Source organism: Dromaius novaehollandiae, chromosome 2, assembly GCF_036370855.1.
Source record: "Dromaius novaehollandiae isolate bDroNov1 chromosome 2, bDroNov1.hap1, whole genome shotgun sequence".
Lineage (NCBI taxonomy): Eukaryota > Metazoa > Chordata > Aves > Casuariiformes > Dromaiidae > Dromaius > Dromaius novaehollandiae.
The window spans coordinates 107,733,467-107,805,555 of record NC_088099.1 but is presented as its reverse complement, the minus strand read 5'-3'; the positions used below and the strand labels follow the sequence as shown (position 1 = coordinate 107,805,555).

Sequence of the window (72,089 nt, the reverse complement as noted above, 5' to 3'; positions counted from 1 at the left end):
AATAAAAGTGTCTTTAATGATTTAGAGCAAGTGGTAGGAGAATAAATGTGCTGAATATCTAGAAAGCAAGCATCAGAAAATAACGTTCATCAGAGAAGAGCCAGGCGCAGTGAGATATACAAATATAGGTATTTGAGAGAAGTTACTCAAGACTAAGGAATGAGACCTTTTATTCCACACTTGATATATCCTATCAGCTTCTACATCTTTTTTGGCCTTCTGATGCCAGTCTGTAATTGAATGATGAATAGAAAATACAGGGAATTGCTTTACTGAAAACAGGCTCAAGCATAATCAGCATTTATCCCTCATGAGCAGTAGCATACTGACAGGTGATCTTACTGATTTCTTTACCTACCAGTGCCGAAAACAGGGAGCTTTTCTCAGTGTAAATTCAAAGCATCCTAGCACACCCCCTGAAGAACTGGTTTTCCCTCTCTTCTCTATTTTCTGCTCTCCCTTGCCCTGCTAGCCCTTTCACGCAGAACTGGAACAAGCCTGCTGGGCAATCAATGGCAATATTCATCACCTGATGTATTCACATATATGTTCATTAATGATTTCAGTGATACAACTGACTGTCTCTGTGCTACTAATTGATCTTCTATGGTTTATGGCAACTTCTTTTCGGGCTTCTGTAAATAGTATGTTTAACAGTTACTATAATTATTAATGATTACAATATTATTTTATGGTTATTATCTCTAGCACTCCAGAGCTCAGTGAAGAGAGAGAAAACTTAACACTCATAAACTTTTCTCTTACTTACTCTGGAACATCAGTAATTAAGTATCCTATCTGAAAAAATAATCATTTCAGGTTAATTAGCATCTTCTAGCTTTTCATCATGAAAGTAACATAGAGAAAGTAGAAGAAATAGGAATTACAGTTAGTACCAAAGTGGTATGATGCACTCTGATGTCATTCACTTAGGAAAAGAAGGATTTATTGCATTTGACAGAAAATCATTGTATACTTATAGTTGGTGAGAAGTTCTCTTTTCCTTTACCTTAACTATCAAAAAATATTACTGTTTATAATACTGATATAATGTGGCACTTCATGAGGATTAAAGAAGACTTGCACTTTTCTAAGGAACCAGAACACATTTCATACAGGAAAGACAAGATTTGCCTTCCTAAAGCCAAAATTAAATTCTTAGACCTTTGGTGCTTTAGTTTTTGGCAAAGTTGCCCAGATGCTTAGAGTTCTGTCTCTGGGCGTCCCCCGGAGTGGGTCAGTCACGGCAGAGGTAAGCATTTTGGCTCTGCCAACCACTTGCTGTATAAGTCCAGAAGGAATCCAGAAGGTAGTACTCCCTCCCTGTCTCATAAGGCATTTTCCAGAAGTACCCATGAAAATGAGCTCCACACAAAATACTGTAGGGCCCTCTTTCTTTTAAAATAAGGTTGGAATAGGAAGTGCTGATATTCTTGTGCTTACACCATTCCATCATGTAGGTATCTCCTATTGAGGTCTCCAGTGACACTTCTCCCTTCCAGCAATGGGTGATGGTGCTCATTCCCTCTTCCCTTTTCCTTATGCAAAGCAAAAGAGCTTTAAACCAAAAAGGACTGCTCTCCCATATCTTGTCTATTCTCCCAACGCCCTTCTACCATAGCTCTTGGAAGACAGGATGTAGGGGCCTAAAAAGAGACTGAATCATCACGTCCTCTGCCCTGAGAAAACACTCTGAATGCTGAGCACAATTTTAAAAAAAAGTGGGGGGAGTGGGACACCTTCCTTCTCCACCACATTTGAAATAGAGATTTAGCCACTGCTGAGTATCAGTAAGACAGTACTAACTTGCCTGCTTTCAGGATTAGGATTCAGGGCCATAGAGGCAGAGTCAGGATGACGGGGCCTCTAGGAAGATTTGCACCTGACTGTCCAAAAAAGAGGAGATTCACACAATACTCTGGAGGTGCTGCAATTCTGCATGGCCGTAGGGGTTAGGGTGGGGGGAATTTCACTTCCTGGGAAGAACTCCTCCTCCGATAGGCAGTGTGGGCAGATGTACTGTTACCACCTGTAATTTTAAGCCAGTGCTTTACCATTACATTGTTTCTATTTTAACAAATTAAATTTCATTTTGACTTGTGTAATTATTCACCTGTGTAACAGCATCTCTCATTATCTGCTCTTCTCAGGCTGTGAAAGCTTCAGGAGAATGATCAGGTCCAGTCTCAAATATTCCAAAAATCTGTGTGGTTACTTGGGGGCCTTGATGTCTCTTCAGGTTCCTCAGGATCCATTTAGGAACTTTCCTTGTCTTCAGTTGTTTCCCTGAAAACTCTCAAAAAGAAGAATCTTCACAAGGAATAGACATTATGTTTCAAAGAGCATTTCAAGTTTTTTTAGGCCCAGCATTTAAGTCTTCAAAAAAATAATACCCTTTTAAAAAATGGAGCATTATAAAGCCTAACATGATTTACATGTTACTATGTTATTTTGATTTGTCACAAGCAAACTGATGCTAACACCAACTTTTCAAAAATCATGAATCGAGCCTTTTGAAAAACATTTCTTATCCTTTTTTTTCTCCTTATTTATCTCCTTAGGTTTTGAATCAAAATTTAGTACACTCCAATTTTAATCACAGCCACAGAGCCTACAAACCTGTAAGCTGAGAAACTTGGATAAATCATTCCAGAAGCAGAACACTTATGCACAGCTCTTCAGAAAAAGAGTAGCACTGTTCCAAATCCACAAGAATTAAAATGAAACTGAAAAGCAAGTCTATAAACAAAAGAGAAAAAAAAGTTCATTTTTATTACCCAAGTATAATGAAATTGAAGACAAGAAAATAAGGTAGGAAAAGTAGATTAAATACTTTAAGATTTTCATTTTGATATAAGAACTCTTTCCTAGCAAAGTTAAGGATTATTTTATATATGAAAGTATAATTCAATTGTGTAATCTTCATTTCTTTTGGTTAAATGAGAGTATTTAATCATATGTGTTAGCCACAGAACATAGGTATCTTTGAGGCTGCACATAGAGACAAAAATCAAGTGGCAGTTTTGATAGTAGTGAAGATAAACTACTTTCATATAAAGAACAGAAAATTTCTAAGCTCATTTCTTCCCTAGAAACAGAAAATTCCCTTCCCTTTGCTGATTTCTTTAGACTTCAAGACATGCAGAAGAATGCTTGAAGTTCACTGACAGCAGGAGGGTTCAGATCAGCTGACTCTGTACTGTGATGCCTGCTGCCTCAAACTTGCTGATGCTCCATTTTCTTTGGATTCACCCACACATAAAGTATTGGCTCTGTGAATTATGCCATTTTGCCTTGAAACTGTTTTCTGGTTCTCTAATGCTTCACACTACCTGGCAGTATTGCAATGATAGGCATTTTATCCCCAGTGAAAAATATATGAAAGGTAGCTGGAAATATATTTTCTCTGTTTTTTTCTGAACCAGCAATATTTTGCCTCTGTTTATAACCTAACTCATTATAGTTCAGCTGACCTTTACAAAAAGCAGGAATAAGACTTCATAGTGCTTTTGTCTACATCATGGATCACTTTTTGCATAGCTACGGTTACTCATACAAAAATGGAAAAACAGCTTCCAGACAAGGCTGATACATTTACCAACTTTTCCCACTGACCAGCAGACTTCGTTAAACCATTAGTACTTTTCATGCTGTGTGTCAACAAGCTGTATTACTCATATCCAAATCACGTGGCCCCGAAGAAGCCATGTTAACTCTGGCTAATGCCAGTTAACTGAAGCTAAGACTTTATGTGTGAACAGGAATCAGACACAGCACAAATCTTGAGTTATAAGTCAGATTAACATAGGGGTGAAGAGGCAACAGCAGGCAAAGGAATGAGCTGTTTCATTGGATACACCTAACATTTTTTGAGACTTGAAGTAAGGTCTTTGGGAACATTTCTGTTTTGATTTTTTCCAAGCCTTTGGGTGATACCTTAGAGTTAGTAAGTCAATGGTAAAACTCCTACTGGCTTTGCTGGATCCTTTGTAACTGGAGGGATCCTTCCAGTGCACTATATTTAACTGCAGACTTGCTGGGAATTCATCCTGGCGAGTCACCATGCAGGCACTAATCCTGAATACAGGAAGAAAGAATTTGAAGAAGCAACATTGGCATAGCTGCAAACATACTGGTTAAAATGGGTTGCACCCCCCAATAACCATCAAGAATGTACACATGAAAACATATTAAACATTGAGAGGTAACAACTTTTCATCCTTCTTGGGCTTGTAGGAAGGCTCAGGAGGGGAGGGACCTGAGGAGGTCTCTAGTGCAACCTTCTGCTCACAGTGGGGTCAGCTCTGTGGGCAGACCAGGTTGCTCAAGGCTTTGTTTGCTTTGTCCACTTGTTACAATGGATTTTTCCCCCTTCGGAATAAAGGAAAGTGGAAAATATAAGAATAAGCTGTACTGATTCAAACCAAAGACTTGCTTAGCCCAATATCCCATCTCCAGCAGTGGTCAAGAGCTGATGTTTATTAGGAGAGTTTAAGAACAAGGAGAGCATATATCACATTTCCCTCAAATTACTCTCTTAGCTTTCAACCCTTTTCAGCCCAAGGACTGCCTGGCCTAGATGTGGTTTCTAAGAATTCACTGATTCTTCATGGAATTCTCCTGCAGAGCTCGTTCAATCTCCCTTTGAAAGTCACCTTCTAGCCCCACAATGTGATGCAGTGAAGGGCTCCATAGCTCAGCTAGCTGTGGCGTGAAGAGCCACAAGCGCCGTCAGTGCGCAGGACATGCACCCGGCCAGGTTCCCCGGAGTTCCGCGCTGCACCAGGACGCAGTGCGTTCAGTCCCTTGCCGACCTCTTCATGCCTACCAGCCACAATTTCATGCCTCCAAGAAGCTACAGAACTAGAATTTCCTCTTTTGCTGGGTTGTCACGTTTCTTGATTTGTTTAATTAAAAATATATATACATATTGATATATACATATTGATAAGCCTACAGAACAACAGCACCCAGGGCCTGAGTGTTTAGATTTCAAATGTCACAGAAAGGATGTATTCCAGCATGACTGGATTAATAGCTGCCAAATCACTGCCTAATAGAAAATAAGAGTTCTAGCAAAATACCGATTCACATATGACCAAGGATGTGTCTTGACCAGCAGTTTGCACAAAACAAACACATCAAATAATACATATTTTTTTCAAAAGATAACATTCGAGGAATGCATAAACGTTCATAACACAGAAACTTTACATGACTTTATGCTGAACTTGCCCTGCCAAAAAAAACCAAAGCTACTAATTTAAAAAGTCATCAGTAGATCATTAACTGCCATAGCAAAGACTCCAAGTAGTGTTGTAATATAAATACTTTCAAAGGCAAAAGAGAGGTCTGCCCAGAAACCTGAAGGGAACTGTACAATAGTCGCCCTGTTCAGCAGTTTCTCCAACACACAGTGTACAATAGATGTCAAATCCAGGTTGTGCAAATGTGAACCAGCTCACTTTGTTTTCTTTAGTTTCATGGAAAACATCAACTTCTGAAAGTTTTCTAGCAAAAAATGCTTACAAAAATAAATGAAAAATAAACCGCAACAGTTAGAATAACTGATTCTGGCTGCAAAATCCATGTATTTGTATTGCCATTACCTTAAATATTTTTCAGCTGCAGGCACAGACATTTTTTCCCCTGGGTCAGTGAAAATACTCTTCCAATTCGCCATTAATTTGTATTGACCAGCAGCTTATAGATGGGCCACTTGTGAGACTGAACTGCCGCTATAACCGCAGCCATGCTGCAAGGAAAGCTCAATAGCATTTAACTGCACTGTGTCCCTTGGGGGTGATCAGTTGCCCTGGTCTGCTCCTACCTCCCACCAAGGCCCAGGATGGCAGTTAGCTACCTGAGAGTAATATCCCAGAGAAAAAAGACTGCTGGCCTTTTTTTATATTTGATCGATGTGATAGTTCTGGATGCAGAAACATATTATTCTTCTCTATGTTAGTAGCAGAAAGTTTAGAGCGATTTTCTTCTGCTACAAGGGCAATAGTGATAGCTACTTGGCGAATGGAGTCTATTGTATTTCTCAGCTCTTTTATCATGAATGAGCCTAGATGAGGAGTATTTTGGATTTTACACTTTAGTTGGATAAGTCGTGATTAATTATTTGGGGACATTTCATGAATTATTTGGGGACATTTTATTGCATATGTTTTATAGAAGGGTAGTAAAATAAAACATGGCTGAAATGTCCCCAAATAATTAATCACGACTTATCCAACTAAAAAACTAATAAAATCCAAAGCCACTTACTTCTAAGAGCTGCTTGTTTTTACAATCAGTTTTATACGCTCTATAGTACTCTGACACACCTAAGTATCCACTGGAAGGCATTTAGCAATAGATTTCTTCTTCCTGTATTTATCTAAACCTTTCATTGTCTCCTCTTGTCCCCCTCTAGCATCGGAGTTATTGGCATGCCAAGCAAAGCTCCTTCAGCGTCTTGCAGCTAAAACGTACAGTCATAAAGCATTCAGAAGTTCGCCTGAGTTTACTGATCTAGGGAACGCTACTGCGTGCCTTAAGTCAAAGTGAGGGTAAGAGAACAGTTCCTGCCTCAAGGAAACCAGAGTCATAGCGCAGTGCATAGAGGCGAAATGGGTATTTTAGATGCAATTCAGCAAAAAAAAAAGAAAATCGAAATCTAGTCTACTCAAATATCACCTCTGGTGCAGGTGTTAATGAAGGTTTTATATACCTGAAGCTGCAAGTTTGTTTTGAGCAGACAGATTCCAGCAGCATCAACAATATCCCAGCCTTGGTTAAGTGATTTCAACTGCACTCCAAACTGTAAAGTGACTTGAGAGTTTTTGATTGGCTTCCTAATTGCAATATAACATCAATCCTGGTCCCTAATGGATTCACAGTAGAAAAAATTACTTTGTTCTTACCTCATAGCTTACAGATCTTGCCTACATTAGGGATTTTTACACAAATAAAGCTGAGAAGGCACACATTTAACATGCTGCTGAAAAAATGTGAGTAGCCCTAAAATTTTCTAGGGTAATATATCTAAAGTTAACATTTGAAAATGTGATCTCATCAGAGGGAATGAAAAAGATCTAATTACAAAGGGACATTTTTAGATCATTATTGTGATGCTAGCAACTCTAAAGGATGGACTAAAATATGCAGAACTGAGTTGCATACAGCCTGGATGCAAATATATTGACACAGAATACACTGGTTTTGTTGTCATGTTTTAGAGAAGAATTGCTCTTTAAATATAATTAAAATTCTCACAGAGGCTAGTTTAAATATTTAATGATTTTTAGGTCTTATGAATATTCATTCTATTTCAGATTCTGGACCTTTCCAGCTTTGGGAGATGTTTTGCTGCAAGTGTTATGTGCTCATTAAGTAGCGGGGTAGAGAGAGGGATGTAAAAGGGCAGCAAAAAAGAGGGCCAAGAAATGGGAAAGGGGAAAATAAGGTGCACAAATCCTGTGATCTGGGTTTTCTGGAGGTACTTGCTGAGCAGCTCAGCATATGGTCATGGGCTCCCAGGACCACTCAGGCTGGGAGGGACCTTGGGAGGTCGCTGGTCCAACCTCCTGCTCTGCGCTCAGACCCAGCTGCTCAAGGTTTTATCCAGCTGGGTCTCAAAAGCCCCAAAGGATCATCACAGCCTGAACCAGGAAGATAAACCAGGCCTGTTGCTCTGTCCGTGCCCCACATGTCAAACCTGCGCCCACCATCAGGGGGCCATGGGCAGCAGGGCGCTTTCCCAGGCCAGCGGCGTATGGCTCCCGATGGCTGGGTTGAGCACCCTGGTGGCATCGTGTCGGTGCCCTGTCCAGGACTGATGGCACCAGCACTTCCCAAAAAAGTATGGAAAAACGAATAGCCAAAAAGCGTGGAGCTCCTTTACCAGAACTGCACATTATGGCAATGCAACCCTCTGAAATCACGTCAGTGGTACCCCAGTGGGCTGTCTGAAAGCTCGCTGTCGCTTCAGCCCCATCTCGCCACTCTCTCCCTCCCTCAGACCAACACAGACACGGTGCAGAGTTTAGCCAGTGGTGAGTAGCTGTACAGCTTGTTAGCAGTGAACAGATTCGCGAATGGCACTAATGCTGCTTTACCACTTTGCATCGGGTCTTTCCGCAGAACTAAGAGTAATATAAGAGACAGTGTTTTTAATCAAGCTGTAAACCATTTATTAAAACCAGGCTGCCTATTCAGTGTTTTAAAGTTTAGTAACTTGGCAACTTTCTTATCTCATTAAAAATCCTGGTACCTAATCCATCGTTCAATCATCCTGTTCTCAGCTCTCTGTACTCATCTAATTAAAATAAGTGCACCAGGACTAGAGATGCCCCATTTCCTTACATTTCATTTTTCATTTGCTCTTCACCTGAATCATTCTAGGACTGCAAGGTGAGCACTTCTTCCTTGAGCATCAGACATGGATTTAACCACCACTCATACAGCCACGAGGCAGGAAAAGACCACAAGTAGTCAGCTAGTCTAGGTCCCTGCTTTAAGGCTAGGAAAAATTACGCCTAAAATAAACATTCATCTAAACTGTGTAACCTAAAGACTTCTGGTTATAGCAGCTTCACAGCTGCCCCAAGAAGTCTCTTCCATTGCTTCATATCCATACCATTATGTTAAAGTAGCATTGTTTGACCTGCAGTCTCCAGATGACTTCTGATCTTTTTCTATGGAAGAGAAACATACCCGGCTGTTCCCTACCCAGTGACTGTACAGGTGATTATTCCTGCCCAGCTGTACCACCTTTCTTCTATCTCCATGGAAGTGATCCACCTGTCCAGTTTCTCAGTTTTGGATTCTAATCTCATTCCCAGTGTTCATGACTTATTATATCCAAGACAATCCCAGACACAAAAGACAGATACCTTGACCAAAGTGCAAACTATCTGCTCTCTAACCAGGTGATAATGCACACAAGAGCATATATGCAAGAGCATATATGCAGCCTTTTGATTCCAAAAGTGACAGTTCTTTAGAAAATAACAAAAAGAGCAAAAGATGGGTTAATGTATTTTGTGTTTAGGTTAGCTAAATTATTTTTTCATTGGCTGAGCAAAACTGGATGACTCCACACTGAATCTAATGTTCAAGTTTTGAGCCCTGGACCATGCTTTTCTGCTACAGTTTTAAAATTCTGGCATCGGATGACAACTCTTAAAATAGTGAGAGAGTCTCAGGTCTGGAAATGATGAGATATTGTCTAAACACTAAGAAAAGAATTCATTAAAGAGACACCTATTCACTAAAAAAGACATTATGATACTCATCTTGCTCTCAGAGATAGTATTTTTTCTCCACAAGAATAAACCCAGTGTGAATGTGTATTAAATGCACAACAATAGCATTAAAACAAATCCAAATTAAAAAATAAAATAAAAAATTGTCCTGTTATTTATGCTTTGACTTCATAATATTCTAGATCCAATAAACTTTTATGTGATTTTTTTCTTCTTTCCTCTCAAAGTGCCTGCCTGAAAGGAAGGGAGAAACAATTACTCTTAATGTGCCAATACTTCAGATTTGTAGAATAATTTGCAGTTGACATATTTCATCACTAGAGGGAAATCTGTTACAGTGCTTTCCTCAGTTATACCGGTAGGTTATCAAGTGTGTAACAGACTTGAATTTGGATGCAAAAGTTAAAACAGCCAAGCATAAGACAGGGAAGACTCTATTCTTTCTCAGAAGAGTGCTCAGAGGAATTGTCGCCAGTCTCCTCAGACTACGCTGGATAATAGGAAAGAGGGTGCTGGGGCACAAGGGTTCCTCGGAAAGAGAAGCCCCCAATTGGGCTAACTTCAGCACACCCATCGTCCTGGATCAGTGTCTCTAACCTAAAACCAGGACAGAAAGTTATCTCAGTTAGGGGAGCACAGAAATAGAAGTTGGAAAGCCTGTGTGTGCCCCCACCCAGCACTCGTGGACACTTGGAAGAAACAGCAGCATTTTGAGACACTTGTGAAAACTGCCTCCAGCGGCTCATAGGGTTTCCCTAGCTGCCCTCCACCTATGCTCTGGCTCAGGCTTGGCCGTCGACGATCAAATGAGCTATAGAAGACGCACTGCCCTGCCCAATTTTAAAGGCTGTGTCCCCGCGACCAAAAAGCCAGTTTGGAAACTAATGCTCCTAAATGAAAAGCAAGGCAAGTGGAGAGCCGGGATGCTGCAAACACAGATTTATTGCACTCTGCCTCAGGGCCTCATGTCCCCTCACATATTGCCATCCCCACTCCCCGTCTGAAGGAGGTGGCCAAAAGTGCAGGCCCTAGCTACGATTCCTGCCGTAAATCCCTGCTCTCGTCCTGGCTCGCTGGTGGGCAAGGTCCCCACGGGGATGCTGCCCCATCCCCCACGGCGCTCGGCGTGAGCTCCAGACCTGACTCCACTGCTAAGAGAAAGACAGACATAAAAGAGAACTGGTAATGAAGAAGCAAACTTGATTTTCAATGCTGTCTCTTAGGGATTTTCTATTACATTTTGTCTTTGAAGTCACTTGGAAAAAAAGCTAATGGAACGATAATAATAAAAAAAAAGTGTTTCATGAGCCAGTGTCATTTTATAGAGCTGCCCTTCATTATTCTGCCTGACAGTCTGTCAGCTTCTAGTCAAAATGTTTCATCTGAGGATAATAAATTGAGCTTGTCTCCAGAAACACCATTTCATGCTGTTTCTACAGTGACCTTCTGTGGGGAAACACTAGAGAAATCAATATTGTATATGTAGTTGGCATTGTGTTCCTTTTAATCAAAGCTTAGTTTTAATGAATCATGATTACCACAATTCAAATCTTACTTCTCTTATTTCCTTTTTAAAATTTATCCTCTTTACTATAAAAAATACTGCATCTGAATGATCAGGACATTTTTAACCCTGAAAGTCATGCTATGAATGAAATAAATAACAAAGGAATTTTAGTTAGTAGGCCAGATCCTGAGTGATTTCTTGAAAGACAGCTTCTCTCTTTACTGGTACATTATTCCATGTTTTCTGTATTTTTCCTCTGTACTGCAGCAGCCTTAACTGATGGCGACAGCTGTCTCACTGTTCTGCTGTCCTACATGCAGATGCTGAAAGACAAAGTAAATCTACAGGACTGGCACAGGCTTATGTTGACTTATACCAGCAACATCCTAAGCTTTTATCAGCCTTCTTTATAATTCCTTTCTCTGTTATATTGTTCCTTCAACCCGTTGCAAAGAGATTTTCATCTCCCTACACAATTTTTTCTGAATGCAGCTGAGCATCAGACTACAAAATTTCCAGACTTCATAGATGAATGCCTGAATCTAAGAATCATCAAATACTCGGAGATAGGACTGAAAAAATACCTGCTATAATTTTAGTTTTGAACGGCTGTCAAAATCCACTTAACTTGCAAAGTTTTTTATTCTGTTCCAAAAACTGAAGTAGCTCTGCAATGGTATATTGAACAGCTGAAAAACAAAGCCACAGTGATACATCATGTGTCCTAGGAGGTTTGTTTCTCCTAACAGTATTTTCTTGTCACAGGAACTTACAATTCAGCACTCATATTATGGACATTTAAAAAGCACTTGTATGGAATTTAAGGATCATTCCTAGATAAAAGCAATTAGCAGAGGAAAGGGGAAGATGAAGGAGAACAAGAATGGAAGAAGAAAAAGAAGAGCTAGAGAAGCTGCAAGCAGGTTATGAGGGCAGGCTGATGAGGGAGCTGGCCCACAGGCAGCTGGAGCCACCAGCAACCTCCCTCTGCCCTGTTTGAGGGCTCCTCATCCATTGGGCTGCTGCAGGTCTGACTGTAGGTCACTTTTCACCGTGCAGACTGGCATTAGTCTGTCTTGGAGCTGGGCACGCCAAGCACCCAAGCTTTTTGCGGTGACAGTTCACAAGGCTACAGGCTTGTTTCTCAGTTAGTTCCTCCACCTAATGAATCCCTTGGGAAAAGAAATTCAACTTGCAGGAACCCATAAATAAGTAGCCCCTTACTCACTCTGGTAGGTTGTTTTATAGTTAATTTTCTGTACTTCTCTGCTTTGGAATCACAAGATAACTATCATTTTCTTTGCTCGTTGGAGTGCCTCATCACAAATTTCATACTGACATTTTCAGGGAGAATGATAGCCACAGACTGGAGTTGAAGGGTAAACTACATTCAGTACTGGTTTGTGTACACATATATACATATATATTCACAGAAAAATCTATGTTGGAAGGATTCTCTTCATCTCCTTTAGTCCAATCCCTGCTCAAGGCAGGGCCAACCTTGAAGTTAGATTCAACTTTGCTGATCTAACTTGTCACGTCTGGTCAAGTTCTGAATATCTTCAGATGGAGATATATGTTCTTTCCATAACAAACAAGTGGCTTAGGTCCAGAGCACATGCAGCTCAAGGACCTAACCTTTTGGAGTTTATCTACAAAATAAATTAAAAACACTAACTGAAGGGATTATGTAAAAGCAAAAAGATTTCATCCCATTGACCAGTCTCGGATCTGGGATTAGCTTCAGATTTATTGTACTGTGATTAATTTGCCTTTCACATTCCCTATGTTTTACTCTCACCCTAAGGCCACTGAAATCATGGGTAATTTCTTCCTTGGGTTTTTTTTTGGTTAGAAAAAAACCAAAACCAATAATTACATTATACTCGGCTATGCAATTTAAAGGCTAAAATTCAAATTGTATTGAAACATTTCCTTGTGAGTTCTCTCACACAGTTTCAGACTCTGAAAAAACTTCCTTTACTGATTAATAGACATTTGGCAATCAAATTGTTCAAAGTTTTCGTGCCAGGACTGAACTCTGTTGCCCTTTGTCAATGATAAGCCTTTTTTAAAGAGCTATAAAAATAATGACTTGGGCTTTCTTAATAAATTGCCTGGAGAAAAAGAAAATCTTTTTTTCACCATTTTGGAGTTGTCAGTAAGCAAAATAATAGAATCAGTTGGGAAAAATCTGTGTTCGTTTCAAGATAAGTTTCAAAATGCTGTGGCATTTGGTGTGTTCCACATTTATTTTGGAAGGCAATATAAAATATGTTTTCTCAAGAATATAAATTGAGTTTTCAGAAAAGCTAATGCAATGTTGCAAATTGACAAAATATTGAATGGCAACATAAAATAGTCCAGCTAGGATCCAGATGAAATACAAGACCATAGACTGGAAAACAAGGGCAGTTGTAGCTGAAGCCCAGGTCATTTCATGTGTTCTTCACCCTGCTGAAGGCCTTGCTTCTCTGGCAAAGGTTACTGAGCCCATCCCTCTATCCACTCTTCATCCATCACACTTATGGCCACTGCCAAACTCTCACCTACGAAGACGGGCATGCTAATATGCTTGTTTATAAACTGGGAAATGCCAGATGGCACTGGTATGTAGCTGCAACCTACAGGAGCAGAACGGGCTAAATCCACGAGCATGTGTCTGCCTGAGCTATTAGTCTCAATGTTTTCTGTTCCTCATTTTGAGGGCAAATGCTTTAAACTCTGGATTCCCTCTCCTTTTACCTTCTCCTAATCCTTTAGAAGAAAGGCTTAGATGCACCTGGTTGTGTGCCTAGCTTAAGCCTGTCGATGTTCTCATTGGATACCAGAACCATACCTCCCAGATCAAGCCCTCAGGGACTTTAAGCAGAAGGACATTTAATTTATGGTTCACACAATCAAGATACCAATTTGCTCAGCCTGGTTAACTAACACTGGGCACATAAACACAAATGCTACTGTAGTCATCTGAGAAATTTAAAAGTTGTGCAGGAAGCTTTTTATTTGGATGCTAGAAGACACCAGAGTTAAGAAACACCCAACCATGATTTCCAGGATCTTTAATTTTGAACATAGGAAGATGCTATCATCTAGCTTCTGGCACTCAGTCCTGTGGCTATGTCAATAACAGGAAATTAAACAGGATCAGGGCACAGGCCTGCACTGCTGTTAATTGTTAGCACACCTGCTGGCAGCCTACATCATGCCTGGATACATTAAAGGAATAGCCTTGGCCAGGAAATATTCCCAAAAGGTATTTTGGATACAACCACCCATATCGGGGAGCAAACACTAGGCCAGCAGGCCCAAACAAAATCTTGTCCTGCCACTTGACCCTGGAGCCAGAGAAAGATCCCGGGCCCTTTTCATTTAGTAGTACTGATGTAACATATTTGGCTCTGGCATAGAAAATTGGAGATTTAATTGCTCATCACTCCATAATTATTGTGAATAGGTTCATTGCTCAGGTACCAGCTGTAGGACAAAAACAGCAAGAAGGTTCCTACACCTCATCCTTTCAGATTTCTTCTAACTGAGGCCTTATTCTTGTTCAATGAACTCAAGCACAAAACTTATACAACTAACCAACCATCAACCTGCCCTGACTTCTAAATCAGCTCCCTGTCGGCCCCAGCCCTTACTTACTCCACTCCAATGTCCTTCTCTGCCTTTACAGTCCAAATGCAAAAAGCTGCTGTTTCCTCCAAAACAAAATGTTACCTGTTCTCACCAACTGCCAACATACCAAACATCTAAACCATAGCCCTAATCCTTTACACACATTTAGGAAGGCAAACCTCACTAGCTTAGCAGGTAAACTTGGTTCTACTTGATCACCAGTGCAGACAAATAGCTTCAAAAGCTTTCTTCCTCAACAGATTTCACAGTCCACTCAAAAGTGTTCTGAGACCCCAAACTTACAATCCAAAAATAAATAACCAGTAACTCAATATATGAATCACAATATTATGTCATAAGTATTTATTTCCCTGACTCATTGTTTCTTTAGTTTAAACCCATAATCAACTGTAACCACAACTTAACTAAAGGACCTCTGTCAGCTCGAGAGGAAAATGAAGCTAGGACACTTCAAACAAAACTGGGCATTTTTGCAGGACCTACCTCTATATTTACACCACTGAAAAAAAGTATTCCTACAGCAAAGCCTAACCGAACATTGTGCCTATTGCCAGGCAGAAAGATCCTTTGCAAGGCTGCAATGCACACATGCTAACCTGAGCCCCAGGCAAAGGATATTTTGAAGGCTGCAGACTTAAAAAAAAAAATGCTCTGAGACCATGCTAATGCACACCCAGAGGTTATGTAGCTGCTCCTTTACACCAGGCTGCTCCCCTGAAGAAAGGGGCAATACTTCCAGAGCACACTCACAGGAACGGCCCCGTGAGTTAAACAGTAGTCTAAATTTGCAGTAGCCCAGATAGGCATTTTGGTAAAAGCAACCAAGGTGCATTGCAAGCTCCCTCTCAAACCAGGGAGCATCTTGTTTCAGAAAAACACGGATTTCAAAAGATACATCAATAAAATGAAAAATTCCTCAGACCTCAGCCCAGAGCCCTAAAATAGAAACTATTTCTACCTTCATCACTCCCCTTAAAAACTGTCAAATCCCAGACCAAAACCAAAAATAATTCTTAATTTTTCCTTTTTACTCATAAAGCCCCAAAACAAAAACACACTCCAAAATATCCCCCCACTTAGATCAGGCTGATCAAGGAATAACACTAGGAATAAATTTAGGATTAAAAGATGCTGAAACAATAACCAAGAACTTAATATATTGCTTAGAAATAAAATGACTCCTCCAACAGGATTAAAAATTAGCATCTGCAAAAACGTGACCACCATGAAGCAGGGGTCCCATGCTGCTTCGCAAAGTTGCCATTGGCAAGGGAACCATCATTCATAGGCTTAGGTGATCCCAGTACATGACCCGTATCAACCCTAGGCCAAAATAAAGAGAAAAAAGGCCTCTTTTGGTATTATCAGGCCAAAACTCACCTTGCTACCTCTGACTGAGCCTGGCATTTTCCCAAACATTTTATGGTCCTGTCTGGCTTCTCTTTGAGGACACCATGAGTTGGCTCCTGGTCTAGGAGACCCGAAGGTCTGGGGGCTTCCCACACAGGCTTCAGGCAGGGTCCCAACTCACAAGGACCTCTTTCCTTCACTTCAGTCTGGACATGGTATGGCCTGCATGGCTTTACTAAACCTAAGGTTATGCTAATTCTCGTTTTCTTGGCTTACTCTCTGTTTGTTTCCTGGGTTCAGTCAAGCAGTTTGGTATCTTGTAGGTTCGCTCCCAGCTTGGGCATTGCAAAGGCTGAGGAAATGCAGCTGAGCTGGAGTCAGCACTGGTCTGCTGCTGAGCACTGCTTCGCAGGTTGTTACAAGACTCTCTTGAAGGCAGTTTCCAAAACACGTTGCTGGTTTGCTAACAAGTGTTTCGGAAGGTGTGTTATGTTCTTGGCTTATTGGATTATGCAGTCCCACACCCTAATCTCATATTTGCCCTTGTTCTGCTTCCCCAACAGGATCAGTCCTGAACGCAGCCTCACAAGGCGTTCCCAACTCACACTTTCTCCCTGAATCATCATCTTTTCCTTTCTCACACACTCATTTCTAATTCTGTCCTCCACCCCACTCAGCTATATTCCCATTTCCAGGCTCTAACTCAAAATAAATCACTATCACTTTTTGGTAAGGGCCCTCAATTCAACCTGCCAGTCCCTTTTAGCTCACGTTTACCTCCCATCCTCAGCTACCAATTTTTATATTCACCACCCCTGTTTCATGCCTCCCCTCCTCCTGTTATGAGCATCAGCTCTACCCAAGCGAGCCTCACTGATATCTGTTTTTATCTGCCTAAATGGCAGCGGGCTGAAAGGCCTTTCCGAAACCAGCCTCACTCCTTTTCATAGGCTTCAGCAGTGTTCAGGCAGGTCTCACCAGGACTGCCTTCACTTCTTGTCTGGGAGAGGTTTGTTCAGAGCAACACAACTGGCTGCTACTTTCAATCTGACAGAGCTGCACCAGAGGGAATAAACTCCAAATTCCCAAATATGTTTTACACCAACACTGGCAGGGCTCATGGGGACATTTTCTGCTCCCTGGAGGGGTCAATGGGCTTGGGGAGGACACAAGCCCATGGGAAGGGGCTCAAGTGTCAGATACGGAGGGAGTGCCAGGTTTCGTCCACAGGAGCTGGGGAGCTGCATCTCCATGGAGGTCACTGTGTGTGGGCCAAGGGCCAGGTGAGGGCTAGTGGCTGCAGCATGCCAAAACCTGAGGGGGCTAGAAAAGTCCTGTGGGTTAAACCATGAGCTGGCACCCACTCAGGTCTCTGGAATAGCCTAAGGTGGCCAGGCCCAACTGAGGGCCGCTCTCCTTGTCCGGCATCAGGATACTTCAGCGTTTCTGGCTACACAGGACACCTAGACTAGGATTAAGACTAAGATTAGATTTGGGATAGCTTTTCACAGTGGCATGAGCCTCTTGGTTTAATATATAGACAGCAACATGGAGGTGCTCTGTATAGATTGAAGTATTTATGACCTTAGCATTATGATGTAATGTGGAGAAATACAGGCCTGAAAGTGGGCACAGGAGATGTGATGTAAAGGAGAACAGGCATGGGGTGGTGGGGCAAAGGCTGAGGTCCCCAGACTGCAACCAGTTAAAGAAATGCAGTCCTCAGAGCAAAACAAAACCAGTTTTAGGAGTAACAAAAACAACAAAGAACAAGTATCTGACATATGTAAAACATACCACATATAGTAAATTCAGATGTAACAATTGCAGATTGACAAAGAAAGAATAAAGTTCAAAGGATGTTAGGAAATATATGAAAATGACCTAAGCAGTTCCTAGAGGAGGAAGGAGAAACCACCATCATCATACTCCTCCCAGTGAAGGCCTCGGGATGCTGACAAAGCGCCATACCCGCTCTCCCTGACTGCAGCCATTAACCCAGAGGAGCAGTGCGAGGGTGAGCACGAGACCAGAGGAAAGGGGGTAGACCCTAGGAAGTGTGTATAACAGCTTTAACTTTCTTCTTATTATTGAGACTTTTTAGAATTAGTAATGCTCATATATATTCATTGTCTTCCTTTTTCTGTAAAAATTTTGACTAATAACAATTCTTTGTTTAGACTATTAAAATTGCAGTTATACTAACACTACATGCTTGGCTCTATTTATAAAGTTTCTTGTTTTGCCCTAACAAGATTTTAAGTGCAACAAGGCTTTTACAAGCATGGATATTTTTAGACAAAGGATGAGAAGAGTTGCTGGACTCTAGCTAAGGTTAGCGTTATAGCTCAGGCTTACAGGGCTCCTACAGAAAGTCTAAAGCCTGGGCCCCAAAATGTCCATCAGGCATGGCTGAGCTAAGCCACTGCCATTTGCTGAGATCTAACCTGCCAGCACCTTTTTCAACCCATTAGTTACTGTGGTGTAATCCTGAGTCCTAGTTCTGGCTGGGCTGTGGTTGAGGACTACGGTTTGGGCTTCAGGGCAACTCCGAGTAACAGCAAGGCTCACTCCCAGATTAGCTGGTATTAGCTGTTAGTTCTCACCACTCCAAGCGCTTTCTCAGCCTCCCACATCTCCTTGGCTACTGCTGTTTGAGCTGGGAGGGCAAGAAGTTCGGCAAAGGGCTGGTACCATGGGAACAGGCAGGGGGAAGAGGAGAGGCAGGTCAGGGAACTTGGGGCGAGCCCAGAAGGTTTTTCCTTAAAAAACAATTCACTTTCCCCTTCATAGTCTCACCTTTCCCTGTGCTCCTGTTCTCTGGTACCTCTGCACTTGACTTAGATTTCAGGGCATGGATTATATTGGATATTTTTCCTTCCCATTTGGATACTGGACCATGACAATGGTTCCTAGACCACATAAATAGTTAATTAAACAGTGTGCCTCTGAATGGAGCTGTCACATTTGGAGCTGAGATTCCTGTGACAGGGTCAACCCAACTCTTCTGCCTTGGACTCTGCCCCAGGACTGTTCCCTCCACACAGTCCAGAAGGACACAGTCGAAGTTCAAGTAAACAGAAGTTTATTGGACTGCTTGGGCAACCGAGAATAAGAGAAAAGATAAAGTGAACTGCCTGGCTAAGCATGTAAAGATTTGATTATTGTTACTAGTGTGTGGCAATGATATGGAGAAGGTGAGAGATTTATTCAAACTTTGCAGTGGCATCAGACAATAATCAAGAATGAGGCATGCCTCACACACTTGCATTTATACAGAAATTATTCTACACAAAAATACTGAGGTAGAGAATCTACTTTTATTTTAATTAAAGAACCAAAAATAAGTTTATAGATAGTGTTTACTACAAAACTGCATTACATTCTTTTCTGTTTGTGCCCTTCATGCTTTCAAATGAAGACCAAAAAAATATTTTGACCTGCCTCTACATGGAAAAATAATTAAATTCTTCAGGTTTTTTCCATCTGCTCTTAGCTTCAGATGTTTTAAGAAATAATAATTTTTACAGAAGAAAAAACAAAACAACTCTCAAGATACAAATTTCATTCTGTCTCTCTGGTTAAGCTCACGGCCTGCCCTAGCTATATTCATCATCACTGTAGAAGACTTTTTGATATTATTCAACTTACAGGATTCTTGCAGGGATCCAGGCAAGTGCTGCTCCCTTAGAGCAGTTTTATGACACCTTACTTCGAAGGTCACTGAGTGTCTCTTCATTAACATGCACTCGTGCAACACAGCCGATCCTGGCATGCCTTCAAAGAGTTGCCTCTACTGCCTTCCCAGCCCCACAGAAAAATAATTGCTCCGCAACCTTTAGCAGCACGCAGGAGTGCCTGCAAAAGGAGTCCTGCAAAAGGAGACATACTGGCAGGAAAGAAAGACTCATGGAAACACAGGAAACAGCCCTTAAACTGGACCTTTATAACCCAGTGCCTCTACAACTGCATTAAACCATTTATTTAAAAAATTTTCAGCTGTAGCTAATTAAAGCCTGGGCCAGAGTGAGTCAGCAGCTGCCCCCAGCAGACAAGCCAGCCCTGGCAAGCGCTGACAAAACATGCATGGGTACAAACTCTCCCCTTTTGGGGCAGGTGTGCAGCACTTTTTTTCCTCCCTCAAACCTTTAATACTTTTAAGAAAAGTCCACTGAGGACAAGGGAAACAAGCACATATCCCCTTAGGAACAGACCAAGCCCCTCCATGATTCAAAGCCCTGTAATTTTAGTAAAGGGCGAGGGGCTTAGCCTGAACTTACCTTAAAGAAGCATTTGGCCCAAAAGAACCGTAAAGCCACAGAGTTTCCTCCTCCCTCTGCCTGACTTTCAACCACAGTTACAGCGAAACGGAGGGAGCAGGACTCGGGCCAGTGCTGGCAGCAGTGCCCCAGCCGGCCCTGCCTGCAGCGCGCTGCGGGTCACCCGCCCTGAGGGCTAGCTTCGAGGGAAGAAAACACAGAAACAGTGCTTGCAAAAGCCAGGCAACCCAACATGGCAAATAGTTCTGTAATTTTTCTTGACAAGGATCGCACATCACCTAAACCTCTAAGCAAACACATTGTTCCCTACCCTTCACGTTGTTGGGCAGCCCCGGGCAGGGGCTGCGGCTCAGCCAGGCTCGCTGGCTGCCTTTCGGCACAGCTGCAAAATCCAGACTCAGCTTTGCCACACAGGAGGAGGCACGAAGGACTTGGAAAGGTGAAAGAGAAGGCTTGGGGGAACTGTTATTCTTAGGCAAACTTTTGAGCAGAAATTTTCAAAAGACAAAGGCTTTTTCAGTGCCCAATTCTCGCATATAAGTTTGAAAATTGATTTTCTATCAGAACTTTCCCTGTTCCAGTTATTAACAGCTTCACTGTTACACAGGAACCACCATCATTGTAACAGGTACACTCGGGTTGTGTTTTTGGGTGGGGCTGAGGGCAGGGGAGAAAGTGATAGAAGCAAATCTGCTCTGACCTACTTTTGAGTTACGTGAGCGTGGAAGGGAAGAGTTTTCCTTCTATTTCAAAACTGTTTTCTGTTTACACTCCTGAAAGTGTACACAGGAACTTCTAATAACTATTGTGCCTCCTTCGCAGTTGGGCCTCTAAGAAGGGCAGCTACCCCTGTGTGCCTTGCAGGAGGCTTAGAAGGTAGATGGAAAAACTGCAATTTTCTTCACCTGTGTGAATGTGGCCTTGCTTTAGCAACAAGTCCTGTTGTGAATGCAATTCCACTGGTACAAAACCTCTTTAAACTAAGACAGCTGTATCCACGTTAGAGAGGTCAACCCAGCCTCAGCAACACAGCACTGCCCGTATGCTCTGGACCAAGGATGGTCTCTGGCACCTGTAGAAACCTGTGCAGCCAGAGCATGGCAGCGAATGTCAGAGCGGCTGTGTGAGGGAAGCAGGAAGACTGTCACTACCAGAAGGTAATTTTAGTAATCCTCTGCTTGTGAAAACTGGAAGCAGTTAAGGGCTGCACGATATTCAGAAGATGGCGCAAGAAAAGCAACTCTTATTGAGAAGGCTGTACTTCCATTTTATAAATTAAACTTGTTAAACTTGCACTTACCTTCACTATTCTTCTGTGTTGCCAGCAGTCAACAGAGCCCTGGACGAGTTTCTTACGCTAATTGTGTTTTACTTTGACACTTCCAGCATCCAAATTGCTTGGTGATATGGTAACACAGAACCGCTGTAGAAACTGGAGGAACTGTTGGATGCGAACCTAAGTATTTGGAACATTGCAGTTTGAAAAATACCATGTAATATGTAAGTAAACTTTTCATCTGTCTTTCAGAGTAGAAATCAAATCAGATTCTGACCTTGCAAGGTCACTGAATGTATCCCATAACTATCTTATTACTAGGGCAGAGATATGAAATGCCTGTGCCCTGGCTTGAACACATTATTTGTAGTAAAAAGCCCCACACAATTTAATGAAATGAAGAAGTGGGCAGGGGGGTGATAACCATGGATACAGTGTATTTTTGCTTACTGCCTTAGCCACTTAAAAAAGCCACTAAAAGTTGTTTTGATACTGCTTTCTGTTTACATTGTTCATAATACAACACACTATGATAAAGATAATACCTGTTTTGTTATACCTAGAGGAGAAGAATTTTGCCATATGCTGTGCGGCTACTAGGATGGATTTGTGGTCTACATATAACTGATTTATGAAACAACATGTCACTGGAAAATATGTATGCCTAAGTGATACCACCTTTTTAGGTGATATCGCCTATATCACCTTTTTATTATATAGCAATCTAATTTCTGTGGAAATCCAGTCTTCTTAATGAAGTTCCAGTCACTGACCTCCAAATATAGTATCACAGCCGGGATATGAGTAATCATTTAATACTAGAATTCATAACACTTACATGACATTTCAAGAACTCAGAAGCCCTTTTCTAATGTGTTAGTAAAACAAAAGCACAGAAGTAAATGTAACCTTTTTCTATTAGCACTGTATAAGTAGATTTGAAATGAGATTATTAAAGGCAGGTTTGGCCAAAAGATAGAATGGCTGGAATGCAGTATGTGAGACGTAATAACATGCTCTGTGACATATGTACTCCCCCCTGTTTACTTTAAAGTAACATTGCACAGCATAGCACAACCCCAATCCATCGCACCATTCACATCCGGTGGGTCATTTTGCGCTCCCTTTGAAGACAAAGCTTGTAGTCTTACTCATTTTGTACTTCAGATTGTTATCATTCTGGCAGTTTACAAAATTAAAAGAAAAATCTAATACTGACATGGAAAGATTTGTATTTATTAAGGATCTTAGTCTCATCAGCTGGCCAGTTAAGCCTTTACAGCAGTGTTACTGGAATGCCTAGGCACTCCAAGCAAGAGCAGAGGCTGTTTGTACTTGGTATTTTACACACATGAAAGCATAGTCCCTGCACCGACAAGCTTAAACTTTGTGGGGTTTTGAAGTACATAAAAGAATGAATTTTAGTGATTTGTTGTTATTAAAGTTATCCCTATAAAATGTTTCTGTTTGAGCCAGCAGTTGGAAGTAAGGAGGTCACCTATTTTAAGGAATTTGTAATGAGCTCGTTTTGGTTTGAACAAGACTGAAGCACTCCCACATGGGCGCCTGCAGCGAGTCTGGAGCTGCAACCTTGTGCTTGCCAAGAAAGGAGCAGCAAGGCCCCGCTGAAAGCAGTACGGCTACACCTGCACCGGGACCACGTGGACATGGCCAACCTTGCTGTAAACTAGATCAGAGTTCGCCCAGGCTGTAAAACCTCGTCCGAGAGCCAGGGCAAGCATTTAAGCATTTCATCTGCTCCAGTGAGAGAAGCAATGGCAAGAGGGAGGAAGAAAGGAATTTGACTCTCTGCATCTTAGCCGTTAGGGCACAGAGAGCAGAAATCACATCCTAGATGCCAGTCTTTGCTCCAAAAGCTTTTTTTTTTTTCTCCAGTGACTGTTTCCTTTCTCACCTACTGACATGTGTTTACCCACACTTATATGAAAAAACATAATTTATTGTGAAGAGTCTGATCCTGTTGATGTGCATTTATCTGATCTGAGGCACAAGCTTGGATCAAGATTCATGGGACCTTGAGACAGGAAGGTCTTGTTTGGTCAGACTTAGTCAGACTTACATATCCATGAGAAGTTGAGCTTCTCAAGTATATAATCACATATCCTTCAGCAAAAGTGAGGTAAATTATCTTGGATACAACAATGATTAACAGCAGACCACAACTCATTGCCAGGGAGTAGCTAGTTAGCTTTAAGTGTATATACCCTAGCTCATATTCTAATAACTGGTTCATCCACATCTTCAGGTCTGAAGGTCTCCTCACCATGACAAAGTATATAATAACCTGTATCACTCAAGTATTTCATTACAGTCAAAAATTAGTTCTACAGAACCACCAAAAAATAAAACAAGATTTTCTTATTCTAATTCTGGAAGAGGTGACTACTCAAATACCAGTTTCCCTTTAATATACAAAATTAACCTATTCATAAATTGTTTCTTTTCCACAAACTAACACACAGAATTTTATTCAGTATAAATCTACTCTGAAAATGGATCCAAATAAAGACAAGTTGGGATTCCATTCAGTTCACAAATAAAAGGACATTGTTCTTGTTACCAGTGTTATCACCCTGTGGGCTCTAAGAAGCAAGCTAAGCTCTTCTTTCATGTCCATCCTCAACACCTGCACAGACAACACACATCTCATACTCTTAAGGACATCCCTGCATGCTACACCAAGCACAGATGAGTGACACTGAAACATCGACCAGCTTCAGAAGTCTGTGACAACTGAATGTGGCAGGAGAAGGGTCCTTTCTTATTTTGAAGATTTAGGAAAACTAACCCCTTGCTTGGCATTGTTTACCTTTTTCCACTCTAACCAGCCTGTCCTACATCTTAAAGCAGCGTCCAAAATGGGTACCATGGAGCTCTCTTGGAATAGAACCAGCCCCTCAGCTTTATCTGCATACCAGGGACTATGGAAAAAGGGGATATATTTCTCTGCTGACTATGCTACTAGGTACTGCTTATGAACTCTTGTTGGTTCACAGGATTTCTATTGTAGTATATCCAGAATTACCCAAAACCCTTCCCTAAGTTTTCCCCGTGCTTAATTCTTTTTTGCCTTAGAGGGGTAGTTTTTCTTTGTAAACATAATTGAAAGCTTTTGGCATTACGTTCTCTGTATAAGTGCAGTAGACTATAAGACACTGGCACAGAAATTATACCACATAGGATAAAGGTCAGCATTTATCCTTATACATGAGACTACAATGCAACGTAGTCTAGGCTGAGCTCTGTTTTCACAGCCATCAATAGAGACCAGTAGTTGCATTATGTCCCTAACTGTAGAAACTCTCAAGAATTGTTACATGCACACTCTTACATGTAAGAAGATTAAGAACAAGTCTAACTAGTTTTCAGAAAAAAAACCCCCAGCATTAACCATCTAGCAAGATCCAAGGTTCCAACATTCCTCATGAATTCAAGTGCTTGTCTGGCCATCTTCTGAATTTCAGTTAATAATATTCATTGACCACCTTGCAGAAAGTGCAGCAACAGTTTTGTTCAAAATGGCCAAGAATTTATAAGCATTCATTTACTCTCAGCAGTCAAACGTTCAGAAAATAAAAAACAATAGCAGCTTCCCATTTTTTGCCTCTTAAATAAGATGTAAGATGACTTACAAATTTGTAAGTTCCATCTGTCTAAACTTTTACCCAATTTGCCAGTTCCTCTCTGTCACTCCGCAAAATCCTGATTGCAGCATAGGATTCAGTACTGCAGAAAGATATTGGACCATTTTGCCACAGCAAGTGAGACAGAGACAGTAGAGTATTTTTTCTCATCATAGGTAGAGAAAGGAAGTGAACAAGCTGCATTGCTTTACTCCACACAAACCAAGAGGAAGCCTATACTGTCTCCATTTAAGGGAGTTCTCTTGCCACCACGCATTCTTTCAAGCAGCAGAGAATACCCAAATTGAGGCCAAAAATGCAATACCCAAGTACATTATTTGAGGATACAAAGAGGATAAACACTGTGAGATTACACAAGTAAACAACAAAAGCAGACATCTAATTTAAAGCATTAACCACCGAAACAAGCTTCTCCAAGCAAAAATTAATAATAAAGTGAATTCCCAGACAACTAGAGCAAAGATCTTCAGAGGGCATTTGGGGACAAAGAACTTCATTTTAAGAAGAAAACAGTCTCCATCATTTTCTTTTTGTCATCAGACAGTAAAAGCATCAACTATTCTTAATTCACTTTTATTAGTTTTTCAACAGCGTAATAATCCATTCCTCACCAAATCTATATACACCTTTTTTCTCCCTCTCATATTCATAATTAAAAGCTGAGGACACAAAAATTTCTACATGAGTGCCTACAGAATGCAGCTCTAACCTTTCTTTTGTTATTAAAAAGGAACCTTGTTAGCCTTTTGCATTTATCAGCTTACATGTAAAAACCTGAAAATAGTCAACTCCACCTCTGAGGAACAGCTTACATCACCACCGATAGAAGGGAACTTCAACAAACCAGTTACAGGGAATGAGTTGCATACATCTACATCTTAATATGCTGCACTTTTTGAAATATCTCCTACTTATTTCCAGTCACTGCATTTTTGGTTCAGATTATGGAAAGCCCCCCAGTGTGCCCACTGGATTGCTTTTAGATGGAACTGTGCTTGAATATGGACTCTTGGGGTGCTCTTAAGACATTCTAGCCACTAACAGGCATTCAGTATATAGGGCCCATCAGAGCTTTTCTATTCTAAAACTCCTGAGACACAAATAACATTGAAAAAGGTCTTTTGCAACAAGTGTTCTGCCTTATGGATCAATGTTGACTGTACTACCCATCAACAGATATGACTATATATATAATTATACAATTCTGCCTTCTTGCAGAGGCTTAAAAGGTTATTTGGGCTTTCTGAATTGTTTGTGCCTTGCCCTGACATTGGCAATATTGACCATGGCAATAAAGGGCATGTTATTTTAAAAACTAATAATTAAAAACTAAGTTTAGTAGTATTTTAATGTAGTAGTTTAATAAACAATTGTTTAAGTTTAAACCTTTTAAAATGTTATCTGTAAAAAAAAAAAAAAAAAAAAAAAAAAAAAGCCAATAAAGCCTGAGTTAAGTCAGCTTCCTTCTATTCAGAGGAGCTAGGGCAAGAACAGGACAGAGCAAGAAATAAGTGAGATATAATTCCAACCACTGCCATTCATACTTCAATTTCTAAGGCAAAGTTCATGAGACCTACTGTAAATGTAGATGTCTCTGCATCTGTAAACCAAGTTTGACAGAGGCAGACACATGAATCCAGATGTAAGGGATACTAAAAGCTTTCACAGTTGAAACTGTAAGACGTATCTACAAGAAACCAAGTTTCATTAGATTCTCAATTGGTGCAACAGTAAAGGATTTCCATTTATAATTTGTATTCTCATGCATACATAGGCATTTTAGCCTTCAAGAACAGATAGTGTCAGTCTCCTGAGATCACAACACTCCTCCTCCTCAGCCACATTAAAAAACACAGACAAACCAACCAGTGTTCACAGTGCAATATCTTTCACTTTGACTTGACATAGGACCTGCTGTGTGTCTTCTGTAGTGCTGCCAAGGTGCAGCCCTTTGAGTAATACCACAAGCCCTGATGACTCTCAGGCAGGCAGAGCTTATGGAGCCAAGTCACTGCTAATAGGGCCCCAGCCGGTGCTGAGGTTATGGTGTTTGCCCTAGACAGGATGGAAACAGTTATCGAGGCTAAGTGTTGCACAGTGCCCCTTCCCAGTCTTCATAGGCAACTTGCCTGAATAAGGCAAGTATCTTGACTTTCAGGATCCAGTGTGCTTGTTTGTTAGTGTAACACTTCTCAGCAAGACAAGAACACTCCTTCAAAGGCCTCAGGGGGGAAAAAAAGCTTGAAGTATATTTGAGTCAGACAAGAGTAAGTAATTAAACTTTTATTCATGATTGTTTACATATGACTAAAATGCTCACCACAAAATGCAAACTTTGACTTGTCTTGTATTTAGCAGTGAAAATAGTCATCTTCATAGTAAAGCACCAAGGAGCACATCACAGAACAGTGAGAAAGAGATCCCATATATCAGTTTTTCCTCACAACGTACCATGACAAAGCTGAAGATATCATACAAGTCTAAAAGTTCCACAACAAATTCTACAGTCACCTGAGTGCTTGGCAAAAACAGTATTTAGTAGCAGTTACATTACCTGTAGTGGAATTCACAGAGCACTTGTTTTGTTTTTTTTGCAAAAAGGTTACCTTTCACAAAATAGACATCATTAGGCCATAATTGGGCCAAACACTGGGACCAATTATTATTAATATTTTGCTTAAGTTTTTTCAATGGCAGCGGTTTGCCAGTAGGAGGATCTACACCAGCTGTAGGAACAGATGTTAGGAAGGAAGGAAAATGAGCTCATTACAGTCTGATTGGTAGGGCCTAACAACTTACAGGCACCTATACCTATTACTCCACTCAACAGCTTTCTCCATTGTGCTTCTTTTAATTAGCATTTCATTCAAACATACTACATTGAAGAAAACAATTTTGAAGTTAAGTTGTGTACATGGACAAAGGTACATAAAGTTTTGGTAGTCATTTAAAGCTGTAAAATTCATATGCAAAAAAATGTCCTACAAACCCATTACAGATTAAAAAGAAATAACCATAATCATGGTGTTACATACAAAATATTCTAGCACAGAAATGAACAGTTATCAAATAATTCATTAGAGAATAAAATTGTTATACAAAAAGAGAAATGCTGCCCTTTTAATCACTTAGGAACAGCAAATAAGAAGGCAACATTCAGAAGAGTGCACAGCAGAAAAGAATTGTTCAGTTTTCTGAAAAAGTTGAAGTTTTTCTTCAGACATCAGGCTTTTGTCGAAACATTGTGAGTTAGGCTTGCTTATATTCTTTTCCAAGTCAGTCTCGAATTAGTTTTCCATAAGGTGTTTACTCTGACATGTAGGAACGATACATTAGGGCCACAATAATTGCTGCTATTGCTGGGATCACCCAGTTGGACCATGAACTAGAGAGAAGTTTTTGAAATATCAGTTTAGAAATGGTCACCAGAAAATTTTAAAAGGTTAAGTCATTGGTTAACAAAGCTACACTGTTTCTGCTTGTCCTCTCCCCCCGCCCCCGCCAAAGTTGAAACAGCAAAATACATTGGCTGGACAGTGATACTTTAGCCAAGTAAAATAGCTTGTACTGTTAGACTTTGTACTAGAGCTTAAAACAAGTTTGCTCAGAGGACAGTAAGATTCTAGACATGTTTAAAGTTGTGGCTTGCTGCACAGAACAGTATCATTCTTTCAGAAGCTATTCTAAGAGGCAGCATCACATGACACTTTCAAGTACCCAAGCTCACCACCCACAGGCACGCAACAGTCCTCTAAGGTTTCAGTGTTAGGCAATTGTCAGTGTATCAGCAGGATGCTACTTTATGAAGTTTGATTTGGTGGTATTTACACACATTTAAGACACCCACCCACCCCTTCCCCAATTCTGACACACTGTTCTTCAGCGCACTTTTTAAATTTGTCACAAAAAAGTCAGCGATGGCAGCAAGTGCCTTCTACATAAGTCACCCAGTAGCCTCTGGAAATGAAGGCTTAGGCACCATAAACCATTTGGTAGAGACTGGTACATATTAATGAGAAGTCTTTGCAGTAAGGTAACACCCTTGCAAAATGGTGCATAGATGACAATTTGGACTTTGCATAAAGACAGTAATTCTCATGCACTATCCTTTGACATTAAAACTTCCACTAGGTGGAAAGTATTCAGCTTTCCAAGCTTCAGAAGTGTTATCATAAGGCACTCCCAACTTTGACATCAGAAGTCATACTGTACCTGGAACTAGACTGCACAGTTGTAATAAGAGTTTCCTGGAAGACAAAACCATGAAAAATATTTACATCAGGCAGACATTCTTCTCCATCCCTAACTAGCCCTTGAGCTTCTCAAAACTGACTAAATGGGCTTAATTGCTGCCTTTTTCAAATGAAAAAATCCTCAAATTTATCTTCTGCATTTCATCGGTAAAAGTTTCTGCAATCAGATGCAACACTGACAATTCAGTGTATTGCCTTCGGAAAACACTGTCTTGGACTTCTTGCAACTGTTGTATTTGAAGCTAGTTAGCAACAGCACTAACCTGTTGTATGACATCAGTTTCCGTAGACGACATTACAAAGTTCAAAAAACAAAACAAAAGAAAACACCCACCCACACCAGCTTTTGACACAAGTGTTTGGAGAAGTTAACTTCAACTTCAGGTTACATTTTAGTTGCCTAAAACAGGAGGTTGGGTTGTTATTTTGTGTGGAGGTGGTTTGTTGGGGGCAGGGGGGGAGAGGAGTGGTTCTTGAAGGTTTTGCTTGTTTCTTTATAGTCAATGATTCCTTGCTTGCCTACAATCTAATTGAAACGTCTCCAAACTAACACAGAAATATTTCTTGGATGGAACCTACATGAAGCAAGTGACTGACTGACATCCAGATGAGATTTATAAAACTCAGTTTGTTTTTAGTACAGTGTTTCAGACTGCATAAAATTTTCAGCCAGATTATTGTTGTTGTTTTTGGTATCTTGCCTTTTGAATTTCTGTTCAATTTCCACAGATCCTAACTAGGCACATGTGCACAATTTATATGAAGATTTATTCATTTGAATACTAATTGCACTTGGCCCTAAATGCATTTAAAAGGTCTAAGGAATAAAACTAGATCTACCACTGAATATAAAAATCAGGATATTTATAATTCAGCTAGAGTGAAGGATTCCTCACATCCTCTCATACAGGTTTAACAGGCCACTTTATCACATGTAAACATATGATGATTCAGGTGTTTGAAAAATATCATCTTTAAAAGAACAAGGCTCATGATTACCTCTATTTTGTTTTTGTGGATTGCTTCAAAGAGAAATCTAACCCCACAGCCCAGTGTGGAACAGCTTGTGCCCACACTACTAAGGCTAACACCTTCTGCAACAGATTGGCCTTATCCACAGGGCCAGAGGGTCCCCCCTCACCCCACCCCTCCCCCAAGGACCAAAGACAGTCAGAAGAATGTGGGCCACTTTGTAAAAATGAATTTTTAGCAGTATGACAGCAAAAGTGTAAACCAACTTTAAATACAGCACAAGGACAAGAGGGACATTTTGAAGCACAAGCCTGCTGAAGGTAGCTATAAAGCCTGGGTACAGGGAGCCTAACTTGCCATGTTACACATCCAGAGCACAGTGCAAGGCAAAACTATCTTATCAGCTATGCCCACACTTCCTGCTGGAGGAAAGGGTCCCTATCACTCCAGGAGGAAGCTGGAGGACACACATGTAGTGTACATGACCTCAGAGCAGTGCCAAAACAAGGGAACATGCCAGACAGAATACAGGAAGAAGTCATCCTGATGCATCTGAACTCCAGCTGACCATGGTTTGACCAAATTTCCTGGGTATAGTATAATCAAGAGATGGTATTATTACAGTTTGCACCAGGCAATCTGTTTCTCAGTTGCCTTCATGGTTGCTACTCTTGCAGCTTAAGCATTAATTGCCCTGAACATTAAAAAAATCTGAATGACAGACATTATTCTTGGTGGAAGGCACTCTGTATTCCTGTTCCCATCCCACTTCTTAGTATGTTACTTCCATTTCTTAATGGAGTATAATTATTACAGTGAACATTCCAATGTGTATTCTTTACTTTCTTCCCTTTAACTTATTCATATTAAGAGCTTTTACAGAAGTGATTGTTCTTGAAAGTAATCTCTCAAAGAGCAAGAAGATCCTATTACCAATACACTCCATTTTAAGTTATGTTTAACTATTCTGCAAGTATACTGTTGTGCTGTTAAGCCAGCCCTGAGCAATATCCTCTATATAAACAAAAACAGGTGTACAAGTTAGTCCTTGCTGCCCTTCCTCCTTTAAGGTATGTCAGAATTTTGAGTTTAACAGCTGAGTGACAAAACAACCTTATTTGAAAAGGGAAAAAATTGTTAGCATGTAAGACAACGCAATATTACGTTGTCAGGACACTGTCAGCAACATCTACTGAAACAGTCAGGACATGAACAGCATTTTCACCTTGAAAAGGGTTCACTATTGTTACATAATAAATTAGTTAATTAGCAATCAAATTCATCTACATTCTGTATCTAACAGTGTTACCAATGTATTGTTACAGCAAAAAAAAATAGTCTAGAATCAATGGTTTTCTAGTGTTCAGTTTAAGAATTAAACTTATAGGCAGGATTGAGAAATAAGTGTTTTGGAGGGGAGAAAAGAGAGAGACATGTAGCGCTTTAATGTAATGCCATCACTTCACAATCATCTCTTGCTTTGAAACCACACAAGTTGCAGGCAAGACAGTAAAGGTAACAGGAATAATTCATTGTGAAGCCAAATCAACAGGTTTAGTAGATTTATGACCTGAAACACTATCCTTTAAAATCAACCTGAATTATTTTTGCCTCTGTGGGTATACTTTGTACACAGAGACACCACCTCTAATGCCCAGAAGAAATAATGATGTGATGTTTCAGGAAAATACTTACTGTTGGTTTCTGAAGCTTCCCTCTATCATCCTGTGGGAAAATAAGGAAAAACACTTAGAGAGAAAAAAAAAACAAAAAAACCCAAAGCATTCAAAAATTCATTTGTCACTAACTTCAGTTCACAATTCTATTGTATTGATGTACACCTCTTTCTTAGGAAAGACATTTACAAAAGGGCAGAAAGATGTCAATGTATGATGCTAAGCTACAATAAACAAGATCATTCCCTTCAATGATTTCCAGGATACAATAAAGAAGGGAAACAACTCTAACATTTCACAATTTCTTATGCCCGTGTTTTTGTATTTCCTTTGTCTCTAAACAGTGCATACCCCTAGCTTATATACAAATTACAATAGTACTAGTTCACCCCTACCTAGTCGGCTTGTATCATGGGCAAAATTATCTAACTAGTACTGGTCCAGCACTAACTAGTACTGGTCCAGCACTAACTAGTACTGGTCCAGCACTAAGGTCTCAAATTCTATGGCTCTGCCATAAACTCATTAAGTTTTCCAGACAGTAGGCACATTCATTACAAAAAAAAGGCAGTATATCACCTTGATAGAGTTTGTAATTGCACATAAGACTATTAACAATTGCTTACTTCATATCAAATGAAACCAGGCGCTTGTTTGATAAGAACTGAAGATTGGTAACTGGGTTAAAAACAAAAATTTCAATATGTCAGTCATCAGCAGAAACAGATGACTAGTTTGTTAGGTTACAAATATAAAGTAATTCAGGTCTGATGTATATCAGAAGAGGCTACAGTGTTAATGGCTATCAAAACAGGGCTTAATATGTATACAGGATCAGGAATCTTACTGTGAAACACACTACTCAAGACAAGGATATTTATCCCAAAGGCAAGACAAAAACACATACACAAAACAGATAGAAGACAACAGAAGAAGCAGTGACAGACAGTAGGGTCTGCATACTAGCAGCCTAAGTCACTATCAAGTGGTTTTCAGCTACCAACATGCAGGAGAATATAGGAAAAGGCTAGTCAGAAGGAAGCCAAGGCAAAAATCTCTGCAGCTAAGGGGTAAAAATAAATCCTTTAAATCCTGAGGCAGCAGAAAGGTACTTGTTAGAAGTGTAAGAAATGGCAAGGAGAAAACAGAAAAAAGGGAGTTGACAGAAGAACTGGTGGGAACTGATGAACAGCCTTGACAACTTCAAGCATGTAACATATTGACACAGCACAAAAGGGGGTAGTCAAAGACAGGGAAGACAGACAAAGCATCAGGCTAAAAGAAAACTGCTACTGCAAAGATCTGTCTAGACAGACACATGAAGACTGTACTTGTAGATCCAGATGGAAGCCTGACATACATATTTAGTGATGAAAGCATGAAAGGGGCTGTTAATAATCACTTCGCATATTGAGATATCTTTAAAAAAGGTTTAGACATACTCTGACATATCTCCTTCAATGTCTTATGTCTTGTTATAAGACTCTTTAGTCTTTTCATAGAGCTCACAGGTCAGAAACAATATGATTTCATAGTCAGTTTATTCATAACTAAGCTGAAATGTGTTTCAAAAAAGAAAAATCTATGCGTGACCATTGTTATGGTATACTAGTCAACTGCTGAAGATTGGTAGAACCCATCTCCAGCTCTGGCCCACCACAAACAATTGCAGGGCTAGCACACAGCCATGCTTGTAACTCTCCTACTTTGAAAGTAAATTACCAGAGAAACATCTAGACACAAGAAAACTGTTTTAAGCAGCAAACACCAGTACTCTTACATACTCACCGGATGAAGCTCCCCAACAATAAACGTCTCTGACAGTGCCCTTGCATCTGAGGAATGGCCAACATCTTCAAAGTTCTCAGTAGCATCTCCCCCAGCTTGCTCCCTGAGGACCTCTTCACCCCCTGGGTGCTGCAATTTTAATCAGTTTTAAATTTATTAGTAGAAAAAACCCTCTATTTCCACAATTCTAAAAATTAAAATTTGACCTTGCAAAAAGCAGTTGGTGGATTTGTTTTAAAGCAAATGCAAGCCTCTCTAAATAACTCTAGGGCTTTATACATTCTCAGAAGTCAAAAAGAAAAACTAAGTCTCTGCTCCATCAGTGACTGATCAGTATAAGGCATTGCCCATAGCAGCTGGAGAAGCATTCAGATTATAGCAGAAATCAGTCTTTTAGTGGCCCAACTATTAAGTTGCACTCTGTTCTCCCTTCTACAGGAAATCTATGCATTTCACACAAACAAGGCTTTATACAGCAGGTGGTTTAGAGTCAAGAGGTATCAGTTGCAGCAAGCAGCATTCCAACTAGATATAACAAAATTATTCACAAGGGTGATCACTTCAGGGTGAAACACTGAAACAAGTTGGCCAGAGATCCTGCAGTATTTTCACACTCTGAGTCACTCAAAGCTTGCCTAGGTGAGGCCCTGAGGAATCAGACCTAACTTTCAAGTTAACATTAGTTTGAGCTGGGCGTTGGGCCCTACAAGGTCCTTTCCAACAGAAATTATTGCATGATTTTAGCTAGTAAGCCAGCTACTTTGGAGCTGCTTACGCACCACTGAACACTCTTGCAAGACACTAAATTAGCTTATAATTTGGTTTTAGCCAACTATAGAATCACAAGACCACACTGCTGACAAAACCATCAAGACAGAATGGAGAGCAGCTCTCCTAGTATTTCCTAATACCTCAAGCCATTACCACTCCTTTAATCAAGATCCCTGCCATCCATTGACTTTCATTTAGGATGCATTTTTGCAATTGCGTGCAGTTTCACAATCCCACTACATCAAAAAACTCGGTCAGTATATAGTGCAAGACCTATCATATCTTTTAGTTCAATTAATTTTCTCAGCAAGTAAGTTACTCATATAACCTAAGTAACATGCCAAAAAGTTTGTCACTCAACTTAGAAGTGGGAAACTACTCCATAAACAGCAGTAGTGATTAGATAAGCCAGCTGAAAACATGAAAACATGTTAGTAATACTGCCTTGCATTTAGACAGCCACAAAGTAAGTTCCGACACTTCAGAAATGTAGAGAAACAAAGTAAAGGCTGCAGTAGTTTTTTGTTTAATAAAGCTTCTGAATACTTCCTCTGCAGCCTTAATTCTGTTTTTCAACACTTCTGACAATGGAATCTAGAGCCCTGAAAATAAGCAAATCCCGTACTGTTCAGGTTCAGCTGTACTCCAAGCAAGATGAACAGCAAGGCTATGCTCACACTCTAGATGAAAAAGAAATGGCATAAACATTTCTGCCAGCCTAAGGAATTCAAGTTAGCATTTACTTCAAACCCACTTTATTTACCTCCTAGCAATCTTTCCCTTCCAACCAAAATAATTTTTGTTCATACTGATCAAGAAACACCATTACTAGTAGTTTTCAATAGTGCCAAAACTCTAAAACTTGCATTAATCCTTGCAAAGGCAAGCTTTTTTCAGGAAAAAAAAAAAAAAAAGCAAACACTGTGGGTTTACTTTTTTTTTTTTTAAGTTAGTTAGTTTTTTCCCCAAAGCCAAGCTTTACAGTTAGAAGCACTGGTGATCCCCACTATGACTAAGCAAAAGCAAAGAGATTAAGCAATTGCTAAAAGGAGAGATTATGCACAGCAACTGAGCCAAAAAAGGTTAAAAGAGTGCATGCAGACTAAAGATTATGCAAGCAGACGTGCAGATATGGCATGCTGACCAAAATCCTGCCCTTGAATCCCTTCTGCTAAGTGCTCAGAGAAAGGACAGGACAAAAGTTGAGGAAATATTCAAGTTCAATGCCTTAAAGTGTACAGTACATTTAAGAAGCTGAATTCATCTCCCAGATGTTGCCATAGCTAAGTCTTCAAAGAATTCCATCAACAACATTCTCCTATACCACACTACAGAAATGTGTTCCTCAAAACAGAAGAAACTACTCTCCCAGGCATGAATCATGCTGTATCAACTATTAAGTATTACACTGAAAGAATTATCATGAAATATATGTAGCTTCTTAAGCAAGAGAGAAGGCAAAACTCCTTGGAAAACTTGCCAAGACATCAACAAGTATCAATATGAACCAAAGTTACACTACTCATAGTGCACTAGGAGCACGTACATTCATATTCACATACTGCCATGAACCATACCCCACTCAAGTCAGCACATAAAACACTAATTATTCCAGCAATTTGTCAAGATCACATTGTTTATACTGGATTACTACCAGTAAAACTGCATCTACATTGTCAGCCGTTTCACAGACTGCTTTAACAAGCTACTTGCAGACAGGTGCCTATGGAATGATCCTACACTATTTGTTCCCAAATCCCTCCCTTGTGCCACCATAAAGCAATTAGGCAGCTATAGCGGCAGCCACAGTGAGACACCCTGGTTTTTCTTTTTATTAATCAGTCTCCTCAGTGAGCTGATCCCTCTGGCTATAGAGCCATGTGACTGCTAGTGCCACCAGAGAGAAAGCATGACCACCAGCCTCCCTCTCACCAGCAACCACAGATCAGCTGAAGCCAAATGACACTCATCCTGACCTCTGCCACCATAGCTGCACCCGGGGGAAGGGGGAAGGGGGAAGGGGGAAGGGGGAAGGGGGAAGGGGGAAGGGGGAAGGGGGAAGGGGGAAGGGGGAAGGGGGAAGGGGGAAGGGGGAAGGGGGAAGGGGGAAGGGGGAAGGGGGAAGGGGGAAGGGGGAAGGGGGAAGGGGGAAGGGGGAAGGGGGAAGGGGGAAGGGGGAAGGGGGAAGGGGGAAGGGGGAAGGGGGAAGGGGGAAGGGGGAAGGGGGAAGGGGGAAGGGGGAAGGGGGAAGGGGGAAGGGGGAAGGGGGAAGGGGGAAGGGGGAAGGGGGAAGGGGGAAGGGGGAAGGGGGAAGGGGGAAGGGGGAAGGGGGAAGGGGGAAGGGGGAAGGGGGAAGGGGGAAGGGGGAAGGGGGAAGGGGGAAGGGGGAAGGGGGAAGGGGGAAGGGGGAAGGGGGAAGGGGGAAGGGGGAAGGGGGAAGGGGGAAGGGGGAAGGGGGAAGGGGGAAGGGGGAAGGGGGAAGGGGGAAGGGGGAAGGGGGAAGGGGGAAGGGGGAAGGGGGAAGGGGGAAGGGGGAAGGGGGAAGGGGGAAGGGGGAAGGGGGAAGGGGGAAGGGGGAAGGGGGAAGGGGGAAGGGGGAAGGGGGAAGGGGGAAGGGGGAAGTTTTTCCTTACAACCTGAATACAGCTACATCAGCAAAACTAAGGTAGAGATAACTAACACTATATCTGGAGTTTCCAGCTCATTAAGCCACCAAGCACGTTACTAGTAACTAGCAACCTGCTAAACATGCATGAAGTACTCTGAAACTTACTTTTTTCCCCTCTCCTGACAACACCTTTACTTAAAAAGGCAAACTCACAACCCCCCTACAAACAACTAGCACACAATATGAGTGACACCTGAAAAGACTCCACCTTTGCTAATGAAAGGAAATAACTGAACGCCTCGCAAATGGCAACAAGTGACTTTGGTATCAAAAAGCTTAGCACTTTCCATGGTTCAATGAATCTCTCAGAGTTTAGTTATATTGGGCCTTTGTTTACGCTTCCATAGAGTACACAAAGCCTGCTACCAGAATTTCTACTTTAATAAAGAGACTCTTCATGGTCCCTGGAACTGGAAGCTCACAGAGTACACGGACAATCACTCCTAAAGCAAAATCCTGCTGATACCTGGAAAAACACTTTAGTTACTTGTAAAATTTTGGCTCAAGGGAAACGAAAAAGCTTTTGCTGATTAATTTGCTCATTCCTAGGACACTCCCAATGTAAAGACATAGTAAGTTATATGCATATAACAGAAGTCTGTAAAAAGCCAGCAAAAGTACCTACTAGAAGCTAATTTCACAGTCCTAACAGCAGCACATTAGAAAAAATTTCACAGTGCAACTGTACAGCTGTATTCACTGTTGTCATCTGGGTCAAAAGTCTACAATTACTTCATCCTGAACACCTATGACCTCTTCTCCCCCACTCCTTCCCTCTCCACACAGTCATGCAACTTTTTGTGTCATAGTTCAAGACTCTATTAAAGTATAACTACCTTAATTCACAGTCTCTCCCCACCACATCCCATACTGGGAAAAATAAGTCTAAGGTCAGGTTTAATTTTCAGGGAGATGAGTACAGTTCTCCACCAGGAGTAGTCTTATGAATCCAAGTATGGCAATTTGCACTACAGGGAATTAGAAGCAGAAAGGAACACTGGCAGAGCCAGAAATACTCTGAGAATCTTTGCTTTATTTTGCAAGAAAGACTGACAACATTCATTTGCTTCAAGGACACTTTCATGTAGTAGGAAGAGTTCTTGTAAAGTGTATTGTATCAACTACTGAAGTTACAGGACAGAAAATCTGTACTCAGAATTTTAGGAGTAACTTTTGATGACCCTGTATTTTTGAAAACAGTCATTAGGATCTCAGACAAAGTGCTAGAGAAATGTCCATCAGTATGGCACCCACTTCCCCGCTTAGAAAACAATTATAGCTTGTAATGTTTCACAAAGAAATACCATACTAAGAACTGCTGTTTCCCCCCTCCCCCCCAAAAAAAGCATTCTCGAACCCTCCCGCAAGTTTCATCACAGTTTATCACTGTTTTAAATCTTTGGACTGCACAGTTCTGCAGCTGAAATGCATATGTTGACGTGATCAAAGAACATGCTACTAGTGACACCTCTGGATGTAAATGATTCATTAAATTAAATGTAGAAAATGTCATACTACTGTCCCACAATATCATCACATCAGATGAACATAGTTTATCACCACAACATGGGAAAAACATTTTACAATGCCATTCTGACACAATAAACAATATTTTTCTGCACCTAGTAGTATTTTCATTTAACACTTCCAAAGCACATCTTATGGGAGCTGTCCATTCTCTGTTCAGATACATCACCATGAAAGCTCAAGTTCATAACTCATGAAAAATCTAAATTGGCCATTAATGATATTTTCCTCTCCATGAATTGTATTCCCAAGCAAACTTTCAAGACCACCAACAAACAAAGTAACCTAAACAAAAAGTCTACAGTAGATGAATATTTAATACATATGGTAGTTTGTTTCCAGAAAGCAGAATTTCTTGGAAGTGCAGACATGTTCTTATTCATGTTAGTTTCTCTGCATAGCTTAAGGAATCCAACCAAATTCCCACAAAGGCATTGGGAAGAATCTCACCACAGCAGGAAGCAGATCAGGACACTGATAATTTTATTCTTATTTTTATAGGCCAAGCTATTCTTGTTTAGCTCATCATATTGACATCAGAGGCTGAACAGTGGGACTGCTTTATTAAGCTAACAAAAAATACCATCAACCAACCAAAATACTTAACCCACCAATTGTCATTTAGTATTATTCTTATATTATCCATACTATAGTCACTATAGCTATAAGATCCCAATGTGAGAACACATGTATTTCTAGTAACTACTTTTCTTAAAAGATGTAGGACCTGAAACTAGGAAAACATTTCCCAAGTTTTCTGCAGTACAGGTCCAACAGCCTTTGACTGAAAAAGGTGATATTGGAGTTTCCTGACTCAAGAATACTGTTTCACATAAAGAGCTTTCAGATATCGTACTCCAAAAGCCGAGGTCTCTGCATTTCCTCTCTTACAGGGTATACTTTGATAAAGAAAATTCATAGATATATACTCAAGTTACAAAACTTGATCTTGAGATCTGCTGTTTTAAGAAAAGCAGTTGCTAGACTTTTCATCCTCAGTAACCTTTAGGATAAAGTGCCAAAGTACACAATCCTTTTTTCCTCCAGTACTTCATCTGTATTTCAAAGGATCTTTTCGTATTGGTTTCCTAAGGACAAGGCTTACGTGGTCACCCTATGTACCAACATCCGCTCCGTCTCAGCCCCGTTCGGCTTCAGGACACACACATACATACACACACGCATGCGTGCACACAAACACTTCCGCTTTCAATAAAGCGTTGACAGAAGCTAATGGCTCCCAAGGACAGCCAAGTTTCACTAAGCATCTACAAGCTTTACAAAGAGACAACAGCTGGTAAGAGAAAATACACCCCCCTAAGTAACATAATGTAGGGAAAGGCAGCAGCACACACAAGAGAATCCAGGCTGTCCTTAGAAACACCTGAAATACTGTGAAGTTTTCAAGTTCATAATCATCAAGAGAATGTTTCTACAGGTTAGTGCAGGAGCTAAAAGGACTACTTGTTTAACTACAAAATGGGACTCATGGTGAAGCCAGTTTTTGTTGCCATTTCCTCACTCACTAGAAAAGTGACACTGTTACTTAACTTCCTAATTGAGCATAGCAATAGGAGTGAGAAGATGCTTTAGCAGTGCTCTCACTGAAGTACTACTAGACTTCATTTTAGTAGCCTATATTTAATTCTTGAAACATTTTAAGCTTTTCTACTCCCATAAGGAATTGCAGCAAGTAAGGCAGAGTTTGACTAATAATGCTATAAAAACACTTGTGTAATTCATGCTTCACTGAGAGCAATCTACAGTACTCCAATTTACAGGAACTCCAGTATCTCCTTATCTGTATTGTGTGTAAAACCCTCAAGGTGTCTGAACAGGCTAGAACATATTACCACATCACTCTATAAATTAGCCAGGTATTAAAAGCATTCAAGAAAAGGTAGAAAAAAAAATTATTTGCCCTATTTTCATGCAAGGGATCCGTCCTAGAGCTCACTAACACAATGTGTACTACAATACTCCAAAACTTTGCTCAAAGTGAAGCTGCACTGTTGAGGACTGCTGAAAAAAGTTATCTGATCTTACTCATTTATGATCTTAGAATGTAAAACCCACATTCAAGGTTCAGTTCCAAAGGCAACATTAAAAGCTGCTCAGTGTAAGGACAGAATTTGACCCACACATACCCGAGTGCTTCAGATATCTCACTCTTGATCAAGTAACAACTATAACCAATTACTCAAATCTGGTTTTGCACAGCCTAGACTTTTTTGATGTTACTGAACCAGCAAAAATTTTCCTGAAGACTGAAACATGCTCCTTCTTGGAAAACTTTGTACAAGGCAGTACCTCTTAGTATTTATCAACTTCATCACACATACTGAAGGAAGATGTCGGCTTGTCCATGCAGCTATTTAAAACCAGAAGTTTGTTAGCTCTGGGGAATGTTTTTTGTTGATTTTTTTTAACCTGGCAGAAGAGCTCATAGCATTGCTGTGTACCAACAAAAACCGATTAAGTTTGGAAGAACAGCTATTTCAATTTATCAGACTGCATGAAAAACTCCCTTCTCCAGAGCTTCTACATTTAAAATGGCCTTGCCTGCAAAACCAAGCAATTATATGCAACTAAAAAATGAACTAGACAAGGAATAGAGATAGATAAAAATAAAATAAATCAGTTCCACAATCCAGCTTGCTGAGCTGCCAAACAACTTGCGCTGGTATAGCTCAAGAATCAAATACTGCTTGTGCTGACACTACCTTTGAAAAGTTGCTTGTCAAATTAATATCTGCAGAATACTTTGTTTACTCTTTAAAGTGTTTAAGACCATGAATATCAAGGTGAGGCTACAAGCAATCACACAGGCTTGATTTTTATCATGTCACTACCAATCTGAACTGCATTCTCAAGTTAATACAAACCTGTAACACTTTTTAATTGGATATTACATCTTTGCAGGTTTGGAATAACAGAAGGGGGAGAAACCTCAAAAAAATGTAATAGTACATCATGAATAAATCCTAGCTATACTTAATACCGAAAAAATATTGCTCAGTATTTGCTTTTCTACATCTCCATAGAAAAACATTTTTAGTTGGTGCAGTTCAATGACTAAGCTGCTACTTTATAAACTATGACTATCAATAATTAAATCGATTGTTCACCACATCTAATCAAGAGCATCAATTGTTAACTGGAAAAGCAGAGGCATTCAACTAGACCACTGCACTCTAGGACAGCTTGAACTTTAACAGCTTCACGTTACCACACTACGTACCCAAGATCTGCATGCCAAGATTGCAGTAAAAGCACAAAGTCTTTGGAGAACGTAGTTTTTTACAAAAGTAGAAGGGTTTTTTTTTTGGGGGGGGGGGAGGGAGGGTGTTAATGTTATTGAATTACATGCAGATGAGACATACAGTGTGCAGCAGACTCGAAACTACCGGCACCCAAGCTTTAAGAACACAGAAACGGAGAGAGGAAACAGGAGGCTCCCCAGATGCGGGGCTCCTCGGGGAACAGCTCTGGTCCCGCCGTGGCATTTCTGGCCGAAATCAGTCCGAGGGGCGGCCCCGGCCCGGAGCCCGCACCCGGCCGCTAGCGCCGCGTCCCTCGCCCTCAACGGCCGCCGCGCCCGCGGCTCCGCGCTCTCACTGCCCCTATCGCTGAGGCCTCGGACGCGCTCCGAGCAGGAGCGCCGCCGTTTCCAGAGCCCAGGCACCCGCCTGCCTCGCCCCGGCGCGGCCGGCCGCGGCCCCCAGCCCGAGGCAGGCCTGGACAGCCCGCAGCGGGCAACGAGCGGCACGCACCTCCTCCAAGAACTTGGTGACGTCGTAGATGCGGTTGTGCAGGATGAACCAGGTGCTCTGGCTGTTGTTGTGCTTCTGCACCTCCTCCAGCCGATAGTAGCGGCCCTGCCACGACTCGGCCCCGGCCTCACCGGACCCCACCATGTCCCCGCACCAGCCAAGCCACTCCCAGCACGCGGCGCCCGCCGCTCCGGCACTGAGTACAGACCCCGCTCACGCGCGCTGATTGGAGCCCAGCCGCAGCCTATCGCCGCCGGCCGCCACTGCCCCCTCCCGGCCCGCCCCCTATCTGAGGGCTTCTCATTGGCGCAGCGGAATGCTTTTCAAAGAAGGCGTCAGGCTGCTCACGGATGGTTGGAGGGCTCCACGCTGCGTGCAGGGTTAACCGAGCGGCCAGGGGGAGGGGACTGCTTAGCGGTAGGGGGGGGCCGTGGCCGTGGCTGTGGCCGTGGTCAGTCTGCTCACGTCACCAGGCGGTGGTTACACGGCGCCCCGTAACGGCCGTGAGGCTGCGGCGGGCGGGGCGGGAGAGCCGGCTCGCTCGGCAGCTCTGGAGCAACTACGTTCATAGGGCGCCCTGCACGCGTTCAAGGACGGGCAGTGTATTCACCGGCGGGCAAGCTGTGACACGAGTTACCTAACCGCACCTTTGGTCAGGTTTCAGTTGCTCGGGGTTGCGATTGATAAAACCGAGGTGTCGATCGCGGCGTCATTAGATCCGCGGTATATGACCCTCATCCAGCCCTTAAAATAATCCCTGTAGCCAGCCTGAACTGCATGCGTAAACGCTTCGCTGAAATAAAAGGTGCTCGTGGTTTTGAACCCCACACGAGATTTAGAGTCTAAATGTGCCAACTTGCTTTGCTACTACGCAGTTTACCAGTCGGAATATGCAGTACCCTAGGCGGCCTTTCAGGTTGTCACGTGGCCCTGAAATGGGCTGTAGTCCTAAAGCTTCCTCTCCCAAGGTGGGCAAGTGTGTTTGGGGGGACGTGCAGTCGTTCTGTAGAGCTGTGTTTACCTTTAGAGCTCTTTACCTTTGGCAGCAGTTGGCCCTTGCACCATGCAGGTACGTTTAACTATGGCAAATTAAGGGTAACATGGTGATGAGCTCATTATTTACTTAAAGCGTAACTTCACTTACAACATAAACGTACTTTCTCTGAAGTCGTAGGTTACGATAAATCATACTCACGCCCTAGGCTGTCCCTTTGCTGTGAAAACGTTTTAATGTTAAGAATAAGCAGGTGTTTGTTACATGTGGAAAAAAGGTGGCTATTGTTGTACAGGATTTGGCCACACGTGCTGATTGCCTCCCGTTAAGCATCGTGAGTATTACCAGTCACGTCGTCTCCCACATTTCCCTTCAGGCAACACAGTCAGCTTTCCCCTCTAGACACAGTGTTACTCCTACCACAATCTTCCACTTCTCAGTGACTCACAGCAACCCGGCAACCGGCAGCTGGGACGCGGCACAAACGGAACTAACTTGCACCTCCCTTTAATCCCCGTCGCTGCAGCGAGCGCTGCCGGCCCGCCAGGAGGCAGGCTGCAGGGAGCCGATGGCCACCGTTCCCGGGGCGCGGCCTGCCCTCGCCGCCCTCCGTGCCCGGTGCGCGGCGCTGCACCGCGGCCCCGGCGCGTCCTCGCGCGGGAGGCCGGAAGCGGGAGGCGGGAAGCGACGGGGTGGGGAGGGGTGGCGCCCCTGAGGGAGACCCGCGGCGCCGCCTGAGGGGCCGCGCCGCCCTCGCTGCCGGCAGCTTCGGGGTGTCCGTGCCGCAGGCGCTTCCCCACCGTGGCCCCTTGATACTCCTGTATTTTTTATATTTATATTTATAATCACATTGCAGTGTGATTAGGGGTTGGGGGGGGTAGTTACATGAGGGAGTTAAAAATTGCAGCATGTGACCTATCATAACCCAGATCCCTTTCCCTAAGCTGACACTTGGCAAGCTGTTCTGTACCACAAAATGGGACGACTCCGTATTTCCTCGCTGAATAACCATACCGTTTTTTAGATCCTGTCTCCAATTTATCACAGTCATCCTAATGGGAAGTGTGCCTGTAGTCTCTCTCAGCTTTCCAGTCGTTTCCAGTTTTAATGAGGAGGATCCTTATTCCATCATCCAGGCCATTATGAAAATACCAAATACTGCCTCCAAACTCTGTGATTTACCATTCCATTTTTACTGAAAACCAACGAGAAGTGTTTTCCGACTAAAGTCTTGTTCAGTTTGGCAGCCATTCTATAAGGTTTCCAAGATCATACTTTCCTATAAAAACACTTTGAGTCATCAGCCTCTAAAGATGTAATTTCTCTCCCACCCATACGGTCTGCTACCTGTAAAGAAGGCAATTGGGTTATTTGATGTGATTTAAACTTGATAAATCTATATTAAGTGTTACTTCTCTCTTTTTTTTTTTCCTCCCCTGAAGGGACAAACTACTTGCAAGCTGTCACATTAGCTTTTATTATCACTGGGAAGATTTAACTTAACTGAATCCAGTGAGTGGTTCCCAGAGGGGAGTTGTCCTCAACCGGCAAGCGGTCACTGGAACATTACAGCATGTGTTTTACAACATCTTTACCACAGAAATCCCCAGTTGGGCATTTGGGGTTCTTTTAAACATTATGAAAGCTGAGGACCTGCCCCTTCTTTTCTGTGTTCACAAAATAACAAAACCTCTCATTCTTTTAAAATGGTCTTTTCCTGAAAGCTATAGCTTCTGGAATTTTCTGATGAAGTGATAATCTTGAAGGCATTTAAAAAAATCTGCTTATGAGTAGACAAAACTTGAAATGCATCCTTTAAGGATGAAAAACAAAGAAACAAATATTTTTCTTTTAAAATTGCAGTTAGAAAACACTGATATTGTGATTTTCTAGCATGTGACTGAGATTATCTAGCTCTTAAATGTATTGCACTATAAGGAAGGCAAAACAAAATCAGAACAGCAAAGTTGTCTTTGGCATTGTTCCTCAAAAATGTTTCCGGATTGTCATTTTTGGTCATGATTTACGAACTTGCTCTATCAGGTGACTTCACCTGGTGACTTCACAACCTTTGCAAAACAAATTGCTTTATGTTTATTGCTTTCTTGATTGCTCTGGTAAGGCCAGTTCAAAAAAGTTTCTTCAGGGTTTGCATGTGCTCTGTATACTAACTTCTCATAAGATATCAGATCTTGTGCACTTCAAGATAATAATAGTGGCCTGAGCCCAAAACTGCCTCATGTTCTTGAGCTGGAAATATAGTCAATAATTGTGTGAGAGAGTTTTGTTAGAACCACTATACACCTAACCATGTTCCAAGTGGCAGGTATGTTTTCTTGATGTTTTGATAAATGTGCAGCAGTGTATTTTTAAAAACTCACACCAAAACAAAATGCTGTTCTTCATACACTTCTTTGGGAGCAAGAATGGGAGAATAAATTGTCTGTGATCGTTATTAGCGATATAGCTTAATGCAATTCCGGATTACTGCAGTTTGGAGTACAACAACATGAGAAGGTACTCAGTTTTACATAGGTTAGAATACAACATTCGCCTGTGCTTGAAAAGGGAGGTGAATTTAATCAGGGAGCACACAAATTTTCTGTTAACACTAGGAAGGAGGCCTGCTCGGGGAAGAAGGAAAAGAGGGGGGCAAGATTTCCTGTGTGGGTCCATGTCTCCCATGGTTCTCATTCTCTTCAACAGATTGGCCCTGGTGTTTGTATGACTTGGTGAGGATATTTTGTTGAGCTTCTGGCAATTAAACTTTCTCTCCAGACAGCAGGGGAGCACTTCACGGAGGGATTCCTCTGCTCATGAGTCCCTGGTAGACAGCAGCCCAAACACAGACACAGAAGAAGATGTAAGGGATGCTTTTGTCCTTGTGTTTACTCTGAATATTTTGGCAATTGCAAAAAAAAAAAAAAATTGTTTGGAAGTATGATATATTGTATATAGTAAAAGTATGTTTAATTGTCTGTTATAGTTGACTGAATTATGTTATATTGCCTACGTAATCTTAATCAGAAGACAATTAACTGGTTATTGGTTTGCCTGATATCATATACTTGTAAAGTTCTCCAAACAAGTATCTGCCTTATAATAATGAAATAAAATATTTCTTTTAAGATCAAACTGCTGCTAAGGGACAATCAACAATAGAACATGAATGACACTAGACATCAGTCTCTGTTCTTTGTCAGTCTTCCTGAGCTACAAAAACTCTGTGCCATTACAGTAACCCTGTGTTCCCAGTTGCCAGAAACTGAGATAAGGAATACACAGATAAAGATGTGCAGGTAAAGAATTTTGAGGGCTATTATTTTCAGAAGCTGTTGATGGTCGTTATTCAATGATTTTATTAGGAGTACTAGTAGTTAACTGTAATAAAATCAGCAAAAATCATAATAGCAGTATATTGTATAGTTGCGTGAAGTTATTTTTTGGCTCGCTATTGAAAAAAATCCCCTTTTTCATTATGTTTTAAATGTGATCTGGTAAAACTAACAAGACCTCCTACCTGGAATTAATAAATAGTTAAAATTACTCTATGATCACATAAAAAGCTAGAATACTTTAGGTATATCTTCTGAGCTCCTGCATTGCTTTATGGAGGTTGAGACTGAGTGAAGAGAATACTCATAAAGCATATGTACATTCCTTAATGCACACCAAGCATTATGCCATTCTCTTTACCAGGAAGGGGAAGAAATGAGGAATTCTACCAAAAAGAACAACCGTTGGGATATTTTATTCATTTGTCAAAGACCTGCAGTCTTTGTCTTAGACCACTGTGGGTGGGTTAAGAGCGAAGTAACTTGGCTACACCAACATACTATACTGAACCGCTGGAAACTAATTAAAAATGTAATTTTATGTTTGTAAAAGGTACGGAAAATAATGTAAGCTGAGAAAATCATGTACAGAAAATTATTTCTGAATTTTTTCAAACTTTTTTTCTTTATAGACAATTATTATTTATGCATCAAGACATCCTTTCTGCACCTGTCGTTGGAACACTAAGTCAAATTTCAGTTGTAATGGCGGTCAGTAATCACTGTGTAAATAAATATATGCAGTTACATATACAAATACATTTTAAAAAATGTTTGAGGACCAAGTGTAGATTAAGTTATATTATTTAAAGCAAACTTTTATATATATGCATTAACAATGTAGATGACAGCTTATGTCTTCTATTATTTTCGTAAAGTGGCCTTTCCAGATGCTGAATCTGTTGTGGAACAGAATGGGCTCAGTTGGTAAGATGCCACGCAGTTCACAATGAATGCAGCAGGGTCAGGGTTCTGCCTTTACATTCTAGGCAGTCTTTTGCTTGCTTGGTAATGTATCTTTAGCTGGAAATCAGATTACACTTAGATAAATACACAACTCATTTTAGTTACCGTTCTCCTTTAAAATACAGGATGTGGTATTTACTGTAAGTATTCCCAAATGTGTTTTTCTAAGGCAAAGATACTGATGGGCCAGACTTAATTTATGATTTGCTAAAATATCCCTTTAATGCCAGACACTTGAAGACTTCTTTTTTTTTTTTAGATAGCTTTTTACAAAACTGGAATATGTCAAGCATTTATAGAGAAACAAGGAGCTGCCGTAAGTGCTGAAAGATGTCACAATTCTTAAGATTATTACGCTTATCTGCAGTTGCTGTTGCCAAAGACAAGTATTGAAAATTGTTTCTTTTCTTGAAATCTGCACTGCAGGAGCCAGGGTTTCAAAGTAAAAAGCATCTGTCCCCTAGCCAAAATGTGACTTGGAAATCTGGTTATAATAGGGATACTTTATCAGAGACAAAAGTTTAAAAAAGAATTTCCTGAGCAATTTCAGTAGAATTGTCTGCTGCAAGGGAGTCCTAGTCCTTTCCAGGGGCATTAGTATTTCACCTAAAGGCAAAGACAGACCTGCCAATTGGGCTGAAAACCTGTAGCTCCGCCTTTGGCATGATCCTGTGAGTTCACGTCCTGCAGGTCCCATGATGGGGGTGCTCAGACAGCTGAACTGTGTCCCCATTCATGTTTGGGCTATATCCAACCTTGATAGAATTGTCTCAGAGAAAAAAAACACAATGTACAGAAGAAATGGAACCCATGAGCTTAACAGCTGATATATTTTTAGACTGAGTATTATGCATATGTTTTGCTGTGTTCTGTTATGCAATGTTTGTGTTTTTATGAATGTACATATGGACGTACTAAAATTGCGAAGTCAAAAGACTTTTGCAATTGCAGCCAGTAGCTCTACTGATTTATTTGTACAGCCAGTGGGATGTATTTTTTCTTGTTCCCAGATACATAAATGCATATTTGTATTTGGAAAACATACACTGTTCATAAATGTTAACCGTATAAAACCACTTTATATTGATATGTGTAACTGACTTGTCATCATTAGATTTTCCCACTCCAGCAAATTAATAACAAATATATCGAATAGCCATGAGCTGTAAGCAGATCCTTGCAGGATCTCATTAGAAATATCCTTGACGGTGTATTAGTTAACTCTTTTAACCTTTTTTAATTGGTTGATTTTTTGACTAATGCTAATTATCAACTGAATGCTATGCAGGACAGAGTCAAATATATTGCAGGCAAGTAGTACTACTGGATGAAGAGAGACACATTTATCAAATGTTTTTGTGATTACAAGAGAACATCTCTAATCTTGAGTTTGACAGCAGAGCTAATATTTGTAAATTTTGGGTGTCATGGCCATTGTCTGGAAAGAGATGTGCGTCTAGTAAAGTAAAGTACTCCATATAGTTCAATTCATCTTTTCCTCAAGTCCATTATCAGCCCTGTGAAAACATTAAAGGAATTGTGGTGCACTTTACATTGATGACCCATAAAAATCTAAATGCCTACATCAAATATTGTGCTAACTTCCTGCTGTAGATAAGATGAAGAGTAAAGATGTTAACATTTAGTAGGATTTGGCCCCAAAATACGGTGGTAGTATGTTTGATAAAATGTTGACTGAAGCCTTTTAAAAATCCATTAAATGATTACTATTATTCTTCTTTTCTCACTGATGTTTTTAGCTGGAAGCACCAGAAAGAGTTAGTCCAGCCATTCTCCAAACCTGTCTCTCCTACACACTGATAGCCAGACTTGCACCCAGATGGAACAAGGCCGGTCATCTCTTGGTGCAAGGTATTTTTACTCACCTGGGTCAGGGATCAACCATTTGATTTTCAGTTCTTTATTATCGAAAAGAAGGAAGGACCTGTCAGACCATCTTTCATTCTACCAAGCTCAGTCTTACTAGGTGGTAGTTCCTTTACCTGACATCTCTCTAGTATTTGCCATGTAGGACAATCATGACTTACTAAAGTATGGAAAAATAGATGTGGTTCAGATAACTATGGTGTGGTTTCCTTATTAAGTAAAGCAGTTTTGTAGATCATTCCAAATATAGAGAAAAATGTATAATTTGTTGTATTATTCCCAGTCACAATATTAACAGATTAGCTTATACAAATAGCTGTTTTTCAGTATCTTCAAAACATACAGCTCTCTGAAATGAAATCAACTTGTTCAGGAAGAGCAGCTAAAAGTAGAGAGCTAGACTGGTATACAAAATTGACTTCACTGAACCAGACATTGACTAACAATGTCCCCCTGGGACTTGCAGCCTGTCTAACCATGTATGTTGCTAAAGCTGGGCAAAACAGCTAAAGCTGAATAGATCTGCTAAGAAAAGAGAGAGTTGAAAGAGGTTCTGCTTCTTCCTCCAATTGTATTTGGCGTAACTCTCACGGAAAGTTGATACAAGCTTTCAATAATCTTAAGGACTTGCTGAACCAGCTAATACGAAGCATGGGATTCTGGTTTCAGTGGCAAAGACACCAGTTTTAGAGTCTCTGGCTCTCTTTATTTGAAGGATTATTTTCATCTTGGAACATTTGATAGGTTTCTTTTACAGCACGTCTACATGATCGGTTGCAACTATATAGCTAAAAGGGAATAAAATGAGCAGTACAGGGACAAGCAGTTGGGAAGTGGATAGGCAGCTGGAAATGTTCCCCTGAGGAATTCTTTGAAAATAGGGCCAGAGTAAATGTTGAGAAAAAGTAAAGGTTAGATTTCTGTCAGTCTGTATAGAGTACTAAAGAGTATCTTCACACCCTCAGTTCTTTCTGAGATACTCTATCAGTTTCTTCAGAGTAACAGTAATAATACTGTTCTCAGTTTTTGTCATACCAGTAAGATTAAAAAGTGTTCATGTAAAATACACATAGTAGTGCTAGAGTCACTTACAGTCTATCAGTTTTTAATGGTAGATGGTAAAATATATAGTAATACTTTACCAATTTGCTTTTGAGCCTTAGGAATTTATTAACTGTTAGTTAAAATTAATTCCATGTGCATATTCCTTACTGGGAGAAAAATGACATGTAAGCAGTCTTTCTTTCTTTCATTTTATGTAATGGTTTAATGAAAAGTTAATTGATAGAGGGTTCTTTCTCTTTTTATAAGGAACAAACTTTACAGCAGTCCTGATACAAAAGAAACTGTGATCTCTCCATTTTGCATAAAGACATTGGGCATGTGTTTTACAAAATAATGTTTACTTATTTTATTTATTAAGGGAAGGATTTTTTGTCTCATTCAGGAAGGCAAAATGCTGTTGGTAAGTACAATATTCTGTTAATTGTAAACTTGTGTGAGCAAGGTATAATTATGTGCTCTCATGAGCTAAATACTGCCATGGTCTTGTCTTTTCATTTTTCATTCTGAAATAATCTGTCAAAATACACTTGATGGCAGATGTTTCTTTATATGTAATAGTTGTCAGCTCAACTGCACCCTTGAAAGTCACCCACAGAAAAAGGTAATTTGTCTACTATTAATTTTGCTCTATGACCATAGATTGAAATTTACTATCAAAAAGTTACAATTACTAGAATTAAATGCACTTACCTAAAATCAAGACTCTTGCAAGAGATGTCAAAATTTCATAATATTAGGTAGGAAACTGAGCTAAAATGACTATGCTATATGAAGTTTGCCCTTTGCAAAATTTAAATCACATAGAGCATGCTGTTTAGCTATTGCAAAAAGTGAAAAAAAACTAAGGATTACATTTTCAGATATTGGAACCTAAATTTGCAATAGGGACATATACTCAGGAACATAATACATTCAGTCCTTGTACTTGCTAAGGGCTGGCAGAATATTCTAGAGAAGTGTCAATAAAAGCTTGCCTTGGTCTTACTGCCTTTCTTATTGATCACTACTGGATGCGCAGTACTGGGCTAGATAAGCCAATATTGCCACTGCTTATATTTGTATTAAATACATTTGCTTTGAAAATGGATGTTTGTGTATCCAGGATATGAGTATCAAGCATCCAGTTGCATGGACAGCCATAAGTTGTTAGGGAGGTCTGCCGTAGGGCTTATACCTCATTATTTTCACAGCTAAAATGCAATTAATTTCTATTTCCATGCTGAGAGAGTTTTACCTATTGATTTCCAAACTCAGCATTTCAATTAAAAATTATTCTAAATAAATGTTTGGTTTATCTTTTTGCTTAACAAATGGACTACAGATACACACTACTTTGGGCTTTGTTTTTACTTCAGTTTTAGAACTCAATGTATCAGAGACACAGCTTTGCATCAGTGTGGAGGCTTGCTCAGTCTGTCTGCCACTCCCTGAGGTATATAATAGTTATACTTTCTACAACTTTATTTGTCCTATTTATCTTTATTTTCTGTTCTCTCAGATGACTTTAATAAATATGGTGGGGATAGAAGTGCTTATTTCTGGTTGTATTAAGACAGTAATTGTATTAGTTGACTATATGCATCTATTCTAAGTGTGTAACATGCCATATTATATGCCTATTGATGCATTCTAGCAAGCGTACCAAACTCATCTTTGTAAAACTGAGATTATAGACTAATTAAGAGACCTTTGGAAAAATACTATCTGATTATAGTGTTGAGGTGTCTTTATAGGTTTCATTCTAGCAGTGTTCTCTAGAAGGCGTTCATAGTCTCGCTTTAATGTATAGACAGCTTTGAGTAACAAATGTGAAGCTACAGATCAAGTTATCAGCACTGCATAGAAGATCTCTGTATATCATTTTTCTGGAATCTTCTCTGTTTTCTATGCAGCTTTCAAAATATGGGAACAGTCGATGCTATTTTTGAGAATAATTAGTAAATGCTTTAAGAAATCGTGGTTAGGATTAAAAAAAAACTGTCTTTCCTGACAGCCATGTCACCTTTGCCGAATATGTTTATACATATAGGGGCATACTTGCCAGACTTGCTGGTTTCTTCCAAAATAAGCATTTCTGATCTGAAATCTTCTTTTTTAGAAGAGAAGAACGGGATTTCCTCTTTGATTTAACTGGACAGCATAAATATTAAAGATAGTTTTATGAATCAAATTCCAAAAGTACACAAAACAATGATAGAAGTGATCACAATGTGATTTCTTTACCAGTTTGGTCATTTTAATATTCATGCCTTTCTACTTTTCTAAAACAGAAATGGCAACATTTTCCTGCCAGTGAATTAATGCAAACCATGACAGATCATAGAGAGAGAAAATGCTTCTAAAATCTAAGTGTTTGGTTGGCTGCTACAGTCAAACATTTCCTTTGTGAAAATGTATGGTGTTTCTTGAACTGCTCACGGGGTAAAGGTGTATATCTTGTTATTGCTGTTGCTGGGGACTTTGCACTTGATTAGGTAAGCTGACAACCTAGCGACTAGGTTGTCAAACATGAGGTTCTGAATTAAATTTAAAAAAATCTGCAGGAAAGTGAGAGAGCTTGTAGTCTGAGGAATTCCTTCAATGCCCTTACATATTAAAGCACTTTAAATAAAATTTAAATCTCACTGATTTAAATAACCTTTAAACATTTTGACTTACATACCTTTTGGAAGTGTAGGGTCTAACCGTGGAGATAATATGCTTCTGAAATAAGCAGTTAATGAGAGCTGATAAATGAATACTAATGTAAGACCTTCAGTGTATTTTGATACAAATAATTATTTTTGTGCATTTTGATTTTGTACTGTTGCAGAAATATTTACAAATAACTTTGTTTTCTGTTTTAAGCTGGGAGAGTTTGCTATTTCAGGAAACATCTTAAAGATATTTGACAGCAATGAAAACATAAGTATTCACAGACATTCCATTTTAAGTAACTGGTGCTATGTTTTGCCAAGGTAGGAGTTTGTTTAAATTCCAGCAGAAACAAATATTTCCTGGAATATTTGCTATGCAAATTGTGGATATGATACTAGTGATAAAAGCAGTTCTGTTTTATAGACAATTTTACCTTCAGGAAGCCATTTTACTTTTATTGTCTCAGTGTTATAGAAAAAGAGAAAGAAAAAATAATCAGTAGATGATAAATTTGACATTTAAATATTATTTTGATTTTAGTAATCTGCTACTTTGTCATGTGTAAGAGCTTTTTCTCAAATATAATTTTAGCAGAAAGTGTCTATTTAAGGAAAAAAAATTCTCCTTTTGCCAGAAACTACCTCTGTTTTCACCACTGATTTTTATCACAGCAACATAGAAGTAATATTTTTTTTGCCTCCTGTTCCACACTCATTGTAGTGGTATAACAGGCAAGAAGCAATCCATCTTGTAGATGCCAAACTCTCTTCCATATTTCAGGAAAAATATGAACGTTGCTGTTTTTCTGTCATTACGGATACTTGTCCTAAACGCATGAGCTAAAGATAATAGTCCTCAAAACATAACAATAACCCATAAATATTTTCAGTGCCAAATATGAGATTAACTTTTTTTTTCCCAAAAGTCCAGTGTATTTTCAACTGTGCTATATGACATCCTTTCTAAGTATCTTTTCTTTATCCATGCATAGCATGAAAATGGGTCAGATCATCAGCATCAGCCACATAATTCCTCCAGAATCTCCTTTCCATTCATATAAAGACTTTCAGATGCACTGGAAGAATCTGGTAAGAAAGGATACACTATTTTTTAAATTTTCCCTCCATCTTTTTATTTGTTGAATTTGTATTTTTAATAAATGTTTGTGTGGGGGGGGGTGTTTTTTTTTTAGTATGGATATATTCTTCCAGAGAATTCTGAAGAGACAAAAACATACTGCAGTGTTTACTTCAAGCCAATAGGGGAAAGATTTTTTACGTATCCTTTGTGTATATTTTTGTTACATCTCTTTCACTACTCCTCTAGCTAAGGTCTAAATTTTCTTTTTTGAATGTGCTACATTTACTTCTTGCATAATTTCATAGAAGTCAGTGGAATTGTTTCACTAGGTAAATTGGAATGAAATATTTAGTTGAGTCTTTCTGTCTTTCTTGTATTGAGTAATCTTAAGTCAGATAGATTGCTTTGCCTCAAAACTTCTGTAAAGACAGTAATGCCATTCTAAACAGTGTCCTAAAAGGAAGAGTTAAATTAATGCTATATGTTGTTTCAGTAAAAAAAGGCTTAAAAAGATGCATTTTAAAGGGAATTTTCCTGCTAGGAAAGATTAGACTAGAGAATACTCAAGTTGAGCAAGGCTAGATTAGTATGGTATAAACATATTAAAGTCCTCTAGCTTCTAAAGCTTTGCTCCTTTAAGAAAATAAGTGCTTTTGTTCAGCTTTTTGAAAAAGCTTTAAACATATTCATGCTTTCTTCCAAAGAAGATGATTCAGAATTACAGAAATGTAAAGAACTGTGTTATGTACCCTGAACACTTATTCAGGTACCCTTTAAGTTGCATTCGAAGTCAACCAGTGCAGTATTTCCCTAGAGCAGACGTAGAAAGTGTGTTGAACTCTTTTCTTTCTGACTTGAAGTCTAATCTTTCATATCTGTGTGGATTTCCAGTAAAGGTGACAAGTAAAGCACTTTATGCTATGCAGGAACTCTCCAGAGCTCTAGTACGTGTAAAGTCTTTTATATACATGTTAATGACATGTACATTTGTTTGTGGTATGAGGTGGTCTTTATCATATTCAGAACACAGTAAGAGCATAATAGTATCCTTTTTGCAACAACCAACTATTAATATTTTAACCTTTAATTAAATGTGTAATTTAATATTATATTACTATTTACATTGTTATGGTCTTGTTTGCACAAGTATATACAAAAATTTTAAGTAATATTAATTACTTGCTATCAATGTATGCAGTTCTACCGTCCCTATTTACAGTTGTTTCCAGAATTTTCTCTCACCTCTTCCATGGTAATACTTTTTGTGCCATTTATTTCTAAAAAAGAAGCTGCAAAAAGATAAAATTGTGTGGACTTAGCCATTTAAAAACACTCAGGCTGCAAGTTTTACATTGTGGCAAGTGATGGAAAGGAGGAGAGTGATCTCAATTCTTTTCATTTGAGGTTGCAAAAAAGGCTGAAACTGAAAATTCTTTATTAGTCATGTTTGAAAGAAAAAATGCAGTAATTAATTCTGAAAAAAAACAGAATAATGACAGAAACTGCAGATTCTAAAATACTATAATCCTCTTTCAGAGCACAGTTCCTGTTTATGTCACTTCAGTGATCAAAGCTAGAAGGGCTCCTCCTCGTCTTCTGCAGTTTATAAAGACATTGAGACTATCTTTTGCTTAGACTACAGATGCTCTTAGAAGTCATAAAAGACAAGGAGAGTAGTCAGACAACTCTCTGCAGACCCCCTGAAAGTGCTAGGCAATACCAAATTGGAAAGCACTAAACCAAGATAATGACTATAATTTACGTCTACCCTTCTGCTGAGAAATATGATATTCCCAGTGTAGCTTATGAACAAAGAACTGGGGGAGCAGAAGACAAAATTAATTGATAGTGACCACAAAATATTTTTTTAAAATACAGATCATTCTCTTTCAAAGCAGGAAACTGTGTGGTTTATATTGTGTTGTATACTGAGTTTGTATCATATAGTGATGCATCAGGTGGCACTATGAGGTATTTAAATCCAGTTCATTCAATTTGGCAACTATTGTTGTATTGCAGGAAATAAAATCTAAGCCTATGAAATTGGCTGGTGAGGTGGTTTGTGCAGCATCTCTAACCCAGGCTCCTCCAAAGAAAGAGACTTTGCCTAGAATTTCTTTATCATGCAGTATGGAAAACAGCCGCTGGATGGAGCATTTGATCAATGAGCCAAAAACACATACTTCTTTGAGTAGCAGTAAAGGTACAGGAAAGGTTAGCACTGAGGCAGCACAGAAATCAGTGAATAACAGGCAAATACCAGGAGTATCTGACTTATCAGTTCACTCTCCAAAATCTTTAGGAAGGCCTCAGAGTTCAGACTTTGACTCCCAAAGAAAAAGTATTAACAAAATTATACCTATTTTCAAAGGAAAGTTGATGCAAATGAATGGAAAAAACACAAGACAAACTGATGGGAAGAAAAGAGAAAATTCTGGAAGACATTCACCAATAAAAATTATGGCTGCTTCATCATCTGTGCTGGCAGTGTGCAAGTCCAGCATAACTCAGATTTACAAACCTGTCCAAAATGTGCCAGTCAAAAATCCTACTCACAGCAGTGTACTTCAGATAACAGAGAAAACATATGTAAAACATGGTATATCTGTATTTCAGTGGAAAACAGAGTCTGGTGGACAAATGACTAAATCTGATTGTTCTGATAACTCCGCTTCAGGGGGGAATTCAAGTGAAGTCAATCACAGTAAGACAAATTCTCCTTTGATACCTAAGAATGCTAGGTCAGTGCTTCAGAAATCAGACGTTAATGTGAGTCTGAATAAATGTGTGGCTCTTACTTCCAGTACAAGAAGGGGAAAAAAGTTTACGAGTCAAAACACCACACAGGTTCATGAGAAACAACAGAAGTCGAAGAAAGTACAATTGCAGATTTGTAGATTAGACAATGAAATGACAAATTCCAGTTTATCACAGCAACAAACAAGGAGATCAAATGAAGGAGCAGGGTTAAATATTCATGAATCTATCTTACATGATAGCATGTGCATAGACAAAAATGAGGAACATCAAGAATCATGCCATTCCAAGGACGACTGTATCACTAAGACAACCAGTCGTGATTCAAAAGTTAGCAGTGAGCAGGTATGGTGGATAACAGCATGCATTCTCCCTGGGTTTCACAAATGCAATATGTTTGAAAAAACAATAAGCAATAAAGAGCATGATTTTCATTGTGTTCTACCATCATTCTCTGTATAGTTTTCTAAATTTCTAAAGTATATGTTAATGTTTTCAGCCACTGCTGCTTTCTTTTTCTGAAAGGGAAGATGACTTGCTTTGTCATCTGAGATAAATACTCTGATTTGGGATTTTTTAAGGTGGTATAATTAGTTTTCACTTCTTTAAAACTTTTTATTAAACCAGTTTATTGAGATTCGTGTAAAGGTAATATGATTAAAATGTCCATGTTCAGTCTGTTTTCATACAAAACTTTCAAACAAAAACATAAATAGCTCCTGGAAGGAATCTTAAATCTCATCAGCTGTGTGGTGCTGGCTGTAGCATCTGTAAGGCATAGTGTTATGGAAATTAGGCTTGTCGGCCACCATAACAGGGTCCGACCCTAGGTTCCCGCAAGTAAAGTTCAGAGCCAAATCAAAACAAATTGAATTTTAATCACACGCGTGCCATAATTACAGCTTGAGCTGGGTGCCTTCGAAGAGGGACCCCAACATAAACAAATCCTGGGCAATTATAGTTTTTTCAACTTACATTTCCCACCCCTCACATGGTAGTTAGACCAATAGTAATTTTTTGGTCTGGAGTCTCCTGCTCCTCATTGGGTCTCATCGTCATTCTGAGGTAAGCTGTTTTTCTCCTTATTCTTGTTTTTTGCGGTCTGCTGACGGTTGTACCTCTGTTTTTGTTGGGTCTTACTGTTGTGTCTTAAGGTCCTGAGGAGGAGGTGATTCTAAATCATAACAATTAACACTGCCCCAGCAGTGAGTTCGGAGTGTGAGACACATTCCTGCAGACACCCTCCCTTTCAGAGTGTGAGATGCAGGAATGCAGACTGCTTGTAACTTCCTTATCTTCCTAGCTTGAACCAGCTCTGAGGCCCTTTTCTTACTGGACTAAGTAAAAGTTCATTATTTTATCTAAGTGCGGCCTAAGGCTTCAGCAAATTTAGCTCCTCATGCTAAGCAAGTTTTATATAAGTTGTGCTAAGCGGCTACCTCTAGACAGTTTCAGTTCGCTATTCTTTAACACATACGACAAACATAAAAATTTTGCAAATACAAGTTTAATCAGAATTTCACTAAATCACAAGTTGCAGCAGGGGAAATTCCTACTGGCCATAAAGGAAAAAAAATTCTTCAGAGTGAGAGAGGTTAAGCACTGGAACAAGTTGCACAGAGAGGCAGTAGAACTGTTATCCTTGCAGATTTTCAAAACTTGACAAGGACCAAAGCAATCTGATCTGACTTTGCCGTTAGCTTTGCTTTGAGTAGAAGTTAGGACTAGCTGACCTCCAGAGGTCCCTTACAACCTAAACTTTCTATGATTCTGTGACTGTATTTCAATACAGCAAATGGCTGAACTGATTTCAGTGCAATTTTTGTGTGAATGATATCCCACAGATTGGGTCCTTGAATTAAATGTGTCGCGCTTATCACTGTTTTCACCTATAAAATGTGATTTGGTAGATAATTTCAAATTTGTGTTATGAGGGCTTCTTTTGCTATTCCATGATTAGAGTTCTTCAATTCTGTTTTAGTTCTTAAATGCCAAAGCATCTAGAAATAAAAAGCATCAGATTATTACTGTATGACAGACATGGATTAGCTGTTAGAATGACAAGACATGAAGCAATTTCTAACAGGGATAAATAAGGATATCAAGATGAAGCTTGGTTTGGGGAGCAATTAAATTATCTGTATAATTCATATTGGTGTTAAGTATTGATGGGTTGCATTGATGAGATCTGACAGACAAAATGTATTAATGAAAAAGTCAGTCATTTTAACAAGTAGAAAAATGCTGGATTTCTTCCTAATGAAGGTATGAACTTTTATACTTTAAGATTTTTACAGGGAATGATCATCTGGCACTGACCTCAAAACTGACTTACTCAATGAAGGACAGCAGCATGGAAGCATCTGTAAAGAAAGATTGTGTCAGAAGAAGGCAGGTAAAAAAACCACACAAACCCAACCCCCTCCCCCATCCCACCTCCACTGCCGCCTTTCATCTGGTCTACAGAGATTTAAATTAAGAGCTAAAAAGGCAAATACATGTTTTGTCATTTTAGTATATTCCAGTTAAAGCAGGGAAAGCAACAAAATCTTATTGACCCTGCTCTGAATAAAATTAGCATTATCCATCAGTTATGTTAAATATTATTTCAAATGTATATTTAAAATATTTGTTTTCTGCAAAAGATGGTACTGAAATGAAAAGGTTTAATGGTGTTACTTAATGTAAATATGTTTTTGAAGAGGATTTTCTGGTTCTACAGAAAAGTTTTATCCTGTCTAATGTAAATGTATCCTGGGCATTTTCTTTGGCTATATAAGTGTCTAAAGTGTATAATTGTTCCAAAATGCTAATTGTAATTCATTCCGAGTTTTTAAAATGTATATTCTCTTAATTATTTAATATATTTCAATTGCTATTACATTGCTAGAAAGGGTCAACAGCAACAATTAAATAGGCTCCTCATACCGTTCGTATTTTTACATAGTTTCTCCTGTAGATGCTGGTCTCACGCTAATAGTATGTACTTCTAAAATCCTCTTCCATTTTTTTTTTCATGATTCTTAAATATTGTTGTTATCCACCAGCGGGCTATACTTCTATTTATAAATATCAGTTCTTGAATACTTAGTAGTATCTTCTCTCTCCTTCTCCTTACAGCCACATTCTTAATACTTTTACTATCTAAAAATTAGGCAGGTTAGTGAAGAGCAGGTGCCAAGCCTCCAAAGCTCAGTATAATTATATTTTCTTACATAGATATGAATGTATTATTTGTGCCACTAGCCAACTGAAAATACTGTGTGATAACTCCATAAAATAAGCCAGAATGCAGAAAACTTGCACACACTTAACTCCCTTTTCGCCCAGGTTCCCTTGCCTTTTATGTTCCATCTCAAGCAGCCACATGACCGTTTGAGGTCTCATTACCTGTGTTCAGCATAGTGCCTTTACCTAGTCCTATGTTACAATATATAAAGTTACCTTGTCAAGCCTAGTCATTAAGTGTTGATTAAGAACTTAAGAATATGTAGCCATAGTTCAGATTCCTTGATTAGATTTGCATTTCTTAACATTAAATTTCATTTGTCATCTTTTTGTTTTGACGTTTTTAAACTCAAATAACAGACAAGTCTGTAATTTTTAATGGTAATAAAAAGTACAGTCTGTGCTATCAGTGCAGTTCAGAAAGGGCCAGGACAGCAGCCTCAAGGGCTTCCTACAGGAACACACTTATACGCTAGAGGTCAGGCCATAGCAGGGAAGAGAAGGGCTGATGTGCGAAAGACGGGCCCAGTCCCTTTGAGCTGGCCCAATCCATCCACATCTGGGAAGGGCCCTTTCATGGAGCTATGACAGAGCCACTAGTTACTGACTCAGCATTGTAGATGCTGCAGCGGTAGAGTCACGAGTCAGTATTACAAAAAAGGAAAAAAAAAAGCAATTAAAATCCTGTAAGTATAAAAATTCCAACTTCTGGGGTTTGACTACTAAAGACAAGAGTTCCACTATAATACGCGTTAGGTGCTAAAGTCCCTTGCCTGCCACTGGGAATGACAAACATCAGCCGTGCTAGGGCTTGTGAGCATGGAGCTAGCTCCACAACCTGGGCAGCCTGAGCCAGCAGGGAGCTTGTAGCTGGGCTGGTTGCACGGCTGGGCTGGGGAAGTGGTACTGTCCTGCCCTAGTCATGAGTCACAAGCACCCTGTGCCACTTCTCCCTCTCGGGGAGAAGCTGTGAGTGCCACCGGTACCAGCCTGAACCCTGGGAGCTGCTGTTGGGAAGTGGCAGGAGGCAGCAAGTCCTCCTCGTCTCCCTGCCATGCTCCCAGCATGGCATTGCCACCGCTGGAGCCAAGTGCCATGGATGCACGGCTCTGCAGAAGCTGGACTCAGCTGGAGTCTCAGGAATAGGAGTACTTGCCTAATGACTGGCTAGGGATGGGTTCACGAATGCTCTTTCATCTAGCTCCTCCTCTTTCCAAAATAAAATATAATGGTGCTGAATCCTGCTGTTTGTCATGGGGATACTAGTTAACACTTCTGTGAAAACTGAGCCTTCATCATTATCTCAAGTTTGGACACCAAAATTGATCAATGTTTCTGGAAGTCTTGGCTGCCAGTACTTATAAGGGTATTTTCAAAATAGTTTTGGTTTTAATTATGTACCCATTGCACATATAATCCCACTTTAAAAAGTATTTACATTGATTAATGTAAGTGTTTATTTTCCATTTCTGATACCTTTCAACTAAGCATTTCACTCAAAAAAAATTTCTTAGTTGAGCTGTTAGCTTAGTGTTACTACTTTGTTTGCTTTACTCTTTTTTTGTTGTTGTTTCTTGTTACAGAAAGAAGGCGGCTCTTCAAAGTTAAATAAAGCCAAAAGAAGTAAGCCTTCTGTTTAGGATGTTGTGGATTACTGAAGGAAAACTCTGGGTATGCTCATTACAAATTTGAAAGGGTTTTTTTCTCTTTATTAAAATCATATTACATGTTTATAATAGCTTCTTCTGTTATAATGGATTATGATCATCCTATCAACTATCTCTAAAGGAATCACTTCTGTAAATGAGGGGCTTCCAGAACAAGATAATAATGTAACAGAATCCAAGATTCTTGGTTTCTCTGAACACTAGCAAATAAAGCTTTGCTTTTTTGTGAAAAGAAAAAAGTAATGTTAAATACAAAGGCATCTTGTCCTTAGTAGTATGCAGAATCCTGCTTAAATCTCTATTTTGATTGGATCTTTTTTTTTCTGCAAACTAAAATAAACCTAATTTTTGTGTTGCTGAGTTTCATTTGAGTCTGAGCTAAAGTTAAACCATATAACCATTAATGTGAAGCTATGTATATCATTTAATATTGTGACATGAAATAGATTGGCTAGATGCTAAGATCTAATCCAAGGACAAAATGGCCTGTTATACAAAATGAATAAAAATTAGTTTTGTAGCCAGATATTTGAGCTAATACTGCCCACATCATGAGAAGTTGTTGATGTTAGCTTTGCAGGACAGAACAAGCTTTTCCTTTGAATATTAAGGATATATATACCAAATGAAAAGCACTAGTGTTATCGATCTACTAACCTATTGCAAGTTATCAGTATTAAGACATGCTGGAAGGAGTAACCTATGCAGTTAACTGTTTCAGAGAAAAGTGGAAGTATATGCATTCAAAAGAAAATATAAATGTAAGTAAGATAGTCACACAGACACAAGTGGACAAAATGCACATTATAGAAAACAAATGGAAAACATAATAACAAAGAAGCAGAATATAATCTCTAGGTCCTTTAGTCTGGTTTTTGGCTTCAAAAACATGATAAGAAGTAGCTAACTGTGCATTTTATGCCTTTCCATTCTTTGTGGTGGATAAATTTCCTCAGCTGAACATACAGTTCAGTTGTCTGCTTTGCAGACAGGAAAGCCCATTCTATGAATGAAACCGTAATTCAGGATTCAGCATATCCTGTTCCTTGGTCTAGCATTTCATCTGTCCTCATTTCAAAAAAATCTGACCTCTTGCTTCAAAGCAAGACAGCTGAGGTATGGTCCTTCTTCAGAAGTGATCTGTATTAGCAGATTCAGCATAGATACCTGTAGGTCTGGAGTCTGTGACTTTCACGAAGGACTGACAAACTGAAATGGTGTCTCTAAGAGATGAGTTTAGAATAGCCAGAACTTTTTTACTTTAATTTTTTTACTAAATAAAATATCCCAACCTCTTTATTATTTATGAGGTAGGTGCCACAGGATCAAGTTGATTGTGTAGGGAATGCTTACACCTAGGAAAGAAAACAGTCTCCTCCATAAAGTGTTTAAAATATGATTTCTAAGAATCCCATTGGTATGGGGGTCTTCATTGGTGTTGATTACTTAAAACTAGAGCTAAAATAACTTCTGCTATTGGATCGGTGCCTACAATTTTGATACTAAAAAGCTTTGCTCTGAATTTCTTTATGATGTTTTAGTACACTTGCATTCACAATACTTGTTTTCATTTGAACACTTGAGAATTACTTGTAAGTTTTCAAATTTACTGTGTTGCAAGATTTATGGGTGAGAAGTTTTTACAGTGAAATTCAATGATGTAGTCTACAGGAAGGACTTGGATCTGTAATTCATAAGTGTTAATTTTTTTTTTTATTTACCATTTCTTGCAGAAAGGGCCAGTTTTTATGACTAACGTGTGCCAAGTTGCACAGTCTGCTAACTAGGCCAAGAAATCACAATATATTCTTAATTTTCTTCTTGGTTTTATTGGTGAAAATAGGGAGCATGTTAGTAAAAATCAAGGTTATAAAGCAGTATGAGAGAAGCATATGACATTTTGAAATGTCTAGCATTTGATTCTAGTACTAAATCATTCTCATTCATTCTGTTTGTATACATACATATACAATCCCCACTCCTTGGAGAAGGGCTTGAGCTTTTCCTTGGTGTAAAAGGATTTATTAGATATTAAATGTAGGGTTCAATCTGAGATTAAAACCCATGTATTCAGGGTGTGGCTGTACACCAGGTGTGTAAGTTCTTGTTCTAGCGCAGTGGAACTCCAGAGCTGCTGGGCTGCCCAGGGTGTTGGGGGGACGGCTGCAGAGTGAGCTTTGTAGAGTCTATTGGAAAAGTTTACTAGGTTTCCATTGAATCTCACAGGAGTTTTGACATCTAGGACATATGTAGACACCTGAGTGTAAGGTGGTCTGAATCTGGAGCTGAATACCATCCCGAGAGTCAAATCTAGTGACTAACTGGGTAGCCTTCTTATAGCTAAGTCCTGCATGATTACAAAGTTTTCAGAAGAGGTTTATAGATTTTTTTTAGCAATTTTACGTATACATTTGAATTAAAAATAGAACCTGAAGAAGTTTATTATCCTATGCCTAGTTATTCATTAAAGAAGGTTATCCTGCTATTTTCAGGATCAAAATTACTGATGAAAGGTCCTAAGACCAATCAGGAAAGCAGAGCTTTCAAAGGAGAGTATAAACTACTACAGAAAAATGATTTAAAAAGAAGGACTGGAGTCGTTACAGACACTGTAATGTTAGGTGTTAGGATAGACATACTCAAAACAGCAGAGTTGAAGTTCCCAAACCCTTTCCACTTATCACAGAACTCTTTCTGTTGCTCTACCCCTGTCTTATCGTATGATACAGACCTTTGGTTTTAGTTGCCAAATTTCATTTAGCAAATGAGAAGCTAAAAATTCATCAGATGTAATAATAGTATTATTTTACATGAATGTAATTGCTACCATTGCTGAAAGGATATCATATGAACACGAGGTGAAGGCAGGGGATCCACACAACCAATTCTCAGCAGTTTTGTATATAGGCACTAGACTGGACTGTTTCTTCTAAAATGTGGATTGCCTCAAGCCAACATTTAGGAATTTCTCTTCTAATTGGAAGGATGTGGTATAGAAATTTCAACAAAGCCACCTTTCAAGTGCTTTCTTGATATGAAATACTAAGCTAAAATAATACCTTCCTAGATATCATATTAATGCAATAGCTTGATCTGGTTTTATGAATGAAACAGTTTTAGACTTAAAAAATGCATGGAAATTGTGTAGAGTGAAAATATTTCTGAAAATGTTTAGACTTCCAGTGAAAAAACATCTTCTTTATGACAGTGGGAAATTCATTTCCTAATCAAATCTAGTGTCAGAAATAACCTTTGAACTGCATGCACTAGTGGTACCTAAATACCTGAGCATTGCTCAGAAAACAGATGTTACCATAGCATTATTGCTATTACCCTGTCCATTTTTCATTGCTGCGGGATTGTTCCAGGTTATGGCTAATCTAATTTACTGCATGGTTGACCATTTAAAAATGCTAAAGAATGGTTTTTTTCAGATTCCGTCTGTTACTTTCTTGTAGAACTGAGAATGTGATTTAGTTACTTGATGTCAGCTGGTTAAGAAAGTGTGAATACAATTTGGCAGTCAGAGCTCCTTCCTCCAGCACCACTACTGCTTCTAAAATTTTTAGATACTTTACATGTAAAGACCAGAACATAAGAGGAAGAATAAAGCTGAAATAGTATACAATTACCATAGCTTTATCAAGGACAGATTTTTTTTCTTGTTCTATGTAAAAATAGAAAAGTTTTTAGTATGCTATAGATACTGTAACAAAATGAAAACAGAATGAAAATAGGAATGTCAAAATACAGTGGCTTTTGTTTGTAGGTTGATCATACAGTTATGAATTGTCTTTTTTTTTTTCTTTTTTTTGCAATCTAAACTTTTATTCTATGTTTTCCTCCATTCAGGTTCCCAAAAGGGCATGAACTGAGGCTTTTCTGGGCTTCGTGATCTTTGCTCTCTATATTTCACATCATTGGTACCTGTTTCTGGATGAAAAACTGAGGGTTAAATGCCCACATCCAAGTGAAACCATATATCAACTCCTCCAGGCAGTTGAAGTTAATGAACCTCAAATGGATTTGGAAATTTAGCTAATTGCTTAGAGTTTTGGATTCATATTGTGTCTGTCCTAGTCCTTGCTACATACTTAATCACTCTTCCAAGTTATTTTGCAGTTTCAGGTCTGGCTTTTTTATGACATAATTATACTTAATTCTTTGGTACAATATCTAGGGCTCTTTGTTTCATCAGTAAAACGTTTCTAAATAAATTCTCCTTGTCACGTCAAATGGTTGGGAACTAAGTAGTACCATTTTTATTAGGGGAATAATCTGAATGCTGTATTTGATTCCTGCTTCTTTAATTCCTATTGCAATTTTAATGAGTTTCCATTCTCAGAGGTGAAACTGATATGGAAAAGATTTTTCTAAGTTCAATTGATAGCACCCTTCTTAAGCAATTCACAAAAAAAAGTATTGCTGCCATTTGAATAATTTTATCAGAATAAATATATCTTCAAAGACCTACTTGAAGATGTAGTTACAAAAATGTGTACATATATATATATACACACACATATGATTGTTGCCCCGTAATTGCTGTTTTTAAGTGAATATTTTTGTGTTATGTAGATATTCAGAAGTAAGTGTCACAACACCAGCTTCTGTGCTCAATGGATATACACACCTGTAGTTTAATATTTGTTTTGGATATACATTTGCAAAACCTGTTTCCTAAAGGAACTGGTACACTGGAAATTTGTGTTTTATGAAAACTATCTTCTTTTATATTGCCATAGTTGTGTTTTGTATTTACCTCACTTTTCAAATTAGGATTTTTCCCTACTGGAATCAAAATTTCTGTTTTGTTTTTTGTTCTCAAATGATGGCTATTAACATAGCTCTAACTTAATGGCATCAGTAATCAACAGCAAGTGGGCACATCAACAGAATATGATTTTCTCATAGGTATTTCTCATGTATTCCTCATATGTATGTATTTCTCAATACTCATATTACAAAAATTAGAATAATATGCTCAAAGTTGTCATCTAGGAAAGAAATCAAATCATATTTACATTTTGCCTGGAAATTGGTATACAGAGCTATTTCTCAAATGCTTTAGAATAGTTATTCTTTCATAGGTTGACTGTATTTAATTGATCTTTTTCTTGTCTTAAAATATGAAAAAGCCTGACAAGCAGTTGCATTTATTTTATATTATATGAGCTAGTGCATGATCTGAACTATTTCCTATTGTTACTTTTTAAAAGCTGCCTGTTGCCAACGTTTGCTTTGTATTTTATTGTAACAGAAGTTATTTTGCATTATTCTTGTATTTTAAATTTTTATATCATTTTATGTTACCTATTATAATACTCAAGATACAAAAATATAATTATTGCAGATCTGATTTGTTCCTGTTAAATTAATGAATAATTCATATATGCCAAGTTGATTGATAAATATTTTCTGGGGGGGGGGGGGGGGGACATGCCTGTTACTCTGCGCCCTCCCCCTGCCCCGTAAGTGCATATTAGTGTGTTGATATTGAGCGGAAACTTGCTGGGTGCAAGAGTGGTGGTGGAAATGCCACTGCTGGGGAGGAAGGAATAGGGCTGTGGCTGCCTTCAGAGGGGCTTGGGGATGCTGAAGTGGCCTTTGCTGCTATCTGCCCCCTCAGCGTTTCTGTGGAGGGGTTGTAGGAGTCTGTCTCAGGTTCTCCTTTCAATCAGTTCTCATCAACTGGCAGGATACCCCCGCTTCTGGCAGGTACTTGAAGCTGTCAAAGCACAGACGCCCTCAACATCTAGGATCACCTGGAGTCTCGACCATCTCCACGTGTGATGCCTGCAGGCTTGATTTGTCAAGATTAAAGGGAAAGACTCATCCGCCTGCCCCAAAATATCCAAATGTACATCAATAACAAGCGGAAATGTGTAAGATTAAAATAATCCCCAGGTGTGAGAAAAATGGTAAGAGGTCACACGGCAGAAGATATCAGCTGCCCTCTGACAGTTGCCGGGTTTTATCATTTTGTCTAGCTCTTTAATCAGATTTCAAGTCATCTGACTATGTTTATGTCTAAGTCAATTCGAATTTACATTCGAAAATGCTTTCTTTGGCCATAGCAGTATTCAGAAAATCTCAGCCAAAGTGTATGTAGTGATTTACATTATTTGGTAAATATGCACTGCCAGAGAATGATATTGTTTATCTAGCATATTTTCGTATTTGGTTAGTGTTCTTTTTCTCCCCAGTCTTCACAGATTTAGGACAAAGGGACTGTTTATATACTTAAAACTGGCCTATGCTCAAGCACTCTGCTAAATCTGAATGTAGAGGTTTACAGATTATTTTATGGGTGCTTATAACAGCAGGGAAACTTGCTATTTAGTTCCTTTCATGCAGGTTTTGTACCAGCTTGTGTGCTTCATAGCTGATTTAAAAACAGTCACATTAAGGCCTCTGAAAAAAAATGTGTCATTATATCACACAATAATTTAATAAATACAGTAATTTAATAACTTTGGCTGTATGCTGTTTTGCATCAACGTGTTGGTCCTGTGCTTCAGGGAGAACTGGGAACTGTAGAATTTTTGTGGCATCTCTTATAGGAAATTCATTTGTTGTGGTGCTGAAAAAGATGCAGTGTCATTTCTTTTGCAAAACTATGTTTCGCTAGCCCACAGACAGCACAAAGCCATGGCTCAACTTCTCACCTAAAACTTTGCAGCCGGGCCCAGCAACTATGTTTTCCCTGGGATCTCTGCAGAATTTGATGCAGCATCTGAAGAGCTTAATCCCCCCTTGGTAGTGTTACAATCTGGGACAAAGCAGTGTTGGTTAGCTAGAAAATACATGAAAATTGTTCCCAAAGAGCTTACAACTCTGTCAAAAACACATACAGCTTCTTGCAATGATTTTATTATTACTAAAATAAAAAAGACAACAAATTTGGTATTAGACCCAATATGCCAGGCTTGATTTAGGCTTGTTCCAGTGAGGGAAGTTTCAAAAATGTTGGAAACTAGCATGTCTGATCTTGCAGGAGGGATCTCCCTGTCTGCAATCAAATAATCACTTTCAAGGACAGTTAGAGTTTTGTTTCAGCAGCCCAATAGGTGTAAGTACACACATACGTGCGTATGTGCATACACATACGCACATGCAAGCTATATTTCATTACACATGTTAAAAATATGCAGGGTACGTGTAATATGAAAAAATGTTGTTTTAGAGCAGAGAGTTGACATTGGCCAGCAGCATTTGGTAGTTCCTGCTGCCAGATACCACAGGGCTGATGTATGAGGGATAATTTCCATTCTGTGGCTCCAATTCCCATGTCAGGATCCATGACACACAACTCCATTTACATCAAAGGGAACAGGCTACCAAAGCTGGGTTGGTTTAACTGTGTTGTCTGTATCCGTATATAAGTTTAATTAAATACTATTAAAATCTACTACTATTTAAATAAATCAACTATTGATAAAGTACTCTGATAGCTGCATCTTGCATTGTGGCTGTGGCATGAAATCTCAAGTCATGATAACTTCATAGTAAAGGTAAAATTCCACTTTTTTCTACATGCCAGGACCTACCTGTTCAAACACATCAGTATGCGCACTGCAGGTGTGCCCGCAAGTCAGCGAGGTCACACAAATAAAGGATTCAAAGTTGAGCTTTAGCATAATTATGTGCTTTCCAGCTTCCACAGTCCAGTAAAAATATGTCTTCCTGAATTATGCCTGCTACTGCAGCAAGAACAGAGTCATCCTGCAAAGCAGTTTGCCATCTACCTAAGTTCAAGCAGCTAATAGCTCCAATGAAATCACCTGCAGCTGCCCGTGCACCTCAGTGCTTCTCAAAATAAAAAAAGATTATTGCATTGGGAGGTACTAGTAAAAGGTAGCTATGCTGACACACTCAAAACAGATGCAGATACCTATTGAACTCTTTATGTTACATTTTTTACCATATTATGTCAATACGTATATGGTATGTATTGACATATGGTCCCTACATGGTTGTGGACCACTTCAAAGCAGGTGAGATAAGTGAAGTAAAGTTCAGCCTCTGCTGAAGAGAAAAGAAGAGATGGTAAGTCGTAATTCAGTATAATATTGGGTAGTTTTTATTCTTCAAAAGAAAAAATTATCAGAAATACCTGAATGTTTCATTTCTTTTGCTACTAATGACGTAATGGTGAATAATAAGAGAAAAGAAAAGCGGACTCTGTAATGCAGATGTCATTTTGTAGGCTACTGTGCATCTTTGAATAGATATGACCAGCACTGTAAAGAACTCAGCTTTACATAAGTTCAAATATTTGTTAGCAAGTAAATTTCTGTAGTGCTCTTTCTGCTAATGAAAAAGGTTTAAATGCGATTCAGTTCCATCAAGTTTTATTTCCTGGGAGGGTAGACACTTTGAAGGCTGACAAAAGCATATCATTTTACATCAGATCTCACAGCGCCTTTAGGACTGTGTTGGCTAAAATGTCGCCCAGGCAGCTTGCTTTGTCCTGTTGGCCAAACATAGGTTATTAGCTTTCAGTCTTATGGTACTAGTTGGATATTCTGCCTCTGCAGGGTTTTTAATTTAGAAAGAATAACAGTAAGATCAGAATTTGGCGAATCAGTAAAAACAGAGTAAATGTGTTCCAGTAATGGGAAATGCATAGCTCCTGATGCCTGGGCACCATGCCAGCCCAGCTTGGTATTAAATACAAGCATCTTCATTAACTCTCCATTTAGGGAGGAACCGACTGATGTGAGCAATGCAAGCTCAGGCGGTGTAAATCAGTGTTCAGAAAAGGAATAAGGAACTTCAGCTGCAGGATTTGTCCCATCCTGGGCACCCTGGATACGCGCTGGCGCCTGGCCCGTGCATGTCTGGTTAAACCAGCGGCTCCGGCTGGGCGAGGGATCCCGAGCAGCGTTCCCTCGCGCCCAGTGCTCACCCAGCACAGCCGGCTCGGGCTCCCTGAGGCCACCCAGCAGGTTCCCCCGGCTTCCCCAGGCTCCTCCGGGCTACAGGGGGCCAGATGTGAGGGAGCCAGCAACTGGGTTTATTAAGGGGGAGGGAAGGATTTTTTCTGCTTTACATATTTGATATATGATCATGGAGATGAATTAATTTTAGATGAATCCAAATTAAAAGTTGCTTATTTTCTGCACTATGAGTTGGTGATAATGAACCAGCAGGATTAACAATTCACTTCATAGCAACTTCGTAATAGTTATGCTGGGAATTCCAGTTCTTCGAATGCTGTATACTTTTGCGTCTTTATGCAGAAAGGTCTTCATCTGACTGGATTTTTTTGAATATTATCCATACGAAATATTTTTTCAAATATTAAACTCACTTTTTAAACTGGAAACTTTAAATGGTGTTATAGTGGCAGGTTTTTTTCTGCTTTGCAACTTAAAATATTTGTTCTTTTTTTCCAAACTTGGGTCAAAAACATTCTACTTTTGTGCTACTGTCTGCAATTTTTAACCCAAGATGGAGTTTTAAAGCGGTCTTCTAGACAACTGCAGAGGAGAGCAGAGAGTGGAAAATAGTCACAAAAAGTCTCCGTAGACAAAGTGGAAGACTAGAGATACGCACAGAAGGAAAGCCTTTCTTGTGCACCGAGCCCCTTCCCCGACACGCAGAGGACGTGGCGCCCACGTGCTAGGCTCCCATCTGAACCCACTTAGCTGTGCATCAGTAATGGGATAACATTGCAAGTACGCATCACTAATTTTTAAGACAACTACTGTTGGAAGAAAACCATCAGACTTTGTGAACAGTGTAATAGACCTGTCAGGGCTACATTTTACCAGAGCAGCATTTCTATTTTCAACTGTCTGAAGAGTCAGTATCTGTTTAAGTTATAGCAATACTCATTTACTGTGGAGTTTCACACAGTACCCAAGGGAAATTTGATACAAAGTTTAGCTCCTTCAAATCAACTGTAAATGCTTATTGCTGCATAATCTGGGAGAGAAGTTTCAGAATAATAGCACAGCATCCTTTTAACATGATCACTGAAAAAAAAAAAGTTTAGCATACAGTGTATGAAGGGTCTTTGGGGATTTTTGTGACCGTAACAGAGTATTTATGCAGTAAGTCACT

General features: G+C 39.6%; 2 protein-coding genes across 2 annotated transcripts; one reads left to right on the top strand and one right to left on the bottom strand.

The window, feature by feature from the left end:
* Positions 1–27,242: 27,242 nt before the first annotated feature.
* Positions 27,243–42,631, bottom strand: LOC112990879 (cytochrome b5). Its single transcript, XM_026112910.2, has 5 exons — positions 42,403–42,631; positions 33,664–33,792; positions 31,895–31,924; positions 29,187–29,221; positions 27,243–28,359 (listed from the first exon to the last, which is right to left on the bottom strand). The coding sequence occupies exons 1-5, from the start codon at positions 42,544–42,546 to the stop codon at positions 28,281–28,283; spliced, it is 417 nt and encodes a 138-aa protein (XP_025968695.1). The 5' UTR covers positions 42,547–42,631; the 3' UTR covers positions 27,243–28,280.
* Positions 42,632–42,862: 231 nt separating this feature from the next.
* On the top strand, positions 42,863–67,377 carry C2H18orf63 (chromosome 2 C18orf63 homolog). The gene is made up of 15 exons (XM_064507134.1): positions 42,863–43,471; positions 46,175–46,259; positions 46,526–46,695; positions 47,364–47,442; positions 49,458–49,569; positions 51,008–51,049; positions 52,005–52,081; positions 53,497–53,606; positions 54,278–54,374; positions 54,479–54,564; positions 55,133–55,316; positions 56,386–57,468; positions 59,411–59,518; positions 61,935–62,022; positions 65,871–67,377. The coding sequence occupies exons 3-14, from the start codon at positions 46,562–46,564 to the stop codon at positions 61,989–61,991; spliced, it is 2,169 nt and encodes a 722-aa protein (XP_064363204.1). The 5' UTR covers positions 42,863–43,471; positions 46,175–46,259; positions 46,526–46,561; the 3' UTR covers positions 61,992–62,022; positions 65,871–67,377.
* The last annotated feature ends 4,712 nt before the right edge of the window (positions 67,378–72,089 follow it).

What these genes read in the sequence shown, in the direction of transcription:
- LOC112990879 (XM_026112910.2), bottom strand. Translation starts at nt 42,546, where the DNA reads ATGGTGGGGTCCGGTGAGGCCGGGGCCGAGTCGTGGCAGGGCCGCTAC. An exon ending in GGAAGCTTCAGAAACCAACA is followed by an intron (nt 29,222 to 31,894) that starts GTAAGTATTTTC and finishes TTTGTCTTCCAG; the next exon opens with GAAACTCTTATTACAACTGT. An exon ending in ACTGTGCAGTCTAGTTCCAG is followed by an intron (nt 28,360 to 29,186) that starts GTACAGTATGAC and finishes ACTTCTCTCTAG; the next exon opens with TTCATGGTCCAACTGGGTGA.
- C2H18orf63 (XM_064507134.1), top strand. Translation starts at nt 46,562, where the DNA reads ATGAATGACACTAGACATCAGTCTCTGTTCTTTGTCAGTCTTCCTGAG. An exon ending in AGATGCACTGGAAGAATCTG is followed by an intron (nt 54,375 to 54,478) that starts GTAAGAAAGGAT and finishes TTTTTTTTTTAG; the next exon opens with TATGGATATATTCTTCCAGA. An exon ending in CAAAAGTTAGCAGTGAGCAG is followed by an intron (nt 57,469 to 59,410) that starts GTATGGTGGATA and finishes TTATACTTTAAG; the next exon opens with ATTTTTACAGGGAATGATCA.